General features: G+C 49.0%; 3 protein-coding genes across 8 annotated transcripts; 2 read left to right on the top strand and 1 right to left on the bottom strand.

The window, feature by feature from the left end:
- Positions 1 to 8,393: 8,393 nt before the first annotated feature.
- Positions 8,394 to 15,427, bottom strand: ZCCHC17 (zinc finger CCHC-type containing 17). Of its 4 annotated transcripts, none has more exons than XM_075603842.1 (8): positions 15,351 to 15,427; positions 14,892 to 14,989; positions 12,564 to 12,621; positions 11,740 to 11,840; positions 11,258 to 11,349; positions 10,679 to 10,779; positions 9,427 to 9,554; positions 8,394 to 8,791 (listed from the first exon to the last, which is right to left on the bottom strand). In XM_075603842.1, the coding sequence occupies exons 2-8, from the start codon at positions 14,931 to 14,933 to the stop codon at positions 8,597 to 8,599; spliced, it is 717 nt and encodes a 238-aa protein (XP_075459957.1). In that variant the 5' UTR covers positions 14,934 to 14,989; positions 15,351 to 15,427; the 3' UTR covers positions 8,394 to 8,596. The 4 variants fall into 4 exon arrangements, with proteins under 4 accessions (XP_075459957.1, XP_075459954.1, XP_075459956.1 ...); XM_075603839.1 differs by having other exon boundaries at positions 15,234 to 15,392; XM_075603841.1 differs by having other exon boundaries at positions 15,253 to 15,382.
- A 281-nt stretch (positions 15,428 to 15,708) lies between these two features.
- On the top strand, positions 15,709 to 26,863 carry SNRNP40 (small nuclear ribonucleoprotein U5 subunit 40). The gene is made up of 10 exons (XM_075603838.1): positions 15,709 to 15,916; positions 17,778 to 17,907; positions 18,229 to 18,322; positions 18,888 to 19,053; positions 19,764 to 19,886; positions 20,828 to 20,948; positions 21,323 to 21,405; positions 25,808 to 25,869; positions 26,026 to 26,129; positions 26,425 to 26,863. Exons 1-10 carry the CDS (start codon positions 15,827 to 15,829, stop codon positions 26,472 to 26,474), a joined length of 1,023 nt encoding a protein of 340 aa, XP_075459953.1. The 5' UTR covers positions 15,709 to 15,826; the 3' UTR covers positions 26,475 to 26,863.
- Positions 26,864 to 30,974: 4,111 nt separating this feature from the next.
- Positions 30,975 to 50,408, top strand: NKAIN1 (sodium/potassium transporting ATPase interacting 1). Of its 3 annotated transcripts, XM_075603835.1 has the most exons (7): positions 30,980 to 31,401; positions 42,465 to 42,602; positions 43,403 to 43,483; positions 45,023 to 45,220; positions 47,238 to 47,298; positions 48,241 to 48,322; positions 50,143 to 50,408. In XM_075603835.1, the coding sequence occupies exons 1-7, from the start codon at positions 31,348 to 31,350 to the stop codon at positions 50,150 to 50,152; spliced, it is 624 nt and encodes a 207-aa protein (XP_075459950.1). In that variant the 5' UTR covers positions 30,980 to 31,347; the 3' UTR covers positions 50,153 to 50,408. The 3 variants fall into 3 exon arrangements, with proteins under 3 accessions (XP_075459952.1, XP_075459951.1, XP_075459950.1); XM_075603837.1 differs by lacking the exon at positions 47,238 to 47,298 and having other exon boundaries at positions 30,975 to 31,401; XM_075603836.1 differs by lacking the exons at positions 48,241 to 48,322; positions 50,143 to 50,408 and adding an exon at positions 47,718 to 48,234 and having other exon boundaries at positions 30,979 to 31,401.
- The last annotated feature ends 7,821 nt before the right edge of the window (positions 50,409 to 58,229 follow it).

The following is a 58,229-nucleotide window of genomic DNA, read 5'->3' as shown; positions in this document are numbered from 1 at the left end:
TCCCGCCCCCCTTCCCGCTCTGGCTCCTGGCTCCCTACAGACCGCATATCGCGGTCTGTGCCGGTCAGCACCCCGCCTGTCTGCAGTGCGGGCGCGCTGACTGAGGGAGCGGGGCCTTAGCCTAAGTCTCGGCAGTTAATACAGTTAACTCTAACTATACACGAGATAATATTCTTATTCCAGCTTTTTAAATCATTTTCTATTACTTTTGCTAACGGGGTATAATTAGCCTGGAACAGGTCCTCTACTCTTGGCGTTATATTTGTACCCAAATATTTTATACTTCTATTCTTCCACTCGAAAGGGACATTTTCTTTTACTTGGTCAGCCAACCCTGCTGAAAGATTTATATTAAGAGCCTCTGCTTTTGTTAGGTTGATTTTGAAATTATGCAGGAGATAAGGGGAGCCCATCCGACAATCGTGGGTGGAAGACTCCAATATTTTCGGGAAACATGGGCTCAATCCATCACAGATTCCTGGGTCCTCAGTATTATCAGGTTATTTTCTCGAATTCAGGGAACACCCAGAGAAAAACAGTTTTTATACTTCAGAGATTCCAAAGAACATAGAAGCAGCTCGAGCCCTCAGGCAAAGTGTACGAGACCTGTTAAACAGCAGGGCTATTAGACCGGTGCCTTGGAATCAGAGAGGACGTGGAATGTATTCAATAATGTTCCTGGTCCAAAAGAAAAACGGCACCAACAGAGCTGTGTTGGACCTAAAAAGGATGAACTCATGTCTCCGAATAGAGAAGTTCAGGATGGCATCACTGAGCCTGCTGACTGCCGCAGTAGATTCGGGAGATTGGATGGTGTCCGTAGACCTTAAGGACGCCTGTCTACATATTCCTATTGCAGGATCACACTAAAAATACCTAAAGTTTGCAGTTGACCAGAACCATTATAAATTTACGCCATTACTTTTCGGGCCTTGCGACTTCACCAAGAGTTTTCACGAAAGTCCTGATAACTTTGATAGCAGAAGTCAGAAGGGAAGGAGTCTGTATATTTCATAACCTGGACGACATCCTTATAAAGGCCAAAGACAGAGGCATTTTATTGCAGCACCTCCCGTAGAGTGATGGATCTGCTAAAGGAACATGGTTGGCTCATCAATCTGTCTCAAATCTTAATGTTCCTGGGTGTAGAGTTCACTATGGCTCGAGGCCTGGTGTTCCTTCCAAAGGTCAAATGAAAGGATATAAGAGAGACAGAGAAAGAGAGATATCACCAGAAGCAAAGATTGCCTTCAAGCACGTAAATGCATGACTATCATAAGTTCCCATAGACCATACAGGTCGTACCATGGGCAAGATGGCACATGAGAATGTTTCAAGTCAATGTCATCGAGCAAATGGGACAGTCGGCACAAGGATCCGATTCAGATAATATGGATGATTCCAGAAAAATGAAAGACGTCCTTACAATGGTGGAAACGAGACCACAATCTAAAGCAAGGTTGTTCACGGCAAGATCAGGAATTGGTCACGGTCACAACCGACGCAAGTGGCAGAGGATGGGGAGCCCAATTCTGGGCAAAAATAGCTCAGACATCTTGGAGTTAAAGGCTATAATTCAGGCAATCATTGTGTTCGCTCAAAATCTAGAGGGAACAAACCTACTGATTAGCTCAGATAACTCCACAGCATTTGCAAATATATCAAATAGCAGAGGGGCACAAGAATCTGAAGCATTCTGGAACAATGTTGTCCCATTTTCAAGTGGGTCGTGAGTCACTTGCGAGATATAACCCCTATAAATATCCCATGGAGAGACAATCAAGTTGCAGATTTCCTAAGCCAAAATACGATAAACCTACGGCAGGGATCAGCAACCAGCGGCTCCTGAGACGCATGCGGCTCTTTCAGCACCGTCATGCGGCTCTCCTCCGTCCGCAGGTTGCTGCCTCCCTCACGGTCTTGCCGGTGGCTGGGGGGGCGGCCCAGCTGGCGCTGGTCAAGCCTATTCCTATTGTTGCCACCGGGCATCTCCCAAGCTGCTGGCCTGCCCCCTACACAGTCCCACGCTGGTCCTCTAAATGACGTCGGCATGCGCCGGAAATTGCAGCGCGCACCGGCATGAGAGACCCGGGGTGGGATAGTGTAGGAGGCAGCTGGGTGTGGGATAGTGTTTGGGGGATGGGTAGTGTGTGTGTGTGTATTTGGGGTGGGAGGGTAGTATGTGTGTATTTGGGAGGGTGGGGGGGTTGTGTGTGTATTTGGGAGGGGGTAGTGTGGGTGTATTTGGGGAGATAGTGTGTGTGTATTTGGGGGTGTAGTGTGTGTGTATTTGGGGGTGTAGTGTGTGTGTGTATTTGGGGGTGTATTGTGTGTGTATGTGGAGGGTTAGTGTGTATTTGTGGGGGTAGTGTGTTTGTGTATTTGGGGGCGGGTAGTGTATGTATGTGTGTGTGTGTGTATTTGGGGGGGTAGTGTGTATTTGTGGGGGTAGTGTGTTTGTGTATTTGGGGGGCGGGTAGTGTATGTATGTATGTGTGTGTGTATTTGGGGTGGTAGTGTGTATTTGTGGGGGTAGTGTGTTTGTGTATTTGGGGGGCGGGTAGTGTATGTATGTATGTGTGTGTATTTGGGGGGGTAGTGTGTATTTGTGGGGGTAGTGTGTTTGTGTATTTGGGGGGCGGGTAGTGTATGTATGTATGTTTGTGTGTGTGTATTTGGGGGGGTAGTGTGTATTTGTGGGGGTAGTGTGTTTGTGTATTTGGGGGTCGTGTAGTGTATGTATGTATTTATGTGTGTATTTGGGGCTAATGTGTATTTGTGGGGGTAGTGTGTTTGTGTATTTGGGGGCGGGTAGTATATGTATGTATGTATGTGTGTGTGTGTGTATTTGGGAGGCGGGTAGTGTATGTATGTATATGTGTGTGTGTGTGTGTATTTGAAAATAACAAATCTTTTGCACGGAAAAACAATGAAAAAAACAAAACAAAGGGACTTATTATTGTGAGATGCATTTTATTCCCCACATATTTTTTCTTTTCCCTAATTCTGATTAAAGTAAGTTTGTCGTATGTTAATGCTTATACAGTATATACCTATTAGTGTTACAGTATATGCATGTGTTTGTGGGGGTCTAATATTCATGCATGTGTTGCGGCACTCTGAATATTTTGGACAAATATTTTTTTTTTATAAAATGGCTTTTCTTCCTTGAAACGCTGCAGACACCTGGCCTACGAGAATGGGCCGTATGGGATCAAGTGTTCACGCAGCTCGTGCGGAAATGGGGCCTCCTACAGGTAGACCTCATGGCCACGGCCTCAAACAGCAAGGTACCAGGGTTCTGAGAATGTCATCCAGCAGCAGCCTACATGGACGCTCTCGCTACAAAGTGGGACTTAACCGGGCATATATATTCCTTCCGGTACACGTTTCCTAGGGTTGTAAGAAAGAGAAGAAGGGAAAGAACAGAAGTGGTGGCAATAATTCGATTCTGGCCTCGGAGGACTTGCTTCCCACTGCTAATCAACATGCTACAAGATCAGCCATGGCGATTGCCCGACCTTCGATCCCAGGCCCGATTCAACATCCCAGTCCGGAGAGATGGTCTTTGATGGCTTTGTGATTGAGCGAAGCATGTTGAAGAGAAAAGGATTATCTCACAGGGTCAAAGAGGCCCTGAGGGGAGCAAGGAAAGCAAATACACCCGGAGCTTATTACAGCGTGGAATGGCTTCCACGTATGGTGCAACCAGTCCACGGTTGATCCACCGGTGTCATCTATTCTAGAATTCCTGCTGTTGCGTAATCCTGTTCCGCCAAGGGACTTACCATTCATCTTAGTTGCAATGACAGAGGGTCCATTTGAACCTCTTCTGCAATCTTCAGATATGGATCTTACCTTGAAAACAGTTCTTCTTGTAGCAGTCACTTCAGCACGAAGAATAAGCAAACTACAGGCATTATAAATGAAAGAACTTTTATATACAGAAACCTGTCTCCCCGCCGCCTCTCCTGCTGCTCTCTCCAAGGGTGGTCTCTCCCTCAACTACACACCCAGACCAGGGAATAGACAAGGCGGAGGAGTTGGCATACAACATTCCCCACATCCAACTCCATCCTATGTAACACTCTCCCCTCCCCCCAAACCTTAATGGTTTCAGCTGTCATAATCTAACCAGAGCCCCACCTTATCCTACAATAAGCAGCCATCTTAGCTTCGTTTCAACATAAACCCTCATTCCCTCTAGAACAGGGGGATCTCAAACTCAGTGCTCAGGGGCCACCAACAGGCCAGCTTTTATGGATATCCCTGCTTCAGCTCAGGTGGCTCAAAGACTGCACCACCTGTGCTGAAGCAGGGATATCCTGAAAACATGACCTGTTGGTAGGGGGGCAGCTTAAGGTCTGGAGTTGAGCACCACTGCCTTAGAAAATTAGCCCTTATAAAGCCACCCTGAGGGTTAAAGGGCTGATGTAACAAGCTTGCCAGTACGGTCTGGTGAGCAGGAAGAGGTGGTGCCTGTCAGCTGACGGTCCGTATGGAAGGCCACTGAGCTTCCTTTAGTTCCGCTAAAGGAACAGAAGCGCAGCAGGAAAGATATCCTGCACATACTGTAGGCAGCTGGTGCAGGAGCAGCTGCAAAGTCCTCACAGCCGACCTGCCTCGGCCATGCTCAGTCCCAGTCTTCTAGCTGGTAACATTTCGAAGCGCCTCGCAAGGTGTGCGAGTTCACTCTGCTGCAGGGTGCGGTAACAGGGTAATCCCTCCAAGGGCCACAGAGCCAGTGACTTGTTCAATGGGTCACGCCAGGGTGATTGATGCAGTTTGCCAACGTCGGACGCGTAGAAAGTATTTAGAAATTATTTTTATAGCTTGTTTGTAAACGGGGTGAGCGGAGATGGGGGGGGGGAGGGGGGAGGAGTTTTGTTCCCACTTGTCTCATATGGAGTGTTCAACAAGAGTTTGCATAGTCAGAACCCCTCCCCCCCTCTCCCCCTTCCCAACGAAAAACAAATTCCTGCTTAATGTCCAAAGATAAAGCAGCCGGATATTTACTTTTAGCATGGTTACATTTGTTTAAGGACGACCGTTGCGCTGCCCTTTCTATTTAAGTTTCGTAATATCACACACTTATAAAAAACAAAACATAACTAAAAAGGACCATTTCTTGTCCCCACGGAATTGTAAACCCTCAAAGCCAGGGGAGGCCAACTCCAGTCATCAAGGGCCACCAACAGGTCAGGTTTTAAGGATATCCCTGCTTCAGCACAGGTGGCTCAATCAGTTCCTGCTTCAACACAGGTGGCTCAAATCAGTTCCTGCTTCAGCACAGGAGGTTCAATCAGATATATACTTAAAACCTGACCTGTTGGTGGCCCTTGAGGACTGCAGTTGGCCACTCCTGGTTTAAGCGCCTTCAAAAATAATACGTTGCCACGTATAAAGATGCCGTACAATTAATTTTAAGACAAAACAGAAGAGATATCGTAATGTGCAGACGGAGACGTGGATTCTGTGCTGCGTACCTCCTGCGTACCTCTAAAGCAGCAATTTCCTCTGAAATAGGGTGGCAAGTGGGCTAATTGTGAGGTGACTACTTCAAGCTGGCTGAATAATAATAATAATAATAATAGCATGTTCTTGTATAGCGCTGCTAGTTTTACGTGGCGCTTTACAGAGACATTTTGCTGACACAGGTCCCTGTCCCGTGGAGTTTACAATCTATGTTTTGGTGCCTGATGCACAGGGAGATAAAGTGACTTGCCCAAGGTCACAAGGAGCTGTCACCGGGAATTGAACCAGGCTCCAAACTCAGTGCCAGTGCCTTTACTCACTGAGCCGCTCCTTCTAGAGGTAACATGCTGGCCTGGACAAGCAGGAAATAAGACAAGGACTATGCCAACTAGCAGGGGGAGGTACAGCTCAACTCACCAAGAAAAAAAAGGGGCGTTGCCAAGGCAACTGGCTGAGAAGCCAACGAGGGAGTAACAATGTTGCAATTTACACCTTGGAGTGCTAGCAGCCTTAGAACAGGGAAACCATACAGAGAGGTTCCAGGACACATAAGGTCCCAGCAGTCACACACCATCTCAGCGGCTCATCCCAGTGGCCATGCTGTCCTACCCGACAAGAAGTGGTTCCAGGGAGATGTAACTCAAATCTCAGGTGTTAGCAGCCCACCACCCCCGTCCCCAACAACCAAGTAACAAAAACAAATATTAACATAGAAATATATTAAACAAGCAGCAGCTCGGGCTGCTCATTCTGGAGAGATTTGTAACCCACCTCCCTATACAAAGTGGCCACTAGTGTCAGCCTCACTCGGTGTCATCGGGAGGGGAGGGTGGGCTTCCCGTCGGTGACCACCCTCCCCCAGCAATAATTTGTGTCACATTTCAGCTACAGGAGGCAGCTTCCCATTGACTTTTATTTTTGTTTTCTAAAGGATAATAACCGTAAAGTGATGATGGTTTTCTGTAGGACTCGCGGAATGATAGCAGGTTGGCACGGAATCTGTATCTTACCGCTGTACGGCAGGCAGCACGCAGTAGTGTGGGGGGCGCTCTCTGCCCCCTGTATTTTACCAATTATTCTGACCCACCAAAAGACAGATCCTGAATCTTCATACCATGTGGAGGCCCAGATCCACAAAAGGGGGGGGCCCCAAGTTTCAGCCCGGCCTGGCTCCCGTACATATGAATGGTAGTAAAGACGACCTAAAGCTTAGCACTCTTTTGGGGACGTGGACCTTACCAGGTCAATGCGCTTACTCTTGCTCAGCTAGTGTCCCTGCCGGGCTGCAGCAGTTACAGGGTTAAAAAGTGCATTTAATCTTAGGCCGAAATTGAGGCGATGGTCTTCACCACCCTGGACTTAATGAGCCGTGTTTAAAATGGTCGTACAACTGCGTATTTAAATATAGCTATATTGCACAGTGCTGTACCTAGAATTCGGTAACTGCATAGACTCTTAGGCACGCGACGGAGCGCATGGCGTCACACGCGCCTGTCAGGACGAGCAGTCTGTGGCCTGTGATCCACAGCGACAAGGAGGCGTGGCCGTGCTGTCACGTGAGCGGTTCAACCTCATTGGCTGAACCGCCCACGTGACAGAAAATTGTTTGTCTGCTCTAAAATAACACGCTCTATGGCCTGCCTCAGAGGTACTGCCTTTCGTTCGCGTGGAGTATGGACGCGGCCTAACAACCTCTCTTTGCCAAAGGCACCAAAATAAAGCGCCTTGCCCACAGTGATCCGACACTGGGAATCAAACCTGCTTCACCCAATTCAAACCAATCCATTACTATGGAGCTCCAGTAGTACTCCGCCATCTAATGGTGAGTGCAGCATGCTGCATGACAATTACAGCCCAAATCAGTGTCACACTTTCTGCTCCACTCCAGTTTCTTCTTCGTGCATCATTTAAAACCGCAGTAAAGAGAGTTGTGATAGACAGCTCTGGCGGGTGGTGATATTTTATATGCCGTGCTTGTAATCCCAATGTATGCTCACGCACACAAAAAAAAAGTGTTTTTTTTTTTTTTTTATTGAACAGGTTGATTTTGACGCCCACAGAGTGAATGCACATTTATCCAGCAAATAAACTGCCAGTGGTTATAATTAAACAAAAACACACACACACACACACACGGGTCTTGATAACTAGTATGGAAAAGATCCAAAGCAAGTCACATGTAAAAGGACATTATCACATAGGGATACATGGCTTCCACTAGGAATGAACACAATATATTGTAGAGCACGAGTGGCCCACTCCAGTCCTCAAGGGCCACAACAGGTCAGGTTTTCAAGATTTCCCTGCTCCAGCACAGGTGCATCATGAAACACCTGACCTGTTGGTGGCCCTTGAGGACTGGAGTGGGCCTGCCCTGTTGTAGAACAATGCTTTGTGCTCATGGCTCTCCGTAATGACTCCTTCACGTGTCCTGCAGAAGGGTGGAAGAGGAGGAGTGGGAGCAAGCCGACCCTAATGAGTGACAGGTTTATTGGGTTAAATGGCCAGTCCCATCTAGGACCCCAGGGAATGAATGTGTTTAATTACTTCAATGTACATTGGCACTGAATATTGCCATCGCTTGGATCAGGTTTTTACAATTGATCAAATCCTTTCCGTGCAACACCCTCTGGTTCCCCCTCCCCCTGAAATGTAGGGGTTCATTCTTTAACATCTTTGGCCAATGACGGCATCATAATTACTTTGATGATAAAAAGGGGTCATTTATCAAAGTCTCCCGGCTGCAAATCCAGGGCAAATTTTTTTTGTTTTTTACCGATTTATCAAAATCAAGAAACTCATTGATTTTAACAAGAATGAAGTTTCCTCATTATACCAGGTGCAGTTTTATTTTAACCTGGTTATCAGCCAGAAGACTGATAATGACACCCAAAGAGAGAAAAATTAAAAGACAATAATTAGGTTTGAAGCGTCAATTTTTTACAGGACAATTTTTTTTTTAAAACTGTGTTAATTGAATCTTTCATAAAAGATATTTTGACCTCTGTAGGACTGCCCCTTTAAATAGCTACTTAACCCTATCGCTGTCAATGAGGCCAGCCGCAGGGGTTAGGAGCCACACAGAGAAATAACCGTACACTGCAGCCGAGGCCCGTGGCGCTTAGTCACCCTTTGCGGAATCTTTGCGTTTGCGCTTCTTGTGTTTCCGCTTCTTTTTCTTGGCCGTCTTCTTGCTCTTCTCCGAGTGTCTTCCCTTCTTTCTGGCCGGCCCGGAATCGGAGTCGTCGGAATCGGAACTGGCGGAGCTGTCCGAATCGGAGGAATCTCTCTTCTGCTTCTTTTTCCTCTTCTTTTCCTGGGGACAAAAAGGGATGTGCAGTGAAGGATTTCAATTCCAAGGTTTTTAAAGGGTCAGCCCCATGCAGGACCAAAGTGAACGAATGACAGTGATGTGTTTGATGGGTTATGGCAGGGGTACTCAACTCCAGGCCTCAAGCGCCCCCAACAGGTCAGGTTTTTAGGATAGCCCTGCTTCAGCACAGGTGGCTCAATCAGTGGCTCAGTCTTCGCATGCACCATCTGTGCTGAAGCAGGGCTAAGACTGAGCCACTGATTGAGCCACCTGTGCTGAAGCAGGGATATCCTGAAAACCTGACCTGTCTGTGGCCCTTGAGGACTGGAGTAGTCCGCCCCAGAGTTACTGGGTAGCACGGCAGACCTGGGAAGGGTCTGTGTGTTGGGGCTCCTCAGTTCTAAGGAAGGTCTAACGTGGACACAGAAACTCAATGTCACTATACATGGCCACTTTAACCTCAACCAGCAAGGGGATTACCAGGGAGAGAAGAGAACTACAGATTTGCATGGTTTCACCCCTCCTTAGTACAGACCCCATTTAAATGTCTGCTCTTCTGTTCCATGCACCACACCCCAGAGAAGAGGGGCGCTCACTTTTACTGTGCAATTTCTAAGACGGATTTTCCCCTCGCTTACCTTCTTTTTCTTCTTGGTATCCAGGTCTGCAGCTGGCCTGGGTTCTGGCTCAATGTCTTCATCTTCCTCTGGTAACAAAGTGTACTTGGTGCCACCCGGCTGCACAAAACAGTCTTTGGTGAAGTGACCTGTGAAAAGTGGCACAGCGGTGAGGGGATCACTTCATCAAGATAAAAAAAAAAAAGGTGTAAACCGAGGTAGTCAGATCTGAGGCTCTGCATCCAAAAACGGCAATTTAACGTGCTGATTTTTAGTGAGACGCCAAAGCGCAAACCCAACCCCCCAAAAAAACAGTGAAACGCACAGAATATCCAAGTAAGAGGATATAGAAAAAACTTTACAGCATGGGTGGGCAAGCACCTAAAAGGGACTGTACATCATGTATTGCCGCATATAACCCTCCCTATACCTCCTCCTATTGTCCCATATAATGTATGTATGCATATCTTTAATTATATAGTGCCAAAAGTGTATTCAGCGCTCCACAAAGAATACAGTACGGGGAATTAGAGTAATACAATAAGCGCAGCAAAATCAGACAATAGGAAAGAAAACCCCTGCCCCGGAGAGCTTACAATCTAAGAGGTATGTTGGGAGACAGAGACAGTAGGTGAGGGAATTTGTGCTGTAGATGGCAGTGCTTGGTCACAATGGGTGGTAGGAGCGACTGTGGGTGGGACAATAGCCGTGAGTGCAGGCGGTTGGGATGTTTGGTTTGTGAGGCGGGATTTAAGGTTTTGTGTCAGTATTAACCCCATTAGCAGGAGAAGAGGTGTCAGGGAGGCGCGGGTGGGAGCAGGTGTGTATATGGCTGGGTCCAGGATTAGGAGAGAGATCCCCAGCAGCAGGAAGGAGTAGCTGCTTCTCTCTCCCTCCTATGCTGATCTCTTCCCACCCTTTATCCCTCCGTGTCACAGGAGGGTCCATGCTTTTCCGGCTGTGCATGTCGCTCCACCCCTCACATGCTCCCAAGACAGGATGAAAGGAGGAAGGGACCGGGAGAGAGATGAGTTACAGCCACACGTGGCGAGCATAGGGCACTGTATAATGATACCAAGTATCTCTTTACACTTCCAGACTCTTACAGTCTCAGAGATTTCAGGACCTCCATCAGTCTGCAGTGCCACTATCCTTGAAATGTCAACTTTGCACCTTGCCTGCAGTAACACATGGCCCAGTAGGCGTTACAGAGCCGAGTGCTTGCAGCTCCTTTGCGCCCGTGCACATGGTGGGAGAACGGGTGGGCACCCACCTTTACAGCCGCACTTCTGGCACACAGTGTTCAGCACGGCTTCCAGGGTGATCTTCTGCTTGCTGTAATCCCTGAACTCCCGCCTCTTCCTCTCGTCCTGCCTGAGGGAGCAGATCGGGCTCAGTGCGCGTCGGTACCGGCCTCCTTATTACTACCCCTGTCTGTGCCAGGGAGACCAGCAATGCATGCAATGAGTAGGAAGAGGTTCCTCCGCTGGGCACTGCTGGTCTCCCTGGCACTTAAAAAGGGGTTAATTAAAGCCGGCAATGGTTTATGTTGCACTCTTAAAATCAGTTAATATATTTATGCTGCTTCTCTTCTCCTTAAGTGATGCGAGAGCTCTGCCTGTGATTAAGTGGAACAACTTATGTGGCTAATAAATGCAATGAAAGTGTATGAAGGAAAGGTACTGCAGACCAGCAAGAAACCTGGCACCATTATACAAGTGGAACAAAGGATCAGGGCTCCCAGCAAGCCAGGAAAAGAAAGATAAGGGTGATCGGAGCTCGATCAAGGGTTCATTGCCATTTAAGAGAGAGAGAGACACAGAGGAGAAAGAGAGAATGAGCAGCCACCTACTCCAGCGCAACATTGTTTGAGTCGAGGTCTTTCCCGGATCCCTGGTTCACGACCTTCATGGACAGGGAGATTTTCTCCTTCCCATCTTTTGTCTAGAGAGACGAGCGTTGGAATTGGTTAACCCATTGACCCAGTGGTACCCCAACTGTTTAAACGTGACTCGCTCAACCAGATTTATCTTGCCCCTTGGTCTCTCGATCTGTATTCAGTGCACAAAGAAATTCCCATTTAAAAAGAATAAGGACTATATCAATTAGGTTACTGATGCAGGAAAACAGCTCTTCTTCCCATTGGTCACTCTTCCCTCTCCTGTATCTATATCTCCCCCCCCCCCCTTATATCACTATAAGCTCCCCTAGCAAGTATCCAGAGACCCCCCCTGGTTACAAATCCCTGGGTTAACCCTTTCGCCACACAGGAGTGAAGATGGCATCTTGCCTACCCACCCACAAGTGTTAATCTGTTAATATGTTTGCTCCTACCTCACGGCCAATAACTTTCACCCACACCCTCTCTCCGACATCTACCACTTCTGCCGGTCGGTCCACCCGGGAGGATGCCATGTGTGTCCTGTGCACGAGGCCTGGGGGGGGGGGGGAGGGGGAGGGAAAAGGTCAAAATAATAGACGCAACATTCATTACAGTGAATGTTTGTGATGTTGCCCAACCCCTGAGCAGCCTGCAACGTATGGCTGAGCAATGTGGAGTCAGGCGTGCTAGTTCCTGTTACAGGGTTGTCTATTCTTACATAGCGCTCACAATGTGCGTAGCAATGTAGAGTTCTGCAGGCACAGCGAGTCCCTTCCCCCAAAGAGCTTACATTCTAATTTGCCTGATGAGCAGGGAAACAAAGTGACTTCTCCCGGTCAATCAGATCTCCCCTTACAAGTTAAACACTTCACACGTTATATCATTTAATGCAGTTGACTTTGTTAAAGGGTTGCTTCACCCTACTGTACGGTGCCTGTTTCCACCTCATGTTTTCTCGCTGCTCACCGAATTTTTTTAAAAGCTGTATTTTATGTCAAAAAATTATTTTTTTTGAATCAATGTAATTGTTGGTGCCTGGTCACAGGGAGATCAAGTGGCTTTCCCAGGGCCACAAGAAAATGCAGCACTGGCATCTCCACCAGGCCCAGTCGCTTCAAAAGACAAATGGTTTTACCCCTTAGTACTAATACAGATTACACTCATGGTCTCAATGTGTGAGACACAGCATACCTGTCTACTGATCACATGACTGACCATGCATTTACTAGAGGATTACAAAATGAATGATGGGTGGAATTGTATGTCAGTCACTCACCTTGCTTCCTGCAGCCTGGGATTTTAATAAATGCCCCATATTCTGTCACGTTTGCAACCTGTGAAAAGATCCAGGAGAATTAGAGATCGGGACATTGGAGTTACCCGATCAGTGCCGTGAAAGAGCAAAGTGACCTAATGATAGTGATGTGTTTAATAGTATAAAGCAGGGGGGCACAAACTTTTCTGTTTGCGCACCCCTGTCTGCTCTTCCCCCCTGCTCGTGCCCCCCCCCCCCTTATGGCTCTCTGGCATTGGCGGCGTCACGAGACGTCACCATGGCGAAGCGTCACCAAAGAACCGGCTGAGAGCAACTTAGAGGCCTCGCGCCTCCCCCGGCATTTAATTTAAATGTTGTGGGAAAGAGCGAGGGGCCTCTAAGCGCCGCCCCCCCCCCCCACCCCTCCAGGAAATCTCACGCCCCCCAGTTTGTGCACCCCTGGTATAAAGGGTCAGTCCCACATAGAACCAACGTGATTTTAGGACAGTGACGCGTTTATTGGGCTGAAGGGTGATAATTACTGCTTTCGTTACAATTTTATCCCCATTAATAAGCTGTAGAGGAATGCAGAGCACAGCAAAGAACAGACAAAAATCGGGCAAAAAAATAAATGAATGAAAAGTCCAGGGCAACTCTAGTACTGAGATCAATTTATTGTAAGCTCAAGCAAGATGGTGAAGCTAGATGACACGCACCTACGCGTTTCGTGCCTAAGCACTTTATACAGTCTCTGGATCTCCTTATCTACAGACGCACGCCCTGGATGTCTTGGAATGGTGCAACAAATTGACAGGTAACAGACGTAATTGTCAGTATTGCCTGGTCATTACACGAACTTTATACTGCTACATTGTATTGGGAATATATCACTGTGTTGTTCTTTGTGGGTGATTAAGTGGACACCACTAGACACAGACCCTTTCTTGTGTTTTATTACACATATTGCTTATTGGACATCCATATAACATCAAGGAACCTAAGAAATGTCATATGAAATAAAAAGAAAGAGTGTTTTTCTCATAGAGCCACATGTGATTATATGAGCACTATTTTCTATACCACAACCACTGTATCCCCATTTATAGTAAGTTTGCCTATTTAAATTTGCCCAGCGTTACACGATTACATATTCTGCTGTGGCTCTAACATCTCATTCTTACCTCACCCTTCATTTATTCAACCGTTAATATGTACAGACTGAATATAGGTCACATTCTTAATGTTTCTCTCTTATTGCAGAAGAGTTCAAATAATGTAGCACAACCAGTCTTAGGCTGAGTCCATAGAGAGGGGAGCACGCTCCTCCGCGCTGACGCTCGCCTGCTCGGTCAGGAGCGAGTCCATGGACTAGCAGGCGAGCCAGCGTACGCGATCGGGAAGCGGGGCAGTGACGTCGCTGGGCCAATAGCCCGCGAATCGCCGAGGTCACGGCGTCACCGTCATGTCGCTGCTTCGTGCTGATTGGGTGTTTTCAGCCGACAGCGCGCTGAGAAACAGGTTCTGCTGTCGGCTGAAAATCCCAGCGCCTCAGCACGCCTGCGGACCCTCACGGGAGCCCCCTCTCAAGACATCCTCATAGAGGATGAAGGGGCTCATCGCGGAGCGTCTGCATGGCTCAGTGCGGCTCCCCCCTCTATGGACGTAGCCTTAGGCTGGGATTATGGTCCATGTGTGGACGCGTGCGCGCCTGCAGCCCAATAGATTTGTGAACTTGGCTGCAGGAGAACGTAGACGCGAGTCGGGGGCGTCACAAAGCTGGTTCGCCCTCATTGGCTGAACCAGCTCACGTGCGCTGACGTCACGCGCAGGTACTGGGGTAATTTGCATAGCCCACTACAGAAAGAGTGCTTGCCGGACGCGCGCACACAAGCAGCGACACCAGCACCATAATCTCAGCCTTAAATAAAACGCTTATTCCTTTTTCTACATGTCAACGTTTCAGTGTAAATTCACTTCTCGGGACAAGCCCAGGTGAAGGTGTGAATTAACACAGAAAAATGACTAAGCATTCTATTTAAGACTGGTTGTGCACTACATTATATTTGAACTTGCATTTCTTGCGGTGCAGTGGCTGCAGAGGTGAGCACCCAGCAAGATAAACAGCTGGCATGTTTGGACTGCGAGGGCTGGTAAGGTACATCTGTAATTATGGACCATTTCTGATCGGATTCCGTTCTAAACGTTGTATTTCAAAAACATTATTAAAAAAAATATTGAATGATTACAAATGCTGAATACTCTTTAATATTTAATTACACATTGTCCTTAAATGGACAGCCTGTAGATATTCAGGCCAGAGGGGGGGTTTATTTTTGATTATTTCTTTACCTCTCCCTTGAAGATTTCATATAACTCTGGTAAATTTTCCATGGTTTCCCGGCTGTGGCACGGCACTCACGGCTTCGTGTTATACGTAATTATCCACTCTGTGAAAATATGTGGAAAAAAAGTTAGCGAATATATACACACACACACACACACACTTAGATTGTAAGCTCTTTAGACAGGGGCTCCTTATCTTAATGTTACTTTTATGTGTGAAGCACTTCTTCCCATTATGTGTTAATTATAATATGTGTTATTTATGATTGTCACGTGTACACACCGAGTGAGAGATATACACGCAAAGTACATACTGATTAATACACCGCAGTATGAAGTCGCACTCACACATCTGCACGCTCCCTACATCACGTTTCCATTCCGCACGGCACTGGGCGGTAGAATGAAGAAACCCTGATATAATCCCATTCCTCCCTCACACAACCTGCTCTCTGGCTGGTTTACCTCACACTGGGCGCCATTTTGAAGGCAGTTCCCCTGCGCACTGTTCCGGCCAATCACAACGCAACACCGGCCCAATCCGCCAATCAATGTGTGAGGTGGAAAATTGGTGGACCAATCACAGCAAGGAACGGGTTCTCCCTCGTATCACCGTCCTATCAACAGCAGGAAGCGGGTGGAGTTGGTGGACCAATTACAGCACACAAAGCATCTACGTCACTAGAGGCGTCGGAGCTACCGACCAATCATTCCCAGTGCGCCTATTCTATACGTCATCCGTACCGCGCCCACATGAGAGACCATGTGACTTCGCAGGCCAATCAGCGTGTTCTTTTTTTTTCTTTCAAAGTGCAGGGATGTAAGGTTGTTACGTCACTGCCCCGCGCCGGTTTCCTACAGGAAGCTGGGAAGTAGCAGCGTGAGAGAGGTCTCCGGTGTTTATCTCTGAGCTGGGACCCCGACAGTGACCTGCCGGCGCCATGATTGAACAGAACAAGCGGAAGGGGCAGGAACTGGTCCTGGTGCCGAGCAAGAGGCCGCGAAACGATGTGGTGGTGCCGGGACAGCAAGTGAGATGTGGTGGTTGGGTGGGGGGGAGAGAGAGCGGAGGAAGTGGGGGGGGAGAGAGAGCGGAGGAAGTGGGGGGGAGAGAGAGAGCGGAGGAAGTGGGGGGGAGAGAGAGCGGAGGAAGTGGGGGGAGAGAGAGCGGAGGAAGTGGGGGGAGAGAGAGCGGAGGAAGGGGGGGATAGAGAGCGGAGGAAGGGGGGGGGAGAGAGAGCGGAGGAAGGGGGGGGGAGAGAGAGCGGAGGAAGGGGGGGAGAGAGAGCGGAGGAAGGGGGGGAGAGAGAGCGGAGGAAGGGGGGGAGAGAGAGCGGAGGAAGGGGGGAGAGAGAGCGGAGGAAGGGGGGGAGAGAGAGCGGAGGAAGGGGGGGGAGAGAGAGCGGAGGAAGGGGGGGGAGAGAGAGCGGGAGGACGGGGGGGAGAGAGAGCGGAGGAAGGGGGGGAGAGAGAGCGGAGGAAGGGGGGGAGAGAGAGCGGAGGAAGGGGGGGGAGAGAGAGCGGAGGAAGGGGGGGGAGAGAGCGGAGGAAGGGGGGGGGAGAGAGAGCGGAGGAAGGGGGGGGAGAGAGAGCGGAGGAAGGGGGGGGGAGAGAGCGGAGGAAGGGGGGGGGAGAGAGAGCGGAGGAAGGGTAGGGGGCGGAGAGAGCGGAGGAAGGGTAGGGGGCGGAGAGAGCGGAGGAAGGGTAGGGGGCGGAGAGAGCGGAGGAAGGGTAGGGGGCGGAGGAAGGGTAGGGGGCAGAGCGGAGGAAGGGTAGGGGGCAGAGCGGAGGAAGGGTAGGGGGCAGAGCGGAGGAAGGGTAGGGGGGAGAGAGCGGAGGAAGGGTAGGGGGGAGAGAGCGGAGGAAGGGTAGGGGGGAGAGAGCGGAGGAAGGGTAGGGGGGAGAGGGCGGAGGAAGGGTGGAGAGAGCGGAGGGAGAGGGGGGGAGAGAGAGGGGAGGGAGAGAGAGCGGGGGAAGAGAACGGAGGAAGGGGGGGGAAGAGAGTGGAGGAAGGGTAGGGGGGAGAGAGCGGAGGGAGAGGGGGGGAGAGAGAGCGGAGGGAGAGGGGGGAGAGAGAGCGGGGGAAGAGAACGGAGGAAGGGGGGAAGAGAGTGGAGGAAGGGTAGGGGGGAGAGAGCGGAGGAGGGGGAGAGGGCGGAGGAAGGGTAGGGGGGAGAGAGCGGAGGAAGGGTTGGGGGAGAGAGCGGAGGAAGGGTAGGGGGGAGAGAGCGGAGGAAGGGTAGGGGGAGGGAAAGGGGGGGGGGAGAGAGCGCGGAGGAAGGGGGGGAGAGCGAAGGAGGAAGGTATGGAGGAAAAAGGAGGGGGAGAGAGTGGAGGAAGGGGGAGGGAGAAGAGAGGGTAGAGGAGGTAAAGAAAAATATCAGAAGAAAGGAGAGGCCTCGTATCACTTCTCAGTCATTGGGGTGGGAGAGTTATCGCACAGGGGACAGATCATAACCCCTCCCCAAAAATATAATCTCTGTTAATCATAGTAAAAGGTGCTGGATCTCGGTTCCCCACGAGAATAACCCTTTATGTGCAGTACGTTCAATCAGAGAGTGACAAAAAAGGAACAGGCAGTGACGGGAACACACACATTGTTGTAATGTCCGAGAGCCTCTCACACTTCGCTTCCACTGAATGGGGTTGATGCATTTCAGGGTGAAGCGTCCCTGGCGTTTTTACAGCACGGTAACGGGACAGTGCTTGTGATTTTTTAAAATTATGTGCCGCAGGCACCAACATTGAATTGTAAGCTCTACAGAGCGGGGGACATATGTCTGGAATAATACAGTGACAGAGGTGCAGCAGAGGAGACAAAACAGGAACCGCCGCTGCTATTAATGTGATTCGCGCGCTCATCTTTTTCTTTGTGCGTTTTTTGATCTCCAGGGTCCTCCCAGAACATCCGGCCTACAGGCTCCGATCATGCTCCTCTCGGGCCACGAGGGAGAAGTTTACTGCTGTAAATTCCACCCCAATGGGGTCACTTTGGTATCTGCAGGATTCGACCGTTTGATTTGTAAGTGCCTCTCACGTAGTGATATAACTGCACTTCAAAGGACCCCGTGTTGTCTGCATGGAAGACAGCTTTGTGCTGCTTGTACTGGAGCACGTGATAATAAGCAGCAGGCTTTGCCATGTGGACACTATTGCAGGTTCTGGCCTTTGATTTTATGTTAATTTTTATTTACAAACAACTAGGACAGATACATGTAAATAAGGTTGGGGAGCTACTTGGAAAGGCGTCACACAGAGGGCACTTTCAAGAAGACAACTCCACTGTAATCTTGCCACCCTTTAAAAGTACAGTCCCAGTTTAATGCCTTCTCTGTCTTCCCAGTGCTGTGGAATGTGTTTGGGGAATGTGAGAATTATGCGACATTAAAAGGCCACAGCGGGGCTGTGATGGAGCTGCATTACAATACTGATGGCAGGTAGGATATGCACACGGTGCCCTGGTTTTTATGTATCTTGATCCCCACTCGAGGTGCAGTTTCAATGTTTATTTATTTTACCTTTTTGTTTAAAGGTCTGTTCCCACATACTGTACGATAGTCTATCAGCTCTTTCCCCCCCCCCCCCCTGTCTTTTGTGTCAAATGACCCCAAAGCATATGAATATGGTAGCTATGCCCCTCTTAGTGGCATCTGTAGACTTAAAAGAACATTGCCTTTGTAGTCTGCATTGAAAACAGCTTTGTGCTGCGTGGTAAAGTGGGAATTAACAGCATGTGTTGTCATGAGAATACTCTACCGCAGCCTTTGGGCCTATTTAAATAACAGTCAAAAACTTTAAAAAAATACATAGTTAAGTTTTGTGATCTACCATAATCATTGAGGTTGCTTTCAAAGTAGTGTTGTTTCGGGGGTGGGGAGGGAGAGAGCTGCACCGTTAACAATGTCACTTGCTCATAGAGAAAGGTGACGTCCTATCACAGCTCGGTCAGAAGTGTAAATAAATAACCTGTTTTTTTTTTTTTTATATATATATATATCTCAGCTTGCTATTCTCTGCTTCTACTGACAAGACTGTCGCCATATGGGACAGCGAGACGGGGGAGAGAGTGAAGAGGCTGAAGGGACACACCTCGTTTGTGAACTCCTGTTACCCAGCTAGGCGCGGGCCGCAGCTCATCTGCACAGGCAGCGATGATGGGACAGTGAAGGTTGGTAATGATGGGGGAGCATCAGCTGAACAGATGCCTCTAAACGTCAGAGTATACATACAGATATAATTGGGGGGGGGGGGAGAAGGGAGAGGAGGGGACCGCTTGTAAGAACGGTGTGTGGGCGCTGGAGAGAGAGGTGGTGACAACGACAACAGCACTGATCACATGAGCTTGAATTAGGCTGCGACCGTGTGCCACAAGAACAAGTCTGTGGCAGTCAATGAGGGCGGCCATAGTGCGAAGCGGAGCGACCACGCGGCAGAATTTCAAACTACAAATGATTTTGTTTTTTCGTGTCGTGTGAATGGTTCAGCCAATGAGGGCGAACCAGCCTGGTGACTGCGTCCGCCGCACCTCCCCAATCGCCTCCATCTCCGTTCACCCATTGCTCGGGTGACAGGTGCGCACAACGCCATGCGCTCCGCTGCGCGCGTCCCTACTATAATCGCGACCCCAGTTTTTTTTAGTTAACATCCTGTGGTGCTCATCTTAAGATCGCAAACTTTAGAAATATCTGTGATGTTTCAGGGATATATAAATGTCTATCATTACCTTTTTTAATAAGAAATGATTTTCTTTCATGTCCATTTATGATTTATAATTGGCAATGAAAGATACAGAAAGTGGAGTATTACAGAGGTTGTCCCTCCTGTTCCGGGAGTTACTGCTGTTTTGGTTCCCGCTGTGACATGTCCTGTCTCTCTCAGCTCTGGGACTTCAGGAAGAAAGCGGCTGTGCAATCCTTCCAGAACACATACCAGGTGCTGTCTGTTACCTTCAATGATACCAGTGACCAGATCATCTCCGGAGGAATAGACAATGACATCAAGGTGTGTGTGAGCACGGAAGGCTTAAGGCCTGTGTTTGTCTCTGGTTGCCTTGCAGGCGGGTAACCTACCAAGGCGGCATTGTTGGATATAGGTTCAGTTCAACCTGCTAGTGTTTGTCTGCAATCCTTAAACAGCAAGGCTTCTTCAGGCAAAATCTCAGCTATCATTACCACCTTAAGTGTTCTCATCTTATAAGTGGGACTTCACTGCTGTGTGTGTATGTGTGTTGCTCTCAAATTAAATATGGTCACAAAGACATTTCACAAATGTCTCTATATTTTGGGGGCCTGACGGGGACTGAGACCCTCGAAACGTGTCTTCTCTGAAAAAATAAAGATACATTTGTAAAATGTCCTTGTGACATATCTAATTTTTGAATGCAATCAACGCAATGCTTTGTCTTATTTAAAGTGGGTTGGTGAAGGATTCCATGTTGGACTGCACGGCATGCTCAAGCAAGATGCCATTTTGTGTAAATGACACCATGAGCCCGCAGTTTTGATGTATGTTGTATGAATGTGTCTCTCACACGAAAAAGGAACATTCATTTAGGTTTAAATGAAGTGATAGAAATGGCATTTGTGCCTCCTGTGAGTGTCCATGCCCAATCCTTATTTCGTGATCGCTGTATGGAGCAGCTTGTTCAGGCAGCACTACATTTTCCTGAGATTTCCCCCCGGTACCCTCTATTTGCCAACGATCACTGATGGCGCCCACACGTCGTAGCGTGATGACGACATGTATGACTCCATCCGTGATTTTTGGAGAATAGAGGGCACCGCCTACAATGTTCACTTTTGCTCACTTGATTGTAAGTTTACACACACACACACACACCGAGAACACAGAGCGAAGCGCGTGTGTGCACACTTCTGTGTATGTGTCTTTAAATGAGCCGTGACTCGCAGTATGAAGTTTGTCGGCGTGACGTTGTCTCTCAGGTGTGGGATCTGCGTCAGAACAAGCTGATGTACACGATGAGGGGACACGGGGACTCTGTGACCGGGCTCAGCCTCAGCTCCGAGGGCTCCTATCTTCTGTCCAATGCGATGGATAACACAGGTAACACCCCGGGCTGCCTCCCTCCAGCACTGTAAGGGTTACAGTGCTGCTGGAGTATGTAGGTGGGGTAATGGGGGAGGCGTGGTCTGCTTTTTAACCATTTCCCTGCCAGAGGGGTCGGCAGCACATTGCAAAGCTGGGTGGAGGAGAGGTGTAATGGATAACATAAGGTGTTTGGCTGGGTGGGGGTGTGACGTGGTGTAGTGGATAAGTGCAAGGCGTGCTGCAGCGAGTAAGGTATTGTATAGCGGCAGGCGCAGTACAGCGCAAAAAGTATTCGTCTGTGCTGAGTGGCTTCGCGATGTAGCAGATAAGACCTTGTTCTGTCTGGAGGAGCGGTGTAATGGTTAATGTCCTCTGTTCTGTTTTTGCAGTCAGAGTCTGGGACGTGCGACCCTTCGCCCCCAAAGAGCGATGTGTGAAAATATTTCAAGGGAACGTGCACAACTTTGAGAAGGTGAGTTCCCTGTTCTCCTTTCAATCCCTGCCGACCGAGTGAGTGTGTCCCTGCCGGCACAGGGTGTTCCCGCGTGTGTGTCGCTGCCGGCACAGGGTGTTCCCGTGTGTGTGTCCCTGCCGGCACAGGGTGTTCCCGCGTGTGTGTGTGTGTCGCTGCCGGCACAGGGTGTTCCCGCGTGTGTGTGTCGCTGCCGGCACAGGGTGTTCCTGCGTGTGTGTGTCGCTGCCGGCACAGGGTGTTCCCGCGTGTGTGTGTCGCTGCCGGCACAGGGTGTTCCCGTGTGTGGCTGTGTGTCCCCGCCGGCATAGGGTGTTCCCGTGTGTGTGGCTGTGTGTCGCTGCCGGCACAGGGTGTTCCCGTGTGTGTCTGTCCCTGCCGGCACAGGGTGTTCCCGCGTGTGTGTGTCGCTGCCGGCACAAGGTGTTCCTGCGTGTGTGTGTCGCTGCCGGCACAGGGTGTTCCCGCGTGTGTGTGTCGCTGCCGGCACAGGGTGTTCCCGTGTGTGGCTGTGTGTCCCCGCCGGCACAGGGTGTTCCCGTGTGTGTGGCTTTGTGTCGCTGCCGGCACAGGGTGTTCCCGTGTGTGTGTGTGTTGCTGCCGGCACAGGGTGTTCCCGTGTGTGTGTGTGTGTGCCGCTGCCGGCACAGGGTGTTCCCGTGTGTGTGTGTGTGTGTGTGTGTGTGTGTCCCTGCCGGCACAGGCTGTTCCCGTGTGTGTGTGTGTGTGTGTGTGTGTGTGTGTGTGTGTCGCTGCCGGCACAGGCTGTTCCCGTGTGTGTGTGTCGCTGGCGGCACAGGGTGTTCCCGTGTGTGTGTCCCTGCCGGCACAGGGTGTTCCCGTGTGTGTGTGTGTGTCCCTGCCGGCACAGGGTGTTCTCGTGTGTGTATGTCGCTGCCGGCACAGGTTGTTCCCGTGTGTGTGTGTGTCGCTACCGGCACAGGGTGTTCCTGTGTGTGTGTGGCTGTGTGTCGCTGCCGGCACAGGGTGTTCCTGTGTGTGTGTGGCTGTGTGTCGCTGCCGGCACAGGGTGTTCCCGTGTGTGTGTGTGTCGCTGCCGGCACAGGGTGTTCCCGTGTGTGTGGCTGTGTGTCGCTGCCGGCACAGGGTGTTCCCGTGTGGCTGTGTGTCGCTGCCGGCACAGGGTGTTCCCGTGTGGCTGTGTGTCGCTGCCGGCACAGGGTGTTCCCGTGTGGCTGTGTGTCGCTGCCGGCACAGGGTGTTCCCGTGTGGCTGTGTGTCGCTGCCGGCACAGGGTGTTCCCGTGTGTGTGTCGCTGCCGGCACAGGGTGTTCCCGTGTGTGTGGCTGTGTGTCGCTGCCGGCACAGGGTGTTCCCGTGTGTGTGGCTGTGTGTCGCTGCCGGCACAGGGTGTTCCCGTGTGGCTGTGTGTCGCTGCCGGCACAGGGTGTTCCCGTGTGGCTGTGTGTCGCTGCCGGCACAGGGTGTTCCCGTGTGGCTGTGTGTCGCTGCCGGCACAGGGTGTTCCCGTGTGGCTGTGTGTCGCTGCCGGCACAGGGTGTTCCCGTGTGGCTGTGTGTCGCTGCCGGCACAGGGTGTTCCCGTGTGGCTGTGTGTCGCTGCCGGCACAGGGTGTTCCCGTGTGGCTGTGTGTCGCTGCCGGCACAGGGTGTTCCCGTGTGGCTGTGTGTCGCTGCCGGCACAGGGTGTTCCCGTGTGTGTGTGTGTGTGTGTGTCACTGCCGGCACAGGGTGCTCCCGTGTGGCTGTGTGTCGCTGCCGGCACAGGGTGTTCCCGTGTGTGTGTGTGTGTGTGTCACTGCCGGCACAGGGTGCTCCCGTGTGTGTGTGTGTCGCTGCCGGCACAGGGTGTTCCCGTGTGGCTGTGTGTCGCTGCCGGCACAGGGTGTTCCCGTGTGGCTGTGTGTCGCTGCCGGCACAGGGTGTTCCCGTGTGGCTGTGTGTCGCTGCCGGCACAGGGTGTTCCCGTGTGTGTGTGTGTGTGTGTGTGTCGCTGCCGGCACAGGGTGTTCCCGTGTGTGTGTGTGTGTGTGTGTGTGTGTGTGTGTGTGTGTCGCTGCCGGCACAGGGTGTTCCCGTGTGTGTGTGTCGCTGCCGGCACAGGGTGTTCCCGTGTGTGTGTGGGTGTGTGTCGCTGCCGGCACAGGGTGTTCCCGTGTGTGTGTGGGTGTGTGTCGCTGCCGGCACAGGGTGTTCCCGTGTGTGTGGCTGTGTGTCGCTACCGGCACAGGGTGTTCCCGTGTGTGTGTGTGTCGCTGCCGGCACAGGGTGTTCCTGTGTGTGTGTGGCTGTGTGTCACTGCCGGCACAGGGTGTTCCTGTGTGTGTGTGGCTGTGTGTCGCTGCCGGCACAGGGTGTTCCCGTGTGGCTGTGTGTCGCTGCCGGCACAGGGTGTTCCCGTGTGTGTGGCTGTGTGTCGCTGCCGGCACAGGGTGTTCCCGTGTGTGTGGCTGTGTGTCGCTGCCGGCACAGGGAGTTCCCGTGTGTGTGTGGCTGTGTGTCGCTGCCGGCACAGGGTGTTCCCGTGTGTGTGTGGCTGTGTGTCGCTGCCGGCACAGGATGTTCCCGTGTGTGTGGCTGTGTGTCGCTGCCGGCACAGGGTGTTCCCGTGTGTGTGGCTGTGTGTCGCTGCCGGCACAGGGTGTTCCCGTGTGTGTGTGTGTCGTTGCCGGCACAGGGTGTTCCCGTGTGTGTGTGTCGCTGCCGGCACAGGGTGTTCCCGTGTGTGTGTGTGTGTGTGTCGCTGCCGGCACAGGGTGTTCCCGTGTGTGTGTGGCTGTGTGTCGCTGCCGGCACAGGGTGTTCCCGTGTGTGTGTGTCGCTGCCGGCACAGGGTGTTCCCGTGTGTGTGTGGCTGTGTGTCGCTGCCGGCACAGGGTGTTCCCGTGTGTGTGTGTTGCTGCCGGCACAGGGTGTACCCGTGTGTGCGTGTGTGTGTGTGTGTCGCTGCCGGCACAGGGTGTTCCCGTGTGTGTGTGTCGCTGCCGGCACAAGGTGTTCCCGTGTGTGTGGCTGTGTGTCGCTGCCGGCACAGGGTGTTCCCGTGTGTGTGTGGCTGTGTGTCGCTGCCGGCACAGGGTGTTCCCGTGTGTGTGTGTCGCTGCCGGCACAGGGTGTTCCCGTGTGTGTGTGTCGCTGCCGGCACAGGGTGTTCCCGTGTGGCTGTGTGTCGCTGCCGGCACAGGGTGTTCCCGTGTGGCTGTGTGTCGCTGCCGGCACAGGGTGTTCCCGTGTGGCTGTGTGTCGCTGCCGGCACAGGGTGTTCCCGTGTGGCTGTGTGTCGCTGCCGGCACAGGGTGTTCCCGTGTGTGTGGCTGTGTGTCGCTGCCGGCACAGGGTGTTCCCGTGTGTGTGGCTGTGTGTCGCTGCCGGCACAGGGTGTTCCCGTGTGTGTGGCTGTGTGTCGCTGCCGGCACAGGGTGTTCCCGTGTGTGTGTGTGTCGCTGCCGGCACAGGGTGTTCCCGTGTGTGTGTGTGTGTGTGTGTGTCGCTGCCGGCACAGGGTGTTCCCGTGTGTGTGTGGCTGTGTGTGGCTGTGTGTCGCTGCCGGCACAGGGTGTTCCCGTGTGTGTGTGGCTGTGTCACTGCCGGCACAGGGTGTTCCCGTGTGTGTGTCGCTGCCGGCACAGGGTGTTCCCGTGTGTGTGTCGCTGCCGGCACAGGGTGTTCCCGTGTGTGTGTCGCTGCCGGCACAGGGTGTTCCCGTGTGTGTGTGTCGCTGCCGGCACAGGGTGTTCCCGTGTGTGTGTGGCTGTGTGTCGCTGCCGGCACAGGGTGTTCCCGTGTGTGTGTGTGTCGCTGCCGGCACAGGGTGTTCCCGTGTGTGTGTGTGTCGCTGCCGGCACATGGTGTTCCCGTGTGTGTGTGTCGCTGCCGGCACAGGGTGTTCCCGTGTGTGTGTCGCTGCCGGCACAGGGTGTTCCCGTGTGTGTGGCTGTGTGTCGCTGCCGGCACAGGGTGTTCCCGTGTGTGTGTGGCTGTGTGTCGCTGCCGGCACAGGGTGTTCCCGTGTGTGTGTGTGTGTGTGTGTGTGTCGCTGCCGGCACAGGGTGTTCCCGTGTGTGTGGCTGTGTGTCGCTGCCGGCACAGGGTGTTCCCGTGTGTGTGTGGCTGTGTGTCGCTGCCGGCACAGGGTGTTCCCGTGTGTGTGTGGCTGTGTGTCGCTGCCGGCACAGGGTGTTCCCGTGTGTGTGTGTGTGTGGCTGTGTGTCGCTGCCGGCACAGGGTGTTCCCGTGTGTGTGTGGCTGTGTCGCTGCCGGCACAGGGTGTTCCCGTGGCTGTGTGTCGCTGCCGGCACAGGGTGTTCCCGTGTGTGTGTGTGTGTGTGTGTGTGTGTGTGTGTGTGGCTGTGTGTCGCTGCTGGCACAGGGTGTTCCCGTGTGGGGGAGAAAGAGGTGACGGTTTTCCCCATATCTTGCAGAATTTACTGCGCTGCTCGTGGTCTCCTGATGGCAGCAAGATAGCAGCAGGATCAGCGGACAGGTAACCCTGCCACTACGGTGTCTGTGTCCTGTGAAGAGCAGGGAGTGTGGCTACTAATGGTGCAATGCCCCCCACCCCCTTTCAGGCTGTGTAGGTTGTGATGCTGTATCCTCTCTGTAAATGTAATCTTCGCCCCATCGTTATCTCCGTCCGCAGGTTCGTTTACGTTTGGGACACCACGTCCCGCAGGATCCTCTACAAGCTCCCCGGCCACGCGGGGTCCGTCAACGAGGTGGCGTTTCATCCAGACGAGCCAATCAGTGAGTGTCTGTCTGCCCCGCTCCACCCCTTCATTGCTGGAGATGCTGGCACCGTGTGCACAGCACGGCCATATCCTCCCCGCGCCCACGTAGGGCGTGATTGCTTCATTTAAACGGACATCAGCACTATACAGCGCTGCTGGGAGAGAGGTGCACCCAAATATTAGATTTTAAGCTCTAGGGTGCAAGGTTTTTGCTGTTGCCCTTTTATCTTCGTCACCAGACAGCCTGTTCAGACATAGACCTGGTTTTAAAACTCGCAGAAGCGATCTAACTGTTCTTTTTCTGTCTCCAGTTCTGTCAGCGTCCGGCGACAAGCGTCTGTACATGGGGGAGATCCAGTGAGCGGCCGGGCATAAGCATCGTGGGGATCCCCCTGCCGATGAGCGCGTCCGAAATGCACTGTATGCCATTCTGGCAACACCGGGGTTAATCACCGTCACATATTTTTTTTAAACTGCTTCCGTACAACCTGAGAACTTTGCAGTAAATGTGACTTGGATTGGTGGCTGCAGTGGGATCCAATTCTGTTTTTTTATTTCTAATTCCTCCCCCCCAGTAGCTCTGGCGCCTCCTGCTGTTGCACAGCTCCTGCCTTAAACATTGGGAGGGGCAGACAGGCTTGTGCTGTCCGGTGAGCCGGAGGGAACCTGTGCGCTGCAGCTGCCCAGTGTCACCGAAGGCAGCGCTAATCCAGGATGTCAGAAATAAAATACCTCTTTTTTTTTATTATAGATTTGGACTAATGCCTAATTTGTTTATCATGTAAAAAAGATGTAGCCCCCCCTTTACAGGGTCAGTCCTTGCGAGGATGGAAATATCAACTAAGGGCCGTGCCAGTTATTTTTATTTATTTTTATAACCTTTAAACAAAATGATTTTAAAAGTTGTACGAATTCCACCGTGGATTAAAGCTTTGCAGAGTTTTTACAATCTTTATCTAATTTATTTGGCCGGTCAGTGTCAGTCCTCAAACTCAAAAGTAGCGTGGCCCTTCCTGTTCTGTTCGCTGTTGGCAAAGTAATTTAGGAAGCAGTTATCAGTGAAACGGATACACAGAAGCAGCTGGAATTCAGTGTTTCCAGAGGGAAACAGCATGCATTCCCAGGATATGGTTACTGGGAGGATTGCATCTTTCTAAGGCCTCGGGCATGGTCAGCGCATAGGCGCTGACCCGTGCTGAAGTGCGCTGGTGCTTATCAGTGAGCCCCTACAGCCGCAATGAGAGCGGCTTTAGTAGGAGCTCGTCTACGCTTCCGCAAGCGTGCGGAAGCGTAGGTCTTATACAAATTTTAGATTTGGCGCTCGCCGGAGCGCAGGGCCGGTCACGTGAGCGGTTCGCCCAATGAGGGCGAACCAGCTCCGTGACGTCACTGGCCCGCCCCCGGACGGCGCGCGGACCAAGGCCAGGGAAAGTACCCGCTTCCCCTCAGCCTCCGCGCGCCTCAGCACGGGAGAAGGCACCCTGGATGCAGCCTAAGGAGGCAAATGATACTGACCAGTTAACATTTTTGTGTTGGCCTGCTAAGTGGTACTGACCCCGTATGGGGAACAACCCTCTTTCCAGAGGGATCTCTAGGCTAAGCGCATCCCTTCCCATCATACATTACCAGGAGCCCAGAGAAACCTCGCCGTGACGCAGAAGATAACATGCGTGTAACATGTCCTCTCCCTTTGGCAGTGAGGGGTTTAAAGATGTATCCGACCAAAATCTCAGTTATTCCTAATTTGAAGTGCTTGTGTCGAGGGTTGTTTTCTTTCTCCCCATGCATGTGTATGCCGACCCTCTTCCCACGTAAACATCACTCCTATTTTATGAGAATTGGTTAATTTATGGGATAAATTAGGCTGTCTTACACATGTGACCTGTCTGTGTTTGGTAATGCGCACCACTCAATCGTCATCAGTTCTCTTGACAATCACACACACACACACAAGCATCGGATAAGCCCTGCCTGGCCCACACCGGCGGCCCATTCTGCTACATTCTTTGAAGCCGCAAACCCCATTTGATCACCAACTTTCCCCCCCATATTTATGGTGCCTTTCTGTAGTGTTAACGGCCCCTGTTTCTATTGGGAGCCTCTTCTCTGCACCGACGACCCTTTCTGCGAGAAATTTCTTCCCATAACCACCAAGCCCTCAGCTGCAAAACCCGGGTGCTGGTTCTGACCATTTACCCCGTTAAACACATCACTGTACGGTCACTTGAGTACAATGTGGGACTGACCCTTTAACCCAATAAACGGCGCTGTCATTAGGTCACTTTGCTCCTACGGGGGCCCAATCCTTTAACCCATAGCCATGACCAAATGACCGTGTCGGGCATTAGGTCACTGCTCCTACCTGAGACTGACCTGTTGACTCATTAAACGTGTAACGGTCATCAACTCACTGATACCATGTGGTACTGACCCTTTAACCCAGTGATTCCCTTCTCCAATCCTCAAGTACCACCAACAGGTCAGGTTTTAACGATCTCACTGATTCAGCACAGGTGGCTCAGTCATTTTGATTGAGCCACCTGTGCTGAAGCAGGAATATCCTTAAAACCTGACCGGTTGCGGGCACTTGAGAACTGGAGTTTGGAATCGCTGCTTCAACCCATTTAAATGTGTCACGGTCATTAGTTCACTTTAGTCCTATGTGTAGCTGACCCGTCACCCCTTAAACACGCCACTAATTATGTCACTGCTACATCGGACTGAACCGTGTAACTGTCATCAGATCACTGATACTATGTGGTATCCTGACCCTTTAACCCATTAAGTTCCACTGTCAGGTCACTGTTCCTACATAGGACTGACCATTTAACCTATTAAACATGTCACTGCCATTAGTCCATTGGTACTGACCCTTTAACCCTGCCAGAGGGGGGTCAGTGCGGTCATGTGACCACGGCAACGCTTTTGAAGGAAGAGGCGGTAGTCTCCGTTTCCTGACTTATTAGATCACTACTTGCACTCCAAGGCAACGCAGGACGCCATGTAACCCAAGGACGTAGTAACTGTCTAGTGGCACTCACAGGGTTAAACCATTAAAGCCAGCTCGATTTACCCAATTCAGGGCCCTAGGCTGGGAACCAGCCCCCCCACCCCAAAAATACATTTCTCATCCACACCACCTCTAAACGAAAGCGGCGCTGTTATTACAGAGGCCTTACCAGCGCGCCACACGCCACCATCATCCGGCGGGGTTTAAAATTAGGGTTTGTAGCTGGGGTTTAATGAAGAGCTTCTGATAAACATCGGCAGCCTGCAACAATGAAAAAGTGCGCCGATTACGCTGTCGGCAAACTGCCCCCGACGATTACATAATTTGCGCCGATTTATGTCGCTGCTGATGCTTTGAGTTCGACAAGCCATTGGGCCGGGCCCGGCCAGGGGCCCCGAAAATTCAGGGCCTGACCAGCCTTTAGGGACATTGGGCTCTGATTAAACATGTCCCTATCATTAGGTCACTGCTCCAGATGGGACTGACCTTTCAACCCATTAAACATGTCCCTGTGATTAGGTCACTTTGCTCTTTGACGGAACTGACCCTCTAACCAATTAAACATGTCCCTGTCATTAGGTCACTATGTCATCTATGCTCCTACATAGAACTGACCCTCTAACCCATTTAATGTGTCATTAGTAGGTCACTTGAGTCCTATGTGTACCATTCTGTGAGAGCCAAGTCAGAATGCTCTGTCACTGATTATATGACATCATATGTTGGGCAGAAAGTGTTAAATCTTGTGGATGGCCGCTGATGACAGGATTTTATTCAGCATGTAATATTTATCTCCTCGGATACACAGGCTCGTCTGTAAATGTATGATGTACATTATTCCTCGCCTGTCATATTAATTATTTACCTGGAAGGTGCAGAAAATCAAAAATACGCTTTATAGCAGTTCTGCTCATATGTAATACAGTTCTACATAATGTGTGTGTGTGTGTGTGTGTGTGTGTGTGTGTGTGTGTGTGTGTGTGTGTGTGTGTGTGTGTGTGTGTGTGTGTGTGTGTGTGTGTGTGTGTGTGTGTGTGTGTGTACACACTATATTTATATACATACATATACACACACATTTGAAGACACATTTGCAACACACACACACTATAGTTTTTCCTAATATGACAATTCAGTATAACGAAGGTTAGGATGCTTTATGGATTACAGGGTCCGCCCCATGTAGGAGCAGTGACCTAATGACCGTGGGGTGTTGAATGGGTTAAATCTTTGCCTGATTCCTCCTGCAGAATAAATGAAGCCAGACAAATATTTGTACATCTTTATTTGAAGCTCTGGGGTTGAGGTGGGTGAGGGGGTGTGGGGGTCCCCCCCCCCCTGCCTCCTACACTTGGATGTAACCAGTACCCAGACTGGCCAGGTCTGTGCGGAGATCCCAGCACGTTCCCGCAGGGGTTGCAGGCTCTATCACTGCTGAAGACAAAGGAAGATGCCTCCATCCCCTTGTTATAATAACCTATTAAACACATCGCTGCTGCTAATCCAAAGGGAAGAGAGAGCTGGGGGTGTAACGCGGCCATAAAGATGTCACAGGAGAAGCTGAGTCTCCAGCTCACAGTCACAGGCTTTGCTTTTGTTGTTACAGAGTAACAAAGGAGATTTCGCAGCTGCTACACATACCCCAGAGAGGGCATTGAGTGGGAGGGGAGGAGGGGGAGTAAGGGGAGGAGGGGGGGGGGGGTAAGGGGGTGAATCCCCCCCCCCCCCCATCTTGCCTTATCCACACCCAGGACTGACATGACATACCCCTCTCTCCCAATGCCCTCTCTGGGGTAAGAGAGGGGGGGGGGGGGGGTGTTAAGGGGGTGAATCCCTCCCCCCCCCTCCACATCCTGCCTTACCCACAGCCAGGACTGGACAGGAAGCAGAGAGCACCATGATTCTTACTCCAGGAGAGGGGAGGGTGAATCCTAATAGGGTGTGTGGCTTATCCTCTCTGTGTGCCACTCCTTATCCTTCATACACAAGGCACACAATAGAGCCACACAAAGCACACATCTCCACTGATGCCCTTCCTGGTGGGGACGCAGATCTGGGGGGGTGTGAGCCCACCCTGAACATGGCCCTTTAACCCGGCAGGCCTTTGTACGGGGAGGATGCAGAATTGGGCCAGCTGAGACACGCTGGGCTCAGGAGCTGACACTCAGGCGATCACTCCCGATCACAGCGGATCCTGGTGTTAATAGGATCAGATCTGGCCAGCATGGGGAAATGCAGCGGCAGGTGTACCTTGGTTGGGATCTGCTGCCTTCAGCTGGTGAGTAACCTCTTTGGTTTGGGGGATTTCTAGGGACATGGTAAGGGTGGAAACCCAGTGACACCTATATCTACCCCTAAACATCACTAGGATGCTCTGCACAACGTCTTTATTTTCTTTTGTGCTTTTATTGTATCAGCATTTCCTTTGTATTTAGAGTGCAAGCTTCTTGGATCATTGCGTTCAATGTCTAATGCCCTTATACCTGTATACTATCAATATGCTTTTGTATTTAGATTGTAAGCTCTGTGGAACAGAATATTATTTCTATTAATGTTTATTATATAAATGACATGTAATATATGTGCAGATAGGTGTGTATGTATATATATATATATATATATAAATATATATATATATAAAAATATATATTACACACAATGTGTGTATATATATACATATACATATACATATATATGTACACACAAACACACACATATATTAGGTTGATAGATATAGATGTGCATGTATATATATTTTTTGGTATGTTTTAATATCCCTTTTAATTTCAGTGTTTCATATCAGATCACCTGTATAATATCAATATAATATTGTGTGTGTGTGTGTGTGTGTGTGTGTGTGTGTGTGTTGCTCACAAGCTTTCTGACACTGACAGGTCAGGGTCAGCTCTTCATAGGCTAATAATTATATTTAATCATACTGGCTTTAATTTTCTTGCAATCCTTATTATTTGTATCCGTACTTGTAATTAAAGGACATTCTGGAAACATTTTTAAACGAACGTCCTTGGTTGGTATAAGGACTTGGAAAACATTTAAAGATGAGAACTTCTGCAAATCACACATGAAGTTGCACATAAATATGTATATTCAGCATAGTATATACACGTATAAACACAAGAAAATTATTACTAGTATTCAAAAATTAAGGGATATGATTCAGGGATAAATTAAATAGAGATTGGTGTAACTGAAGGGAATGGCAACAAAATATGTTATTTTAAAATGACTATTGTGTATTTTTAAATAGACATTCAAATGAGTGCACAAATATTAACATATGAATTAAATTAATATTTAATGAAGATAAAATCTTAATTAATACTTTAATGCAGGGATAAGGGCAGAAGTTGCAACATGTAAATACCTGGAGATATTTTGAGTTGTCCTGTTCAGTGTATAATGGTACAAAGCATCTTTAAAATAACCATTAAAAAATAAAAATAAAGTTTGAGCAAACCTCCCCAAGTTTTACACTGGGATATGTTAATGTTGACGAATGTTTTGACCCCAAATAAGGCATAATTGTGCGTATATGTTTATTTCTATAGTGCGGTCCTGGTACATAGCACTTTACAATACATGTGACATAATATTATATATAGCACATAATGGGAATAAGTGCTTCAGACATAAGACAATTGGAAAAGGAGTCCTTGCTCCAAAGAGCTTGCAATCCAAGCTGATCTTACCATAAAGCAATGAAACAGGCATACAGTGTGTGGGGTGGACTGGGTGGACTGGCAGTGTTCTCTGAAAATTAACTTTTGGGGTGGGGACCCCATCAAACATACATTATTCATGTCCTGTGGGAATTGCTAACTCCCCCAAACAACAGGAAATGTATCTTTTCATGGATGCTACTTCAAATATAGAACATCTTGTATAGGTTTTTTTGTTTCATAGAGTAGGATGTTTAATAGGTTTTTGAGTCCAGGCCCTAAGTCCTAACCCCAAAACACACCAGAACAAACCCCATAAGATATACACCACACGCTGCTTTCATCGGGGGGGGGGGGGGGGGTAGCTGGTTAAGGGGTCGGCCCTACACGATGTAAAAACGCTGCACTGATCCCAAATCTGCAGTGATCAGGGCTGAGACACAAGGCAGAATTCTCCCTCCGGCGGACATATTTAAGAGGACCTGCAGGAATGATCGAATCTCTGTGGGTTGGAGTCAGCGATGTTGGGTTTTGGGTTATCTGAACTGTTTAATGGGGATAGGTTTGGGGCAATAATAATGGTGGTGGGAGGGGAGTCTGCAACACTGCTGGGCTTTTAATTAGAAAATTTGTGGTAATCAGTGGGGCCTGACGGCTGGTCCATAGAAATAGCTTGTATTAATGTACGATGTGTTCTGTGTTTGTATGGCGGGCCTAATCGGCTTAATAATCCCGGACAGTCATTGCGTGGTTGCTATGGATACGCTGCCCGGCGCTAAATATCACATATACAGAGCCAAAATATCACATATACAGAGCCAAAATATCACGTATACAGAGCCAAAATATCACGTATACAGAGCCAAAATATCACGTATACAGAGCCAAAATATCACGTATACAGAGCCAAAATATCACGTATACAGAGCCAAAATATCACGTATACAGAGCCAAAATATCACGTATACAGAGCCAAAATATCACGTATACAGAGCCAAAATATCACGTATACAGAGCCAAAATATCACGTATACAGAGCCAAAATATCACGTATACAGAGCCAAAATATCACGTATGCAGAGCCAAAATATCACGTATGCAGAGCCAAAATATCACGTAGAGAGCCAAAATATCACATATACAGAGCCAAAATATCACGTATACAGAGCCAAAATATCACGTATACAGAGCCAAAATATCACGTATACAGAGCCAAAATATCACGTATACAGAGCCAAAATATCACGTATACCTAGCCAAAATATCACGTATACAGAGCCAAAATATCACGTATGCAGAGCCAAAATATCACGTATGCAGAGCCAAAATATCACGTAGAGAGCCAAAATATCACATATACAGAGCCAAAATATGACATATACAGAGACAAAATATCACGTATACAGAGCCAAAATATGACATATACAGAGCCAAAATATCACATATACAGAGCCAAAATATCACGTATACAGAGCCAAAATATCACGTATACAGAGCCAAAATATGACATATACAGAGACAAAATATCACGTATACAGAGCCAAAATATGACATATACAGAGACAAAATATCACATATACAGAGCCAAAATATCACGTATACAGAGCCAAAATATCACGTATACAGAGCCAAAATATCACGTATACAGAGCCAAAATATCACGTATACAGAGCCAAAATATCACGTATACAGAGCCAAAATATCACGTATACAGAGCCAAAATATCACGTATACAGAGCCAAAATATCACATATACAGAGCCAAAATATCACATATACAGAGCCAAAATATCACGTATACAGAGCCAAAATATCACGTATACAGAGACAAAATATCACGTATACAGACAAAATATCACGTATACAGAGCCAAAATATCACATATGCAGAGCCAAAATATCACATATGCAGAGCCAAAATATCACATATGCAGAGCCAAAATATCACGTATGCAGAGCCAAAATATCACGTATACAGAGCCAAAATATCACGTATGCAGAGCCAAAATATCACATATGCAGAGCCAAAATATCACATATGCAGAGCCAAAATATCACATATGCAGAGCCAAAATATCACATATGCAGAGCCAAAATATCACATATGCAGAGCCAAAATATCACATATGCAGAGCCAAAATATCACATATGCAGAGCCAAAATATCACGTATACAGAGCCAAAATATCACGTATACAGACAAAATATCACGTATACAGACAAAATATCACGTATGCAGAGCCAAAATATCACATATGCAGAGCCAAAATATCACATATGCAGAGCCAAAATATCACGTATACAGAGCCAAAATATCACTTATACAGAGCCAAAATATCACGTATACAGAGCCAAAATATCACGTATACAGAGCCAAAATATCACGTATACAGAGCCAAAATATCACATATACAGAGACAAAATATCACATATACAGAGACAAAATATCACGTATAGAGACAAAATATCACATCTAAGAGACAAAATATCACGTATACAGAGACAAAATATCACGTATACAGAGACAAAATATCACGTATACAGAGACAAAATATCACGTATACAGAGACAAAATATCACGTATACAGAGCCCAAATATCACGTATACAGAGCCCAAATATCACGTATACAGAGCCCAAATATCACGTATACAGAGCCCAAATATCACGTATACAGAGCCCAAATATCACGTATACAGAGCCCAAATATCACGTATACAGAGCCCAAATATCACGTATACAGAGCCCAAATATCACGTATACAGAGACAAAATATCACGTATACAGAGACAAAATATCACGTATACAGAGACAAAATATCACGTATACAGAGACAAAATATCACGTATACAGAGCCAAAATATCACATATACAGAGTCGCTGAGATCAGGGAACTGCTAAAATATCCCAAACACACGTTCTCACGCTGACACCCTATTCATTTGATGATAAGAGGGTTTTTTTGGGGGGGGGGCGGGGGTATCCTATAGATGTCTATGGGGGCAGCTGATGTGAAAGTATATGGGGACACTTACTCAAGAGAACCCGTTGTATAATGATACTGAGTATATCTATAAAAATAACAAACTTGCATGGTGCTAAAGACCAATGTACAGAAACAAAATGCCGTAATGTATAACAAGATGCTCTCATATAGTGAGCCCCGGGAGTGTATGGTTGGAATGAAGGACAGGTACTAGGTGTAGCTTGTCGGAATGAAGGACAGGTACTAGGTGTAGCTTGTCGGAATGAAGGACAGGTACTAGGTGTAGCTTGCCGGAATGAATGAAGGACAGGTACTAGGTGTAGCTTGCCGGAATGAATGAAGGACAGGTACTAGGTGTAGTTTGCTGGAATGAAGACAGGTACTAGGTGTAGCTTGCCGGAATGAATGAAGGACAGGTACTAGGTGTAGTTTGCCGGAATGAAAGACAGTTACTAGGTGTAGCTTGCCGGAATGAATGAAGGACAGGTACTAGGTGTAGCTTGTCGGAATGAAGGACAGGTACTAGGTGTAGCTTGCCGGAATGAATGAAGGACAGGTACTAGGTGTAGCTTGCCGGAATGAATGAAGGACAGGTACTAGGTGTAGTTTGCCGAAATGAAGGACAGGTACTAGGTGTAGCTTGCCGGAATGAAGGACAGGTACTAGGTGTAGTTTGCCGGAATGAAAGACAGGTACTAGGTGTAGCTTGCCGGAATGAATGAAGGACAGGTACTAGGTGTAGCTTGCCGGAATGAATGAAGGACAGGTACTAGGTGTAGCTTGCCGGAATGAAGGACAGGTACTAGGTGTAGTTTGCCGGAATGAAAGACAGGTACTAGGTGTAGCTTGCCGGAATGAATGAAGGACAGGTACTAGGTGTAGCTTGCCGGAATGAATGAAGGACAGGTACTAGGTGTAGCTTGCCGGAATGAATGAAGGACAGGTACTAGGTGTAGCTTGCCGGAATGAAGGACAGGTACTAGGTGTAGCTTGCCGGAATGAAGGACAGGTACTAGGTGTAGCTTGCCGGAATGAATGAAGGACAGGTACTAGGTGTAGCTTGCCGGAATGAATGAAAGACAGGTACTAGGTGTAGCTTGCTGGAACGAAGGACAGGTACTAGGCGTAGCTTGCTGGAATGAAGGACAGGTACTAGGTGTAGCTTGCCGGAATGAAAGACAGGTACTAGGTGTAGCTTGCCGGAATGAAGGACAGGTACTAGGTGTAGCTTGCCGGAATGAAGGACAGGTACTAGGTGTAGTTTGCTGGAATGAAGGACAGGTGCTAGGTGTAGCTTGCCGGAATGAAGGACAGGTACAAGGTGTAGTTTGCCGGAATGAAGGACAGGTACTAGGTGTAGCTTGCCGGAATGAATGAAGGACAGGTACTAGGTGTAGCTTGCCAGAATGAAGGACAGGTACTAGGTGTAGCTTGCCGGAATGAAGGACAGGTACTAGGTGTAGCTTGCCGGAATGAATGAAAGACAGGTACTTAGGTGTAGCTTGCCGGAATGAAAGACAGGTACTAGGTGTAGCTTGCCGGAATGAAGGACAGGTACTAGGTGTAGCTTGCCGGAATGAAGGACAGGTACTAGGTGTAGCTTGCCGGAATGAAGGACAGGTACTAGGTGTAGCTTGCCGGAATGAAGGACAGGTACTAGGTGTAGCTTGCCGGAATGAAGGACAGGTACTAGGTGTAGTTTGCCGGAATGAAAGACAGGTACTAGGTGTAGCTTGCCGGAATGAAAGACAGGTACTAGGTGTAGCTTGCCGGAATGAAGGACAGGTACTAGGTGTAGCTTGCCGGAATGAAAGACAGGTACTAGGTGTAGCTTGCCGGAATGAAGGACAGGTACTAGGTGTAGCTTGCCGGAATGAAAGACAGGTATTAGGTGTAGCTTGCCGGTTCGGTGACCAAACACGTAGTAAGTTTGAAAGTGAAGGTATAGTGTACAAACAGTCCAGAAACCGTAGCATGTGAAATCACCCATATCATACCTAATGTGTTATCTGTTATCTTCTCCTTTGTTTACTCTTGAGTATCTCTATACACTGATAATGAACACGCTGCACTGTATAATGATGCTGAGTATTTATACACTGATAATGAACATTCTGCACTGTATAATGTTGCAGAGTATCTATACACTGATAATGAACACGCCGCGCTGTATAATGGTGCTGAGTATCTCTATACACTGATAATGAACACGCTGCGCTGTATAATGTTGCAGAGTATATATACACGGATAATGAACACGCCGCGCTGTATAATGATGCTGAGTATTTATACTCTTATAATGAACAAACTACGCTGTATAATGTTTCAGAGTCTATACACTGATAATGAACATTTCACGTTGTATAATGATATAGAGTATCTCTATACACTGATAATGAACAAACCTCACTGTATAGTGATGCAGAGTATTCATACACTGATAATGAACACGCCGCGCTGTATAATGTTGCAGTGTATATCTATACACTGATAATGAATACGTTGCGCTGTATAATGTTGCTGAGTATCTATACACTGATAATGAACACGCCGCACTGTATAATGTTGCAGAGTATCTATACACTGATAATGAATATGCCGCGCTGTATAATGTTGCAGAGTATCTATACACTGATAATGAACACACCGCGCTGTATAATGTTGCAGAGTATCTATACACTGATAATGAATATGCCGCGCTGTATAATGTTGCAGAGTATCTATACACTGATAATGAATATGCCACCTTGTATAGTAAGTATCTCTATTCCAAGGATGAAAAAATCTCGGGCGCCTAAAAGTTTGCCCCGCGGCGCCTGTGCTGTGGCACTGTGCTGACTGACCTGTCAGGCGCAGTGCTGTATAATGATAAGGAGTATCTCTATACTATAATGATGATGACAGTCATGATTTTCTCTATACACTGACAATGACCACACTGCGCTGTATAATGGTAATGAGTATCTATGCACTGATAATGACCACACTGCGCTGTATAATGGTAATGAGTATCTATGCACTGACAATGACCACACTGCACTGTATAACGGTGATGAGTATCTATGCACTGACAATGACCACACTGCACTGTATAATGGTAATGAGTATCTATGCACTGACAATGACCACCCTGCGCTGTATAATAATGCCGAATATCTTCTCGCTGTGCAATAATGTCGGGCTGTGGGAGTTGCTGGAATGACTTCTCATGCTGAGTTTTAGTGACATTCCCAGGCTGCCGGTCACCTTCAGCCTCCCTTTTTCCCAAGCCGTGCCCCATGTCTGACCCTGGTCATCAAATAGGTCATTTCCTTCTCACTCTAACCACATCCCAATGCTAGTCATGAAAGAAATATTTATATATATATATGATCGCAAGTTATCTATATTACCCACACTTAAGTATTTGCTGCAGTTCCTCAAACGGAGGTTCTAGGCTTCCTGAGGTCAAGCGCCCATCTGGTCCCTGGAATCAACCCCTAGGGCTTGAGGCCCCAAAGGTCTATCCTTTGCTCCCCTACTCCCTGGGGGAGTAAGGGATAAAGGCTCCCACCCCTTCCGGGAGGGGATAGCATAACAACCCACTCCCTTGAGGGGAGAGGGTAGAACTAACTAATTTTTAGACCTGCTAAGGAATAGATGATTGTTATTATGGCCTGATATGTAAAACCATAGAATTCAAAGAGGGTGCACTTTCTTTTTCACACAACTGTGTGTATATATATAAATACACACACACACTTGGATTGCAAGCCCATTGTCTGACTTCGCTTGTTGCACTTATCGTATTATAATTCCCTGTACTGTAATGTCTCTTTTTGTAAAGTACGGTGTGTGTGTGTGTGTGTGTGTGTGTGTGTGTGTGTGTGTGTGTGTGTGTGTGTGTGTGTGTGTGTGTGTGTGTGTGTATTTCTCTTATTACATCTATCTTCCTTTTCATATAAATATATATATATTTCGTTTGTTCTTTAAATAGACATATCTATATACATTATTTTATGATTTGATCTTTGTCTTCGGCTTACACATAAATACTCTCTTTCTGCCCCAGGACATCCCGATCCCCCTCTCCCCTCTCCCCTCCCCCCTCTCTGTTACCAGGCAGGTTCTTGTTTATTTATATATTTATTTTCTATGCAACTTTCCAGGGTTAGAAAGCAGGGAGGGGAAGGCCTAGTGTGTTTCCATGGCAACCAAAGCCTGCATTTCCTAACTGTCAATCCATTATTAGAACAGCAGAGGGGGGAATTGATTTTTTTTTTTGGGGGGGGGGGGGTTTAGGGGTGGATAAAAGAGATATTTATGTTTAAATCAATATATCGATATATAGAGCATGAAGGGGTTAAAAGAACAAAGTACCCATAGTCCTTTGGGGGCAGAGTCTCACTTTGGTCACTGGCTCCTGTACTGTTCGATAATCCTATTAAAGCCCAAATTGCTGCGGTAAAAAGCTTTTTAATTACCCTCTGCCTCTTTCAATAGCATTGACTGCTTAACCCCCTAGCTACAAGTAGCCAGAATCCTGTACATGACCGCACCAGCCGTTATAAATTCATGTATAAGTAGAGGTATCAGTGCCGTGTTAGCCGAACTTAATAATCGGAAACAAATAGACGATTCTTCCAGTGGTGTTACAATGGAAAAAAACCTCTCTTGCTTTCGGGAACATCACCGGGAGAAGAGATCAGTGTATCTCGAAAGCTCGCACAAATAAAAGCATTTCTTTAGCCACAGAACGGTATCGTCTATTCGTTTTTGATTATATATATATATATATATATATATATATATATATATATGTGTGTGTGTGTGTGTATATATAATCAGTTAGATAAGTCTCCTCATTTCTCTAAGACTGTTATTGTCAATAAATCAATGGGATCCTTTTAGACCCAAGGATAATAACCCTTTACATTTTTTATGATTTGGGTTGGGTCGTTTATGGGATTTACAGCTGTGTGTCTGTTCCTATAGCACATGATCCTATGCAAGATTAACCCTGTCATGGCAGACCACTTAAATCCAGCATTAAACAGTCACTATCATTAGGTCACTTTGGTCATAGGAAGGAATCACCCCTCCCCTCCCCCATTTAACCCATAAACATGTCCCTGTCATTAGATCACCTTGGTCCCATGTGGGACTGACCCAATAACATGAAGTATGAGGAAGTGGACTTGTTCTGTTATCACTTATCTTCTGAGATCTGACTCCAAAGACTGTTCATGATCCCAGGTTCAGCAAAGTATCCGTCCGCTCCTCCTCCTCTTACCTTGCACCCCAAAACTGGAACAATCTACCGGAGACTCTCACAGCCGCCACCCGTCTAAGTTCTTTCAAAACTAAGGCTTTATTTTAATCTGGTCTGTAACTGTTATATACGCCTATAATATATATTCTAACTGTGCATGCAATGTCTTGTATATAATGTATAACCCTGCTCACTTATGTAACTGTATTTGTAACCATGTATTATTTGTCATTTTAACTCTGTGCCCAGGACATACTTGAAAACGAGAGGTAATTCTCAATGTATTACTTCCTGGTAAAACATTTTTATAAATAAATAAATAAAAATCAGTGACAGAGCAATCACGTCATCGACACCAGCACCCTCCGGCACTCAAAGAGTTAAACACGTCACTATCGTTATGTCACCTAGCCGACCCGCGTGTTCTGTTTTTGACTTGCGCATGGCGCCCGATTTGCTTCTGGGGTCACCGTTTTGAACAGCGAACCTGCCCTTTCCCCCCTTGTTTCCTGATTAGCAATTCACTTATTCCAAACACCCACCTAATAGGCCAAAGTAAAAGCCGCCCTGAAACAACCTCGCGTCCCAGTCGTCTGGCGCGCACTCCTCGCGTGGCGTCCAGCGGCGATTCTACCCTCTCCATTCTTACTGGGTTCCTCAGATCTTTCTTCTTCACCATTCACCTACCAACCCAATCAGTGCTTTTCTAAACTGTGGGGAAAAGCACACATTATTCCCGCCCTTGCTCGCGAAATATTTTGCTTTTTGAGTGAACGTGAGAACTTTAGTAGATGGGGGGGACAGCTTGCTGTTTGTTGTTTACCCTGTCGTCTAGTCCAGGAGTGAGGCAGACCCAATAAGAGGTAATCCAAGCAGTTTAAATTAATTTTAAAAATACAGCTCAACCCCGTTATAACGCAATCCGTTACAGCGCGAATCCGCTTATAGCGCGGTGCAAGCGTGGCTGGCAATTTTCGTATTTATGAATACTTTACAACACGATTATTGGTATCCTAAATACTTTATTGTACAATGCATACAATTGTACATTATTTCTAGCGCGATCTGCTTATAGCGCAATGTGATTCTTTGGACCCCAAGCACAGCGTTATAAGGGGGTTGAGCTGTATATATCTTTTGTTCTAATATATGATTACATTTATTGAAAACTAATGACATAAGTTGTGCCTGTCATTACGTCACTTTGATTTTTACGTGGGACGGACCCTTTAACCCATTAAACATGTCACTGTCATTACGTCACTTTGATTTTTACGTGGGACGGACCCATTAAACGTGTCACTGTCATTACGTCACTTTGGTCTCACGCGGGACGGACCCTTTAACCCATTAAACAGGTCACTGTTACTAGGTCACTTTCTTTTTATGTGGGACTGACCCTGTAACTGGGATCTCTCTTTATTACAGGCGGCGGCTCTGCAGAGACAAATCTTTGACTTCCTCGGTTATCAGTGGGCTCCCATCCTAGCCAACTTCTTGCATATTATGGCCGTCATCCTGGGGATATTCGGGACCTTGCATTACAGATCGAGGTACCTTATAATGGTGAGTTTACCGCCTTCCCTGCCAGATCTGTCTGCCACACATTTCACATAATGTCACTGACCCTATAAGTTATAGGAATGTTGTGTGTGAGACTCACATGTCAAAAAAAAAAAGGAAATGTTTGGCCACTCCTGCTATACAGTATATACAATATATAGTGTATATAGTGTCCTTACAGCAAGCGCAAGACTTAAATACGTATATATATATATATATATATATATATATATATATATAGTGCAGGGGTTCTCAGCTCCAGTCTTCAAGACCCCCCCCCCCCCCCAACAGGTCAGGTTTTAAGGATATCCCAGTTTCAGCACAGATGGCTCAATGTGCTGAAGCAGGGATATCCTTAAAACCTGATCTGTTAGGGTGTCTTGAGGACTGGAGTTGAGAACCCCTGATATAGTGTATTAGGTCAGCGGTCTTTCAGTGGAACATATTGCACGCGCACACTGCATTTCATTAAAACTGTTACATCCCGTAGTTCCTGTCACAGGAAGATAGGAGCCTCGGGGGGATTTGGAACACAGAACAATAACATCAAGTGGTAACTTCAACCAAAAAATGAAGCCTTTGTTATTGCTGAAAAAAAACTTCTTTACAGCGTAACGAGAAGCCCTGCACGAGTCTCGCACGCCCGTCCACGCCCGACATCGTAGTATTAATAGTAATAATAGGAATATTAGAATGACTGTTATTTCTGTTATGGTTAATAGTATCAGTATCGTTGTATTATTGTTGTGATCGTTATTGGTAGTAACAGGATTATTAATACTCGTGTGATTATCTCGGTGTAGTACTCCGTGTGGCTGGGACTCTGGGTTGGGTGGAACGCCTTCATTATCTGCTTTTATCTGGAAGTCGGACATTTGTCACAGGTAAGGACCCGTCTGCTGCCGCCCCCTCTGCTATTCCTGTACTGACCCCACACGCACACAGCTGTCACTGCACCTCTATCCTGTCCTGCACACTCTGCTATTCCTCTACTGACCCCCCCCCCCCACACACGCACACAGCTGTCACTCCACCTCTATCCTGTCCTGCACACTCTGCTATTCCTGTACTGACCCCCACACACACACACACACACACAGCTGTCACTGCACCTCTATCCTGTCCTGCACACTCTGCTATTCCTGTACTGACCCCACACACACACAGCTGTCACTGCATCTCTATCCTGTCCTGCACACTCTGCTATTCCTGTACTGACCCCCCCCCACACACACAGCTGTCACTGCACCTCTATCCTGTCCTGCACACTCTGCTATTCCTGTACTGACCCCCAGACACATCTGTCACTGCACCTCTATCCTGTCCTGCACACTCTGCTATTCCTCTACTGACCCCACACAGACACAGCTGTCACTGCATCTCTATCCTGTCCTGCCCACTCTCCTATTCCTGTACTGACCCCCCCCCCCACACACACACACACAGCTGTCACTGCCCCTCTATCCTCTCCTGCCCACTCTGCTATTCCTGTACTGACCCCACACACACACAGCTGTCACTGCCCCTCTATCTTCTCCTGCCCACTCTACTATTCCTGTACTGACCCCCATACACATCTGTCACTGCACCTCTATCCTGTCCTGCACACCCTACTATTCCTCTACTGACCCCACACACACACAGCTGTCACTGCACCTCTATCCTGTCCTGCCCACTCTGCTATTCCTGTACTGACCCCCCCCCCCCACACACACACAGCTGTCACTGCCCCTCTATCTTCTCCTGCCCACTCTGCTATTCCTGTACTGACCCCCATACACATCTGTCACTGCACCTCTATCCTGTCCTGCACACCCTACTATTCCTCTACTGACCCCACACACACACAGCTGTCACTGCACCTCTATCCTGTCCTGCCCACTCTGCTATTCCTGTACTGACCCCCCCCCCACACACACACACAGCTGTCACTGCCCCTCTATCCTCTCCTGCCCACTCTGCTATTCCTGTACTGACCCCCCCACACACACACACACACACACACACACACAGCTGTCACTGCACCTCTATCCTGTCCTGCCCACTCTGCTATTCCTCTACTGACCGCTCACACACACACAGCTGTGTCACGGCACCTCCATCCTGACCTCCCTAAGCTCTTGATGTGTTTCCACATCTTGTATGTTCTTTGTGTGTTCTCTTCATGTGTTGCCCTGGAGTGTGGCATGTTGTGCACATTTTAGTAAAGCGCATGCCATTGACGTGTTGCCGTTCTCTCTCTCCATCACACGTGTGTCCTTGGCATGTCCACCTCCCCCCCCCCCCCCACGTACTGCATGTCCTTGCTTGGCACGTCCCAAACCTGTTGTCCCGCGTCCTCGCGTGAACGAAGTGATAACGCGGCCCTTTGCCTGTGCTGCCCCCATGACACACACACACACGTGTCCTTGGCGTGTTCCCAGCACCGCGACCTGATCATGAACTTTAACACGTCCCTGCACCGCTCGTGGTGGATGGAGAACGGGCCGGGCTGCCTGGTGACCCCGGTGCGCGCTGCCTCTCTGTCATTGGAGGATCATCACGTCGTGACAGTAACCGGCTGTCTACTGGATTACCCTTATATAGAGGCTCTGAGCAGCGCTCTGCAGATCTTCCTGGCGGTGAGTGGGGGGTGGCGCTAGGGGAGGGGCCTCCAGCAGTGGAGGTGGGGTCACAGGAGTGGGAGGGGCCTGTGTGATGCAGGAGGGGCCTGTATGAGGTGGGAGGGGCCAATGTGAGGTGGGAGGAGCCTGTGGGAGGTAGGAGGAGCGTTTATGAGGTGGGAGGTGCCTGTGTGCGGTGGGAGGGGCCTGTATGAAGGAGGAGGAGCCTGCGTTGGGTGGGAGGGGCCTATATGAGGTGGGAGGAGCCGGTGAGATTCCTTTAGGTAAATTCATGTCAGGTTGAACAGTGCGTCCCAACGGGGTTAAGAAGGTGTCCCCAAGGGGTTCACCCCCCCAAAACCTGTAATGATCGAACCCAGGCAGTGTAGCGGGTTCCTGATCCCGTGTGGGGACTGCCCACTTCGTAAAGGCCCCAAACTGCACCTTAGGCCGCAATTATAGTGAGCGCTACGGTGTGTGCGACGGCACGTGCGTCGCAAACAAAATGCAGGACCGCTATGAGGCGCCCATAGTGCCCAGGACTGCGCGAGCGCTGAAGAGCGACTGCGCGCCAGATTTTTGAAAAGACAAAATTATTTGTCATTATTTGCTCACGTGAGCGATTCAGCCAATGAGGGTGAACCGGCCTGGTGACATCACGGCCACTCCTCCACCACGTGCGCCCACTGTAATGGCGGCCTTAGGGGGGGGGTATAGCTGTCACTTACAGCAGGAGCTTCCAAAGTCACTCCCCATAATGCTTTGCAACCACAACGGCAAGGCATTGTGGGGCGTGACTTTGGAAGCTCCTGCAGTGATTGACAGCTGTACCCCCCATGCTATCTGCATGGTGCAGTTTGGGGCCTTATTAAGCGTGTGTTCCCCCCACAAGCTCAGTGTGCCTGGGAATCGGTCACACCATTTTGTTAACAATAGTATTTTAAGTCGGTAATAAGATGTATTAATTAGGGGTTTGTGGAAGAAATATTTTCTAGCATGGGGAGCACAATGTAAAAATGATTTGCACCCGCTGAGATAGGGGACGCTAAAAAGGAACATGTTTTAATTCTTATTCTCTTTTTCTCCCATGTTCTCCCTCTTCAAATCACCCTCTCTCCCTTAATCTTCCTCTCCCTCACCCCTTCTTTCTCTTTCTCCTCCTCCCTCTCTCTTTCTCCCTCTACCCATCCCCCTCCCTCTTCCCCCCTCTCTACACCCCCCTATCCCCCTCCTCTCTCCTCCCTCTCTGCTTCTCCCCCTGTCCCTTTCTCTTTCTCCCCCCTCTGTCTCCCCCCCTCTGTCTCCCCTCTCTCTCTTTCTCCCCTCTTTCTCTCCCTCTCCCCTCTTTCTCTCTCTCTCCCTCCCCTCGCTCTCTCCCCTCTTCCCTCTCCCCACTCCTCTTTCTCTTTCCTCTCCCTCTCGCCCCCTCTCCCTCTCCCCCCTCTCCCTCTCCCCCCTCTCCCTCTCCCCCCTCTCCCTCTCCCCCCCTCTCCCTCTCCCCCCCTCTCCCTCTCCCCCCCTCGCCCCCTCTCCCCCCCTCTCCCCCCCTCCCCTCGCCCCCTCTCCCCCCCTCCCCTCGCCCCCTCTCCCCCCCTCCCCTCGCCCCCTCTCCCCCTCTCCCCCCCTCCCCTCGCCCCCTCTCCCCCCCTCCCCCCCTCTCCCCCCCTCCCCTCCTCTCCCCCCCTCCCCCCCTCTCCCCCCCTCCCCCCCTCTCCCCCCCTCTCCCCCCCTCCCCCCCTCTCCCCCCCTCTCCCCCCCTCCCCCCCTCCCCCCCTCTCCCCCCCTCTCCCCCCCTCCCCCCCTCTCCCCCCCTCTCCTCCCCTCTCCCCCCCTCTCCTCCCCTCTCCCCCCCTCTCCCCCCCTCTCCTCCCCTCTCCCCCCCTCTCCCTCTCCCCCCCTCTCCCCCCCTCTCCCCCCCTCTCCCTCTCCCCCCCTCTCCCTCTCCCCCCCTCTCCCTCTCCCCCCCTCTCCCTCTCGCCCCCTCTCCCTCTCGCCCCCTCTCCCTCTCGCCCCCTCTTTTCTATCCCCCTCTCAGCTCTTCGGTTTTGTCTATGCCTGCTATGTCAGTAAAGTTTTCATGGATGAGGAGGACAGCTGTGAGTATCTCTTCTCTGTTACCCTCATTAATCACAATTAAAAGCCTGAACGAGGCAGCACAGTTAGGCACGTTCTATAGGGCCGGGCGCGTGCTGCGCCGTGTGCGCGCGTGGATTTTTAGTTGTCTGAAATCCTAAATCTTATTTACGACTTACTTTCACTCGCACAACCCATGCACACACATATACTCACACATACACACATATACACACACATACATACACATGCACACACATATACTCACACATACACACACACACATTATCTGTAGCTCCCAGCATTATATACTATATATAGGAAAAGCATGCGGCTTTGCACGCGCGTTCGCATAGGAACGCACGGCCGCATGCTGTATATAACAGCCATTAAAGTGTTTTTAGCTCTCATGCTCCCTTCTTTCAAACTTCCTCCCACCTAGGAGAAAATCCCTCTGAAAAGCCCAGCTGTCGGGATAGAACAATATGTCAGATAGACTCAGACAGTCTGATGACGTCACTGCCCTCATGTGGCAGAGAGGAGCTCATAAATAGTGAAGACGAAAAGAGCAAGGGATTCTGGGAGAGGAAATAGAAACCACAGAAAGTCATTGATACAGAGACAATCAATTTCTAATTTCTGATTGATTATGGATTGATGGCTGACTGTTGATTAATTATTGATTGGCTATTGATGACTAATGATCTAATCCTGATTATTGATGACTGATTATTAATGGCTCATTAATTATGGATGACGGATTATTAATGACTCAATGATTATCCAATCCTAATTGATTATTGAAAACTGATTATTGATGACTGAATGATTATAGTGGTTAGTTTTTGATTAGTGATTGATTATTGATGACTGATTATTAATTAGTTAGGGATTGATTATTGATGACTAAATGATTATTGGTTGGTTCTAATTGCTGATGACAATGTGACTCTTCCATCCTGCAGTTGATTTCATTGGCTCGTATGATTCCTATGGATATCAGGCTCCCATGAAGACATCACACCTCCAGCTGCAACCACTCTACAAGTGGGTCACTTCGTCACTCTGTCACTGTCTGTGTCACTGTCACTGTCTCACTCTGTGTCACTGTCTCACTGTCTGTGTCACTGTCTCACTCTGTGTCACTGTCTCACTCTGTGTCACTGTCTCACTGTCTGTGTCACTGTCTCACTCTGTGTCACTGTCTCACTGTCTCACTGTCTTCTGCTTGTGTCACTGTCAGTGTCCCTGTCTTCTGCTTGTGTCCCTGTCTTCTGCTTCTGTCACTGTCTTCTGCTTGTGTCACTAGCTTCTGCTTGTGTCCCTGTCTTCTGCTTGTGTCCCTTCTTCTGCTTGTGTCACTGTCTTCTGCTTGTGTCACTGTCTTCTGCTTGTGTCACTGTCTTCTGCTTGTGTCCCTGTCTTCTGCTTGTGTCCCTGTCTTCTGCTTGTGTCACTGTCTTCTGTTTGTGTCACTGTCTTCTGCTTGTGTCACTGTCTTCTGCTTGTGTCCCTGTCTTCTGCTTGTGTCACTGTCTTCTGCTTGTGTCACTGTCGGTGTCCCTGTCTTCTGCTTGTGTCCCTGTCTTCTGCTTGTGTCACTGTCTTCTGCTTGTGTCACTGTCTTCTGCTTGTGTCCCTGTCTTCTGCTTGTGTCACTGTCTTCTGCTTGTGTCACTGTCTGTGTCACTGTCTTCTGCTTGTGTCACTGTGTGTGTTTTAGTGTTGTGATTGCTTTGCGGTTTATGTTGTTTTGCTCTGTCTCACATTGTGTCACTGTATCTCTCACTGTCATTGTCACTCACTAGTTGTCACTGTGTCTCTCACTATCACTCATTGTCACTTACTATGTGTCATTGTTTGTTTCCCGGGAAGGAAATGTGATGGGTGGCACCCCGTGAATCAGCCCCAGAGACCCCCTGCTTCCCAGGCATCTAAAAAAAAACAGAACAGGCAGAACTGCTTCTTTAAAAATATGTCACCCGAGCACATTATCCTGTGTTACAACTGCAGCTGTAATTCACTGCAAAGTAAGATAATGTGTTCAATGGGTTAAAGCAGGGGGCTCATCTCCAGTCCTCAAGCCCTCCCCCCCCCCCAAACAGGTCAGGTTTTCAGGATATCCTAGCTTCAGCACAGGTGGCTCAATCAGAGGCTCAGTCAAAGACTGATTGAGCCCCTTGTGCTGAAGCTGGGACTGATTGAGCCACCTGTGCTGAATCAGGGATCGATTGAGCCACCTGTGCTGAAGCTGGGATATCCTGGAAACCTGACCTGGGGTGGGGGGAGGAAGGGGACTGGAGTTGAGCCCCGTGGGTTAAAGGGTCAGACCCACGAACGAGCAAAGTGACCTAATGACACGCTTTAGTCAGCCCCAGACAGAGTCTTTCTCTTTAAAGCTGCAGATCAAGCTGCCATTAAAAAAAAAATGTAATTCAATATGAGCATCAATGCAATCTGCACGCTGCCGAGTGATTAGCTGAGCTGCCGATCGATCCGCTCTCCTGTAATTGATTGCTGCAGATTCGGCTCGGGGGCCCACTAAACGCACATTGGGTCCTCTTCTGCTGCACTGACAGCCAAAGTTCTGTGAGGAAGATCATGTGACCAGGCAGGCTAGAGAGAGAGAGCAGGGCTCAAAAAGGTGATGCTGTTTCAGAAGAGGAAGGGGATGTGACTTTGTAAATGTTTGCTACAAGAACAAAAATGCTTGTTACATTAGAATACATTAAACATGACTTTAAAATGTTTTTTTTTTTTTTATATGCTACAAGTATTTTCTCATAGCACAGAACTGATTTATTAAACACACACATGTAGGATATTGCTTGAACTGCAGCATTAACCTCATCTTCTTCCTTCCCCAGGCCCAGCTAGATCTCTCTCCGGCGTTCCTGCTTCCACATATCAGAGCTACGGACCCAATGCAGCTAATGCCTGTGTGCACGCGCATGTGTGTGTGTGTGTGTGGGGGGTGGGAGGGGGTGATCAGGGGCATCATTACCCCACCCCCCCTGCTCCCTATACAAACCTCTGCTCACTCATTTCCAGCACATAATCCTATTTGACCTTCCCTTTCAGTCCTGATCAGTGGTCGAAGTGCCTTTAAAAATAAAAAGTAGTGGTACTGTGATCGATGTCAAGAGATTCCCAATCCTGTGAAACACCGGAACCAAGATCGTCTTAGAAGGATGCGTATAACATGTATACTCCATAATCACAGAGGCCTTTCTATATCATTATCCCCTTAAAGCAGGGGGCTTAACTCCAGCCCTCAACCCCCCCCCCCCCCCAACAGGTCAGGTTTTCAGGATATACCTGCTTTAGCACAGGTGGCTCAATCAGTCCCTGCTTCAGCACAGGTGGCTCAATCAGTCCCTGCTTCAGCACAGGGGACTCAATCAGAGGCTCAGTCTTTGTGCTTTGTGCTCAGTCCTGTGCTGAAGCTGGGATATCCTGAAAACCTGACCTGTTGGGGGGGGGGGGGGGTGCTCGAGGTCTGGAGTTGAGCTCCCCTGCCTTAAAGCAAGTGGGGATGTACATGTTGTACATACAAAGTAGGGGTGCTGCCTGTTTCTAAATCCTCCGTCCCCACTGACACCATCCCACTTCGACCACTGACTGCCAGATTTCACCGTGAAATCGGCGCAGCGCGCGCAAAAATCCCGCTGGTAATCATTTGCAAGCGGATTTCTCTTCTTTTTTTTTAATGCCCGCCTCCGCGAGTCCCAGATGGAAACGCCTGTACAATCTCGCTACGGGTTTGGAGTTATGTAGGCGCGCCCCGGCGGGTCACCACAATGTAGGGGGGAAGTGACGGGATATGTGACAGGATGTTTGGGTTCGGGGACTCCGTTTGGTATATTTAATACATATTGAATTTGAGTTTTTAAAAGGACAGCGGGCTAAGTATTGCAGCTTTGACATAACCGGGGGGGGGGGGGGGCGGTCCTGGTCATAGGGTGACATGCTCGTTGCTGTGGCAGTGACGTGGTTAATGAGTCAGTTCTTCGTAGGACAGAAGTGACCTAATGACAGTAGGGTTGCCAGGTGTCCGGGATCGAACCGGACCGTCCTGTATTTGGACAATCGGATCAGTAAAAAAGTACAGGTAATACTAGACGTGTGTGTCCGGTATCACCTCTCTGGACATGTATGTGTCCGGTATCACCTCTCTGGACATGTATGTGTCCGGTATCACCTCTCTGGACATGTATGTGTCCGGTATCACCTTTCTGGACATTTATGTGTCCGGTATCACCTCTCTGGACATGTATGTGTCCGGTATCACCTCTCTGGACATGTATGTGTCCGGTATCACCTCTCTGGACATGTATGTGTCCGTTATCACCTCTCTGGACATGTATGTGTCCGGTATCACCTCTCTGGACATGTATGTGTCCGGTATCACCTCTCTGGACATGTATGTGTCCGGTATCAACTCTTTGGACATTGGGACCTGACCGGCTTGAGGGGCCGTGGGGAAAGAGCATGGCAGCTGCTAGAGGGCTGTACTGCTTCCTCCGTCCTGATTGGCTGCATTATTCAGCAGCAGCCAATCAGGTGGAGGTGTCAGAAGCCTGAGGGTGGGGCCAAGGAGAGGAGGAAACATCATGGAGGGGAGTATGTGTGTCTCGCACCTTTCACCAGTGTGTCCAGTATTGTTGGAGAAACCACCTAGCAACCCTAAATGACAGCGACGTGTTTAATGGGTAGGGGGGGAGGGGAAGGGAAGGACATCTGTCCCGGGACTGGTGGGGGAGAGGGTTCAGCTTTCGTGGTCCGAAAGTGGACGTTAGGTCATGTTGGAAGTTGGGCTCAACTTTTGCTCCTGGCTACCAGGGTCGGTCCCCTTCCACCGCCGGCTACAGCCCGGACCCCCCGCTCCACATGCAGAACTCAGGGGAGGTCGGGGGGAAAGGGTGTGAGATAGAAGGGGAAATGAGAGAGTGGGGGAGGGCATGTGAGAGAGAGGTGGGGAGCGAGGGAGATAGAGGGGGGCGAGTGTGAAAGGTGGGGAGGGGGGAGGGTGGGAGAAGAAGGGGATGATAAAAGGGGGAATGAAATAGAGAGTGGAGGGAGGGATTGTGATAGGGGTGGGGAGCGAGGTGAGAGTGAAGGGGGGAGGGTGTGAGAAGGGGATGATAGAAGGGAGAATGAGAGAGAGTGGGGGAAGGGAGTGAGCGAAAGGTAGGGCGAGTGTGAGGGGAGGGAGTGGCGAGTGAGAGAGGGAGGAAGGGTGAGAGAAGTGTGAGAGGGGGAGGAGAAAGTGTTGGTGTGGAGGGAAGAAAGTATGAGTGAGGAGGGAGTTAGAGGGGAGGGTGTGTAAGAGAGGGGGAAGGAGACACACAGTACGGGTAATCGTAATATTGAAATAACTGAACACCTAATGGTAAGCAGTGGTGGGCTGGTACATTTGTTGTGCTTATCTGCAAGGCAGGGTTTGGAGGGTCTGTCCCGTGTAGGAGCAAAGTGACCTAATGACCGTGACATGTTTAATAGTTAAAGGGCCAGTACCACAGTATGGTTTTTAGTGTGTATTAACCTTTTTGGGGCACTGTAGTGCAGGTAAATCTGGCTTCGGGTGCCCTAAATGTTAATAGTGGCTCTCCCCCACATTGAACAAAGTACTGCAAAGAGAAGGAACTCATGAGGTCATCTGCATTTCATCCAAATGTCCCCAGGCCAGCGCAAACTCACACTGTCAGAGGTTACACAGTGGTTAAACGGCAGGAGAGGATTCTGGGTAATGATTAGAGGCATGAGCTATTGTTCTAGTTCATCAAGTGATTGTTTGTGAAACTCTTTTTTCCCTTATATATACACATATATATATATATATATATATATATATATATATATATATATATATATATATATATATATATATATATATTACACACACAAACACACAGAGGGACGTGCAACTGAACACATGAAGTGTGTCACTTTTAGCCTCCTATTTATTGCCTTGAGTGGGTTGTCCTACTCTGTAACTCCATAACCCAAGCTTTGCTATGTAATGCACAAGCAAACACTGTAGGGAAACCCGCATGTTCCAAATAGATAGGAAGCTAAATCTGACCCAGAACATGATTACCCAGAATCCTCACCTGCAGCTTAACCACAGTGTGGCAATAGTGGTGACGCTGGTTTGAGGGCTGGTGGACCAGTATGACTGGTGCACTTCAAGGCTTCCTAGACCCAAATAAGAGTATTTAGAGAGAGGACAAACCCTACAAAATGAAGTACCCTTCCTCATATTGAAGTTAAGGTTGGTTTAAAAAGTAGAACAGGAAGTCACCATGTTGTCACTTTGATGACATCACTGAAGGTACAGGAAGTTACAGGTGTCACACACATCAATGTAATGTCACAGGACTGTCAGCTCTCCCCAGGTGACAGGAAGATACACTGGAGCTACATTGTAACACTGCGGATCCCGCACTGCTGAAGAAGCTCAGTCTGAAACGGAAACGTCATCATATAAAATCCCGCTATTTCCAATCCCCCCCCTCCTGCTTGTCCCTGTCACAGGCAGAGACGTAACTGATATCACAGGAGGGGACCGTGGGACAGCAGAGAGACCCAGGACACTGCGACACACACAGCGAAACCGTCACGTCCAGCACTGGGGAAGATTTAACTTGATTATTTTATTTGATGTCTAGTTCATTCTAGATATGTGAAAGACACAAAGTTATTTCCGGATACGAAAACCTTGCGATTAAACGGTTTATGTAACTGGGGCGGTCTGACTTTATAACGACGCCTGCAGTTGCCTGTGTGACCACACAGTGTCACTATTACTCAACCGGTAACGGAAAACCGTGCTGAACTTTTGAAAGTCTGTTTTTTTTAATGTAAACATGAGCGATTTGTATAGTAATCTGATGCAAAGCAATAGAACACGTTCATTTTCTTAATACGTTGTGTTATTTTCATCAGTTTGGCAGTATTTTAATATATATCAACTTTTCCCAGGCATCCTTATGTGAAGAATAATACAATGAAATTCCACAGTGTGGGTGAGGGGGAGACTGGCACGGCTGCTGCCCGCGCTGTGCTGTGTATACATGTCATGGTGGGTGAGGGGGAGACTGGCACTGCTGCTGCCCGCGCTGTGCTGTGTATACATGTCACGGCGTGTGAGGGGGAGGCTGGCACGGCTGCTGCCCGCGCTGTGCTCTGTATACATGTCATGGTGTAGGAGGGTGTGTGAGGGGGAGGCTGGCACTGCTGCTGCCCGCGCTGTGCTGTGTATACATGTCATGGTGTAGGAGGGTGGGTGAGGGGGAGGCTGGCACTGCTGCTGCCCGCACTATGCTGTGTATACATGTCATGGTGTAGGAGGGCGTGTGAGGGGGAGACTGGCACGGCTGCTGCCCGCATTATGCTGTGTATACATGCCATGGTGTAGGAGGGTGTGTGAGGGGGAGGCTGGCACTGCTGCTGCCCGCGCTGTGCTATGTATACATGTCATGGTGTATGAGGGGGAGGCTGGCACGGCTGCTGCCCGCGCTGTGCTCTGTATACATGTCATGGTGTATGAGGGGGAGGCTGGCACGGCTGCTGCCTGCGCTGTACTGTGTATACATGTCATGGTGTAGGAGGGTGGGTGTGGCTGGCACAGCTGCTGCCCGCGCTGTGCTGTGTATACATGTCATGGTGTAGGAGGGTGTGTGTGGGGGAGGCTGGCACTGCTGCTGCCTGCGCTGTGCTGTGTATACATGTCACGGCGTGTGAGGGGGAGGCTGGCACGGCTGCTGCCCGCGCTGTGCTGTGTATACATGTCATGGTGTAGGAGGGTGGGTGAGGGGGAGGCTGGCACTACTGCCTGCGCTGTGCTATGTATACATGTCATGGTGTAGGAGGGTGGGTGAGGCTGGCACTGCTGCTGCCCGCGCTGTGCTGTGTATACATGTAATGGTGTAGGAGGGTGTGTGAGGGGGAGGCTGGCATGGCTGCTGCCCGCGCTGTGCTGTGTATACATGTCATGGTGTAGGAGGGTGTGTGAGGGGGAGGCTGGCACTGCTGCTGCCCGCGCTGTGCTGTGTGTACATGTCATGGTGTAGGAGGGTGTGTGAGGGGGAGGCTGGCACTGCTGCTGCCCGCGCTGTGCTGTGTATACATGTCATGGTGTAGGAGGGTGGGTGAGGGGGAGGCTGGCACTACTGCCTGTGCTGTGCTATGTATACATGTCATGGTGTAGGAGGGTGTGTGAGGGGGAGGCTGGCACTGCTGCTGTCTGTATTGTACCTGTGCTGTGTATACATATGAGGCTGGCACTGCTGCTGTCTGTGCTGGGGAGGGGGAGGCGGCTGCCACATCATCATAATTAGGCAAATAACCTCCCAAACCTCCCTCTCCTCAGTGAGAGCCCCCCTCCTTTGTCTGAGCCCCCCCACTCCTGTCAGAGCCCCCCACTACAGTCAGAGCCCCCCTCCTCTGTCAGAGCCCCCCCAGCTGTATTTAAAAGTGTGAATGCATCTTTTTTTTTTTTTAGTTTATCTTGTATCTCTGATAATGTCCATTTTTGTATATTTGAATTAAACACAGCGGTCTGATTCTTTCTCTTGTGTTGTTTTTTGGAAGGATGTAGGGGTGAAGCTAGCCCCTCTAAGGCTGGAAAGGGTGATGGGCAAAGAGATGAAGCCTGGCACCTCTAGAGCCTTTTCAGAGATACAGAGCCTGCCACCACACCCTATAACTCTGATCCCACCATATAACCTCACCCTATAACTCCTATATCTCCATATAACCTCTCCCTATAACTCTGATCCCGCCATATAACCTCTCCCTATAACTCTGATCCCGCCATATAACCTCTCCCTATAACTCTGATCCCGCCATATAACCTCTCCCTATAACTCTGATCCCGCCATATAACCTCTCCCTATAACTCTGATCCCGCCATATAACCTCTCCCTATAACTCTGATCCCGCCATATAACCTCTCCCTATAACTCTGATACCGCCATATAACCCCTCCCTATAACTCCTCCTATCTCTCCATATAACCTCTCCCTATAACTCCTCCTATCTCTCCATATAACCCCTGCCTATAACTCCTCCTATCTCTCCATATAACTTCTCCCTATAACTCCTCCTATCTCTCCATATAACCTCACCCTATAACTCCTATATCTCCATATAACCTCTCCCTATAACTCTGATCCCGCCATATAACCTCTCCCTATAACTCTGATCCCGCCATATAACCTCTCCCTATAACTCTGATCCCGCCATATATCCTCTCCCTATAACTCTGATCCCGCCATATAACCCCTCCCTATAACTCCGCCTATCTCTCCATATAACCTCTCCCTAAAACTCCTCCTATCTCTCCATATAACCGCTCCCTATAACTCCTCCTATCTCTCCATATAACCTCTCCCTATAACTCCTCCTATCTCTCCCTATAACCTCTCCCTATAACTCCTCCTATCTCTCCATATATCCTCTCCCTATAACTCTGATCCCGCCATATAACCTCTCCCTATAACTCCTCCTATCTCTCCATATAACCTCTCCCTATAACTCTGATCCCGCCATATAACCTCTCCCTATAACTCCTCCTATCTCTCCATATAACCTCTCCCTATAACTCATCCTATCTCTCCATATAACCTCTCCCTATAACTCCTCCTATCTCTCCATATAACCTCTCCCTATAACTCCTCCTATCTCTTCATATAACCTCTCCCTATAACTCCTCCTATCTCTCCATATAACCTCTCCCTATAACTCCTCCTATCTCTCCATATAACCTCTCCCTATAACTCCTCCTATCTCTCCATATAACCTCTCCCTATAACTCCTCCTATCTCTCCCTATAACTCTGATCCCGCCATATAACCTCTCCCTATAACCCTGATCCCGCCATATAACCTCTCCCTATAACTCTGATCCCGCCATATAACCTCTCCCTATAACTCTGATCCCGCCATATAACCGCTCCCTATAACTCTGATCCCGCCATATAACCTCTCCCTATAACTCTGATCCCGCCATATAACCTCTCCCTATAACTCTGATCCCGCCATATAACCTCTCCCTATAACTCTGATCCCGCCATATAACCTCTCCCTATAACTCTGATCCCGCCATATAACCTCTCCCTATAACTCTGATCCCGCCATATAACCGCTCCCTATAACTCTAATCCCGCCATATAACCTCTCCCTATAACTCTGATCCCGCCATATAACCTCTCCCTATAACTCTGATCCCGCCATATAACCTCTCCCTATAACTCTGATCCCGCCATATAACCTCTCCCTATAACTCTGATCCCGCCATATAACCTCTCCCTATAACTCTGATCCCGCCATATAACCCCTCCCTATAACTCCTCCTATCTCTCCATATAACCTCTCCCTATAACTCCTCCTATCTCTCCATATAACCCCTCCCTATAACTCCTCCTATCTCTCCATATAACCGCTCCCTGTAACTCCTCCTATTTCTCCATATAACCTCTCCCTGTAACTCCTCCTATCTCTCCATATAACCTCTCCATATAACTCCTCCTATCTCTCCATATAACCGCTCCCTATAACTCCTCCTATCTCTCCCTATAACTCCTCCTATCTCTCCATATAACCTCTCCCTATAACTCCTCCTATCTCTCCATATAACCTCTCCCTATAACTCCTCCTATCTCTCCATATAACCTCTCCCTATAACTCCTCCTATCTCTCCATATAACCTCTCCCTATAACTCCTCCTATCTCTCCGTATAACCTCTCCCTATAACTCCTCCTATCTCTCCATATAACCTCTCCCTATAACTCCTCCTATCTCTCCATATAACCTCTCCCTGTAACTCCTCCTATCTCTCCGTATAACCTCTCCCTATAACTCCTCCTATCTCTCCATATAACCTCTCCCTATAACTCCTCCTATCTCTCCATATAACCTCTCCCTATAACTCCTCCTATCTCTTCATATA

This window comes from Ascaphus truei, chromosome 6 (genome assembly GCF_040206685.1).
Source record: "Ascaphus truei isolate aAscTru1 chromosome 6, aAscTru1.hap1, whole genome shotgun sequence".
Lineage (NCBI taxonomy): Eukaryota > Metazoa > Chordata > Amphibia > Anura > Ascaphidae > Ascaphus > Ascaphus truei.
This window is presented reverse-complemented; position numbering and strand designations above follow the sequence as displayed.

Coding starts and splice junctions, on each gene's coding strand:
- SNRNP40 (XM_075603838.1), top strand. CDS start 15,827: ATGATTGAACAGAACAAGCGGAAGGGGCAGGAACTGGTCCTGGTGCCG. Junction 18,323..18,887: donor CATTACAATACTGATGGCAG/GTAGGATATGCA, acceptor TATATATCTCAG/CTTGCTATTCTCTGCTTCTA. Junction 19,887..20,827: donor GAATAGACAATGACATCAAG/GTGTGTGTGAGC, acceptor GTTGTCTCTCAG/GTGTGGGATCTGCGTCAGAA.
- ZCCHC17 (XM_075603842.1), bottom strand. CDS start 14,933: ATGGAAAATTTACCAGAGTTATATGAAATCTTCAAGGGAGAG. Junction 12,622..14,891: donor ATGAAATCTTCAAGGGAGAG/GTAAAGAAATAA, acceptor ATCTTTTCACAG/GTTGCAAACGTGACAGAATA. Junction 9,555..10,678: donor CCAGAAGTGCGGCTGTAAAG/GTGGGTGCCCAC, acceptor CACTTTTCACAG/GTCACTTCACCAAAGACTGT.
- NKAIN1 (XM_075603835.1), top strand. CDS start 31,348: ATGGGGAAATGCAGCGGCAGGTGTACCTTGGTTGGGATCTGCTGCCTT. Junction 42,603..43,402: donor GATCGAGGTACCTTATAATG/GTGAGTTTACCG, acceptor ATCTCGGTGTAG/TACTCCGTGTGGCTGGGACT. Junction 45,221..47,237: donor CTCTGCAGATCTTCCTGGCG/GTGAGTGGGGGG, acceptor TCCCCCTCTCAG/CTCTTCGGTTTTGTCTATGC.